A 68,962-nucleotide genomic window follows, 5' to 3' on the forward strand; every position below is an offset into this window, starting at 1 on the left:
ATCGATAAGAAGCTGAAAAAATATGAAATGTCTCGATCTACCAGATATGGGATATTAGCTTTCCCAGCTTGACTCTGAGCTCGGCAAGTTTGTAGTCAACAGAATCAGGACATCGGGAATGACAATCTTTCTTTCAAAGGACAAGCAGAAGTCATTTAAAGTTTAATCTTAGAGAAACACATGACCCCTTTCCCTTCACCTTAATAGACATATCTTGCAATCTTCATGACTTTTATGATTTTTAATTCTGTATGCTTAATTTTAAATGATTATGATTTATGTATACCAAACTTCATTTAATTTTTTATCAATCTATTGTATAATGCTTCAATGGCCACATAAGTCTATTAATATTAAGTTGCTGGATAATAATTTACCTAATCATATTTTTGTGCTTTGACGCTTTGGCCCATATCTAATCTAAATGTTGTGTACAAATGACTTGTTTCCCTTGAATTAATTATTTAGGATAACAGCATAGTGACAGATGTGGCAGATGTGTAGACGCTGGAGGAATAAAGATTTGAATTCAGAACTGGACTTTTCCACTTTTAGGCAACATGCCCGTGGGAATATTAATAATCCTCTCTGAAGCTCAAATGTCTCTCTCTCTCTCAAAATAAATAAAAAATCTTAAAAAAAAAAAAGAGAGAGCAAGAAAGAAGAGGAAGAGTTCAGTGTAAAACAGACGGAGCCTGGAGGGACAGTGTCAGAGCACTGATACAGGAGAGAGCCCAGAGTGTACAGGAAAATCAGAGAGTGGAGGAAGGCGCTTTTAAAAGGTGTTGCCCAGATTATGAATCATATCTCTCTAATGTTCTTCAGTGAATAAAAATAAAGAATGTAAACACTTTATAAAATTTGTGGCTGCTGATTCTGCCTCTGGAACGTGACTTTGCTCTGCAAACAATGTGGATCCCTAGATGCATAGGAATTAAGCCATCATCATCAACTTTATTAGTATTATCACATACTTATTCATAGACTTGAGATGACAGTATGAGGAGTGAAATCATTTTCATGACTAATAGCATTTTTCTATTCAGAAAGAATGTTCTGGTTTACACTGATCCGACTGCCTTTCAAAAGGGCGTACCAAGCTCTTCCCCTGGTCATCTGCTGTGCCAGGGTCTCCCGCTGGTTGAATTAGGTCAGTCACCAAGTAGCCTCTCTCTAGAAACCTGAGCATGTCTGTGCTTACTGGTGGTGGGACTCACTTAATCTTGGGGAGGAAGGGGTGCTTCTGGAGAATGCTGTTGTCTTCATGAGAAGCAAAGGCAAGGCAAGGACTTGACAGCTCTTCTCTCCCCAGGCCACTTCCCTGGGCCCCCATGGCGGGGGGTGGGGGGAGGCGGCAGTCATTAACTTTTATTGTCTCAGCAACTCCACAGTAAGTGTATATAACTGTATCACAAATCACAAAAAGTCTAATCTAGATTTACCAAGCTGATGAGAACAGCAGTTTCAGCCTTGAAGGGATCCAATTCTTAAAGACTTCTCAAGGACTTCTGCTTTCAGAGTTCAAGCCAGAGATCTGTTATCTTCTTGACCTGAATACCTAGTGAAAAGCTAAAAACAAACAATATCTGTATTAACTCAAGTTTACAATGAAATGGAAAGCAAAATTTAGAACAAGAGCAGAACCATGGATGTAGACCAGTTCACGAGAGTCATAAAACATTACCAGCTCTGTAAATAAATAATGCCCCTGGCCAGAGTAAATAATTAGCAAGTATCCATCTTTGCATCATGAATAGCAGTAGAACTGAGAATATTCACTTACAAAAGCAATGGCCACTCCAGTACCTCAGTCTAATTAAAGACGAAAAAAATATAAGACATCTAGAAAAAGGAACTGTTTAAGTCACCACCAATGTATACTGATAAAAGTCATGGAGTAATACAATAGCTTCTGCCCACAGTAATAATTCATGACACGGCCACGAGAGTCAAGGCATTGTGTTGATAAGTTTTGTGTGACATTGGGATCTCTAGTAAAATATGATAGATGTTTCTGGAAATGTGAAGTAGTCAAAGATGTCATTGAGTGAGTAGCTTTCAAAAAAGAAATTATTTCATATATTTATGCCATTTTAAAGGGAAGCTTGAAGTTCTATTGAATTGATTAAATTTAGCAGAAAGTTCTAATTCAGAAGCATTAGATGAAAAGAAGTTTGGAATTCTTGAGATGCAGGGCAATGGCTAGAGTAGTGAAGCCTGAAGCATAGTAAGCCTTACTCTCACCCTTACACACACACACACACAGCACATACTAAAAACGTACATGTAATTTTTAAAATTAGTCATAATGGCCATGAATGGAAAAGAGATGCCTTAGTACCTGGGAGGGCCATTGGGTGGGCAGAACTGGGAAGGGCTGGGATGAGTGGCTGGCTTCAGCAAGCTTGTCTACAAGTGCAACTTGGATCTTTTTAGTACTGGGGCGAAATCCCGCCCCCCCCCCCCCATGCAATCACCACCAGCAGCAGCCCCTCTGCTTCATCTGTTCCCACTGGCCTCCCCCTGACTCACTCCTCTTCCTGCCAAGTGCCAAAACTCTCTGAGCAGGAAGGGAAGTGGGTAGGAGGGGCAGGTAACAGAAGAGTGGAGCTTGCCTTATCAGCTTGAAAGAGGGCCACTAATGGAGCACCTGGCTGGCTCAGCTAATAAGGCATGTGACCCTGGGGCGCCTGGGTGGCTCAGTCGGTAAGCGTCTGGCTTCGGCTCAGGTCATGATCCCAGAGTCCTGGGATCAAGCCCCGCATCGGGCTCCCTGCTCAGCCGGAAGCCTGCTTCTCCCCCTCCCACTCCCCCTGCTTGTGTTCCCTCTCTCGCTGTCTCTCTCTCTCTCTGTGTCAAATAAATAAAATCTTTTAAAAAAATACAGGTCTCATCTTTAAAAAAGAAAAAAAAGGCATGTGACCCTTGATCTCAGAGTTATGAGTTTGAGCCCCACATTGAGGGTAGAGTTTACTTAAACAAAAAAGAGGGCTGCTAAATAAGCCTCTAGGATTGTTTTGTTTTGTTTAAATGCTGGATATCAGGCTCTAACAAGAGATCAGGTTTGATTCCTCCTATTGGCAGATAAAAAGAGAATAGGGTATGTAACTATACCTCTAGCGTAAGGTATCAGCCTTTTAAGAAATTAAGTCATATAAGTACCTTAAGAAATTATGGTTTTTATTTCATACAAATAAATACCCCTTCTTCCTCTTTATTGCTACACCATAGACTTCCAGCATCATTTATTCTCAAGACCCCTCTTTGGAGATAGGGACCTGAGAACACACTGATTATAAAGAAGCGTTAATTGAAAAGCATTTCCTGTGATTAGGGGTATAAAGCTGTTTCTCTGTTACTAAAGACTATCTACTAAATACCACAAAATAAAAATTTTAAACGGAAGAACCCTTCCTTCCACAATCTTAGGCTCACATCCTGCAAAGATGAGCACTTGGTACAACAGGCCCGCTACTGCCCCTCTATGCGCGTTAGCTGAACGCGCTGCGAACGTTCGGCCTCGCTACCCTCGCTTGACTGGCCTCGCATTCTTCCATTTATTTTGTGTTCTGGGCAGCACGGAACTTTTGGCAGAGTTTTGGACCACAGTGGCCGAGGGATTAAAAAGGGATATGCGCGAGAAATACTTCTTAATCTGCTGCCAAAATAAAAGCAAACAAAAGGAAAACGGTCATGCTAGGTATTAAAATGCAAGCTTTACCGGGGCTTGAAATCCTGCCAAGGGAACAGAGAAATCGGTGGACAATCGGTTAGGAATAGGTGGGAAGTGCTTTGACATGAAGAAAAACACCATTATCATCAGGACTCGCTGACAGTCGACAAACAGCAGAGGGGAGAAGCCATTGCCTGAGGCCCGTTCTGACTTGAAGGGATTTGAAGAGAATCGAAGCTGGGGATAGGTCTCCAAGGAATTCTGCTAAAAGCAGTGGTTTTTTCCTGGACCAACAGCATCAGTCTTACTTAGAACTTAAAACCATTAACTCTTGGCCTCGCTTTCCCTACCAAATTAGCAAGGCGATTCTAATGCCCGCTGGTTTGGGAACCACGGAGTTACGTTTCAGCTGGGCTCTCATTTCCATGCTGCGTCCCGGGGCATGTGCGCGCGTCTATGTTTAGAATTTTGGTTTGGAATAGAAACCTTTATATTTTTGCTTGTTTTAAGCCGGGGATGTTAGTGGAGGAATAATAAACACAAAGTGGAGTCGCTAAGTTACAATAAGTAATCTAAAATGATAGAAAAAGGCGAAAATAGGCAAATACTTTTTTGTTTTTATATTATTTTCCTTAACAGGCAAGTGCGAGTCACCTGAAATTCTCTTGACTTAAACATCATATTTGTTTTGATTTGGGAGGAACCTTAGGAACATCTGTTACCACCTCCTGGTTTTACAGATGAGGAAGCCGATGGGGTAAGGACATACCGACGAGCCCACGTTAATCGGAAATTCACCATCCTAATTCTAAGGCAGAGGGATTACAGGTAAAAGTTTAAATTCAGTGGCTATTCTTGATTGGGAGGGAAAAATAAAACGTTTATGCACGTTTTGTAAAATTAAATGGGTCGTTTCACTGTCCTCTCCATCTCCTGGCTGCTGCCCGCGGCTGGTGGCTAAGATTCGGATCATGAGAGGAACACATCTATCTCTCAGGAGGCCGAGGCTCAGCGGAGCAGACCGTGGCCCCAGCTGCAAGGCTGCCTTTGCCAGAGGAATGAAAGAGTCTTTTCACTCCCTGCTTCTTTGTGCCCCCATGCCAGGCCCAGCACCAGCAGTGGCCCCGCCTTCCTTCTGCGAATGCATGCTTCAATTCTAGAAGGAAATCGTAGGCGACTTGCCCAGGGAGGATTGCTCGTGAGTAAAGGAATAAGCTTTATGATAATTACTAATCACTATTATTTTACTTATGCACTATATCCCTCCTTTGAGAAGGCATTTAAGGGACCACTTTGTTGTTTAAGGGCTGGATGTCTGTCCCATCCTCTACCAGGCCTCAACATCCTCAGAAGGCAAGGGGATAGAGTCAGCCCTGGCTCCATGTCTCAGTGCTTCCTGCAGTGCTGGGTTGTTTGCCTTGCACACACTAAGGGCTCCGTGGGTATCTGGCGAATTACTGAGTGAGTGTGAGAGAGGAATGTGGGAAACCGGCAATGGAAAGCAGAGGGAAAATTTCCCGTTTGCCAGACGAGAGGGACAATTCCTGAGAACTGAATCCTTTTGTTTTTGCTTTACTTTTAGGAGTAAAGATAGTAAGAGGACACAAAGTTGTGTCAGGGTCACCCTGAAGTCAAGCATGGCAACCCGGATCCTTATGTATGTCCAAGTCTGGGAAAAGAGTATTTTCTAAGAGGGTAATGCCTGGGCTGGGAAACATTCCAAACCAGAGTCCAGGCAGTCTTCACAACTGGGATAAGTTATGTTTCCAAATGAAAATGAAAACCCAGAGTTAACCCAAAAAAGCAATGGTGAAATCATACCGAGATTTGGAGACAAATTGATATCTGTCATTTAACTCAGGTATCTGCTAATACTGTGATAGCAGTTATCCTGAGGAGTATCAAACTAGAATGTCAGATAAACTCTCCATCGCAATACTCCTAATAATTCTATTTTTTTTCCTACTACAGCTTCTGCACTAGATTTTAAGTGACTAAATGAATTAATATTTTTTTTTTATTCTGTCTGAGCCTTTTGCTATTTAAAGTCTTAATAAACAGTGACATGAACAAGATGTTGACACTTGGAAGAAAGAAAGATGGGACAATGACCTTGGTGGCAAATCAATAGCTGATTTAGTTTAGAGAAAAATGGAAGTATTTGAAGAAAAAACCCTGCAATTTGTTTTTTTGAAACATTATATTTATGCTCAAGAAACTTATGGTTTGATACATTAGGGTTTTAAATTTTCACTTTAGTAAAAATTGATTGGAAAATATAAAACAAACATCTAAATATGTAGATAGCTTGGCTTCTCTAAATATTGAATTTGACACACACAGTAACCAACTGATTAAGTTGACAAGATGTTTTAGGTTCTAACACCTTAGCTTGCAACTCTATTAGGAAAGGCATAGAAATGACGTATTAGAAATAACTTCTCTATTGGCAATTTTTTTAAAGTTAGGAAGAATAAAAACATCTTGGCTGGGAATCATGGAGATTGTGGGGAAGTCATATTCTAGTTCAGTGATTGATAAACATGACCTGAATGCCGAAATTCTCTCTGTTTTGTTTTGGATGACCCTTCTTCCTCAAAAGCTTTCTGGATTGGTTTTTGTTTATTTGGAAGCTCATGTGAGCCCCGTGAGGGGAGAGGACATGCCTGTGTGGTTAATTCCTGCATCCCCAGCAGCTAATGAAGTTCCTGACTCATGTGGGTAAAATGGAAGGGAGATAGGAAGCAACCAAAGAAACAGTATTTTTTTGTTGACATGTTTAAAATATCTTAAACTGATCATTTCCTTGAAAGAAAAACAATGAGCTTTAAAATTTTGTAGCCATGATCATTTTAGAGTTTATGAATAGTCATATACATGCCTTGAATCCTTTTCTTGTTTGTAATATTTAGACTTTAAGCATGTTGCAGCAAGAACAGGGAATGCACAAATAAATTACGGACTGTAAATTTGCTGAGGTAAATGCTTATTCATACTTATTCAGAGAATGTATTATTTTTTAAAGCTTAATAAAAGTAATTTTAATATATGTGTCTATTGTTATGTTTGAACCAAAAATTCTTTAGGTTGAGCCTAATACGATCACACTGGTAAGTGAGAAGGTGTCACCAGGGAAGCAGAAGTTCTGCTTCTCCTTTGCCTATGTAACTAGCAAGGCTGAAAAAACACGGACGTCTACCTCCCCATTTGTTCTCAGATGCCCTGCTCTAAGAGGAGCTCAAATTACACTATTTTAAAACCACAAAAAAAGTGCACGTAGGCTTCCAGCCTTTTATAATCAATATATTTTCAGAACTCAGCTGTGCTCAAAATTTCAGCTGGAAACTGAGTATCAGAAATGGTGTCAGTGCTTCGTACATAATAGATACTCAGATATTTGACTGTTTCTTTGAAATTGCTGAACCAGAACTCCTATCCAGGCAGGAAGATGGAAAGGTGAGAGAAATATAAGATTCGCTTCAAAATAATGAGGAAGTCCAGAGACTTCAAGGGAGGTATCCAAGGCAAGGGTGGTCATGGTGGCGCCGGTGGGGCTGATGGTGGGGAGAGGAGTGCGATCATTTTGGTGGAGGGAGAGGACGAGTTTCCTCTTGAGGGCAGTTGTGGCATTTGAGATAGATCTAGAAAGCAGAGTGTGTAGAAAGTATAGTTTGTTCTGGAACTTGACCTTGGTCAAGTTAAGTATGCAAACTTTCCGTGCCTCAGTTGTCTCATAGTAAGACAGAAGTAAGAATAGCACCTGCCTTGAGGGCGGATGTGTCCTGAAACTAATGAAGGTCAATTTTCAGGACCCATCACTTGTGCCTGTCCAGGTATTTATTTTTGTAAGTACTAATTTTGATATTTGTAATTTTATTTTATTTTATTTTACTTAATTTTCTTGTGATAAGAACACTTAACATGAGATCTATCCTCAAAAAAATGTAAGTGTGCAATACAGTGTTGTTAACTATGGCACTATGTTGCAAAGCATATCTCTAGAACTTACTCATCTTGTGTAATTCAAACTTTATATCCATTGATGAGCAACTCCCCATCTCCCTCTGCTGCCAGCCCCTGGTAACCACCACTCTAGCCTCTGAGTCTAGGAGTTTAACTATTTCAAGTTATCTCATATATGTGGAATCATGCAGTATTTGTCCTTTTGTGACCGGCTTCGTTCACTTAGCACAATGTCTTTCTTCAAGGTTCATCCATGTTGTAGCATACTGCAAGATTTCCTGACACTTGTATTTTTTCTGTTCTTTTTCTTCAAAAGGAACCCTAAAACTGTGTAAGTTTTAGGCTTCAGGGAACTTGGAGCCATTTCGGACAATGCTTAGGATTGCTCTCAGGATGAAATGAGCTAATTTACACTGAGTGTGTGGTGCACAGTACCTGCCAGAGGAGTGTCAGCTGTTTTTATTCTGTGGAGGTGAGATATGGCTGATGGATACATCTAGGATGATCCCTGGGCATTCTGGCTGGGGCTACGGGGTGCCACGCGCCCATAGACAGACTTGTTTAAAAATGAAGGAATACTGGTTCAATTCTGAATATGTTGAAGTGTGAAGTGCAGATAAAATATTCAGTGGGTATCCAGAAATGGCCGTGAAATAGTTAGGAACAGAGCTCAAGAGAGAGGTTAGAGTTATCAATTTGGGAATTATCCAAATGCAAAAGATAGTTAATGTCACAATTATGGTTGAGAAGGTTCGGGGCCAGTGTGAAGAATGAGAACTGAATAGGGCTCAGGGCTGAATCCTGGGGGACACCAGACTTTAACAATCAGATTGTGGTGGTGGTTACATGAATCTATATAATTTCATGGTCTTGTATACTCCCCTGCCCTCCAAAAAAGAGCATGTGTAAAAACTGGTGAAATCCGAGTAAGTCTTGTAGTTAACTGTACTGTGCTGGTGTAGATTTCCTGTTTTTTTTTTTTTTTTTTTTTTTAAAGATTTTATTTATTTATTTGACAGAGAAAGACACAGTGAGAGAGGGAACACAAGCAGCGGGAGTGGGAGAGGGAGAAGCAGGCTTCCTGCTGAGCAGGGAGCCCGATGCGGGGCTCGATCCCAGAACCCTGGGATCATGACCTGAGCCGAAGGCAGACGCTTAACGACTGAGCCACCCAGGCGCCCCGCAGATTTCCTGTTTTTAATACTGTATGATGGTTTTGTAAGATGTCATCCTTGGGGAAAGCTGGCTGACGGGTACATGAGACCACTATTCTTGCATCTTTTTCTGAGTTAAAGTTAAAAATAAGTTAAAAGTTAACAAGTTAAAAGTTAAAAATAAATTAAATAATTAAAGTTAAAAGTTAAAAAACAAGGCTGTAGCATTTGGATTGAGCTGAGCCAAAGCAGCCAAATAATTTAGAGTAAGATATTGTGTGCTGATATTATTTTTATGGCTCTCTTGAGCAGTGATCTAATTTCAGGCTAATTTCAGAAGAATGCAACCAACTGCACAAGCTAAAACAACTGTGACATTCCTGCTATAATTTGTCTCTGGTCCATAAGAACCCTAAATCTTTATAGGGGAAAAAATCAGGCAGAGGCAGAGAAGACTAGACAGAAAAATTCTGAGAAGGGGGTGAACCAACAGGGAGCAGCTCAGCATTTCTCTGTGGCACCAGGAATCAAAGAGAGGGAGAAATGCCTATTCAACCCAACACCTGACTTATTCCCAAGACACTAGGAAAACAAATTCTGTTTCATTCACATACTTCCACAGAAAAATTAATAAAGGAAAAATAAAATCAGCTAGATTTTTTTGGTTGTTGCTTTGAGAAAAAATAAAATCATTAATAATCTTTAGATTTTCCTCTTCTCATAGATCCTGGGGGATGGAAGGACTATTTGAAGTGATTTGGTTCCATGCTACTCAAAATTTGGTCTGTGGATGCCGGCAACATTGGCATCCTGTGGGGGCTTGCCAGAAATATAGACTCTCCGGCCCCACCCCAGACCTACTGAAGATGAATCTGTATTTTTCAAAGTATTCAGAGGATGTGTATGCACATCAAAGAACGCAAAGCCCTGGTCTTGCCAATCCTGCGTTTCCACCACATTCATTATCACCAACAGAAATTTAATAAAGAGGACAATTATTGCCAGAAGTTGGGAAGATAACCTCACATCATCGAAAAGATCCATGGAGTAAGATACTAATTTTTAAATTCGCTATGAACAAAATCTCATTTTTTTAAAAAAATTATTTATTTATTTGTCAGAGAGAGAGTGCCCAAGCAGGAGTGAGGGGCAGAGGGAGAAGCAGACTCCCCGCTGAGCAGGGAGCCCAACTTGGGACTCCATCCCAGGACTGTGGGATCACGACCTAAGCCGGAGGAAGCCATTTAGCCAACTGAGCCACCTAGAAGTCCCACAAAGATCTCATTTTTAAAAAAATCTTCCTATTCCATGTGCTGCTCTGCTTTCTTCTGCTGGTTTTGGGTTAGCAGCTGAGAGGCAGCAGGCTGAGGGGTCCTTTGCAGGTGCCAAGCAACCCCTGTGATGGCTGAGCTTGGTAGAGGGAAGGGCCCACACTTGTGGCCCCTACAGCTTCCACCTGGCCAAGGCCGGGAGCTTTCTCTTCCCCGTAGTGTGGAGGCTGCCTGCGAGGGGCTGGAGCTCAGAAAGAGCCAGGGAGGAGAGAGGCAATAGGGATTCTACATCCTGAGGTATGTCCCTATCCAACAGCAGTCCTTCCTTCTGAGTGTGATATTGGAATGCCTGTTTTGTTCAATGACGGGCTCACTACTGGACAGGTTGTTTAACAGAGATACAGTGAATACATTGCACTCGGTTATGACCCAGGAGATCTGGGGTTAGCCAAGCCCCTCCAGGACAGGTCACCTCACTGAACCTCTGTTTCTTCTTCCATAATACATGGGTCATATTTGCCCATGTTTGGTGTGAAGGTTGGAGTGATAATAAATGCCAGCCTAAAATGAAGGGTCATAGGGATTGCACAACATAGTATCTGCACAAGCCTGCTGACAGCTGTGTAGCCTCACACAAGCATAAAATATTTTTATCATTGATACTCACGATGACAAGAGTTGATCTTAAAACCAAAGAGCAAAAATATCAACTGTAAATATATCTGCTGTAATTAGTATAGCTTGATTATAGGAATGTTGTAATATGAAAAGTAAGTAGTAACCATAAATAGTGAAGTTTAGTGAGTTTTCAGTTTTGGCTTTCCATTAGAATAAAAAGAGGGCTTTTAAAGAATGCAGGAATTTTAAAAATAACTATGGTAGTTAATGTTCCTCGAGATTTATGAACTATGCTCTTGATAATCTATTAGGTGGAACCACGTGAAAGTGCTTGTATCCACATTTTAATATGGTTCCATCCAATATTTGCATTATGGTAAATTTGAAAAACATGGGAAATTTGCTTTGGTGGTGGTTTTGGTTGAAAACGTCATGGATTCTATGATCCAGAACTTTTTTGTTGTTGTTGTTAGAGAGTTCAGAAATACCACCCTTAAAAAGACAAATTCTTTTAACCATTTGAGGTTCTGCTTAATGCATTTTGTTCCCCAAAGTTTGAGGTAATACAGATGGCATGCATTATTCAGAAGATTGGAATAGAAACGTATATACTTTGATTTGCTTCCAGTTGGAACCAATTACCTTATATCAGTGGTGAAATCGATACAGACAACATTACTAGGTTAATGGGCAATATCGTTACACTGAATTTTAGCTCTATGATAGTATGTCTGTGCCTAATGTAAGTATTGGAGAAAGACAACAACTCCCATGACATTTCTGGGCAGAGTAATCTATCTATTACAGATTTCCAAGTTATAACTGAACTTTCAGAGCCTGCCTGGCATCTCAAAAGGTTCTTTGTCCATGGAGGTATTAAAGGACTACAGGGAATAGGAAAGTGTCACTTTGGGTTGAAGGTGGTGGCTATGTTAACACACCAATGTGAACATTCAGAACTTAAGGGAAGGGGATGGAGGGGCGGGCGCCTGGGTGGCTCAGTTGTTAAGCATCTGCCTTCGGCTCAGGTCATGGTCCCAGGGTCCTGGGGTCGAGCCCCGCATCGAGCCCTGCATCGGGCTCCCTGCTCGGCGGGAAACCTGCTTCTCCCTCTCCCACTCCCCCTGCTTGTGTTCCCTATCTTGCTGTGTCTCTATCTGTCAAATAAGTAAATAAAATCTTTTTTAAAAAAGAAAAAAGGGTAGGGGAGGGAGCGGGGGCTAAAAAAATTCTTACCACCTTATGCAAAAAACTTTTATTTGACAAGTTGAACTCGCTTGCCTCTCTGGAGCAACACACTTCTTCAGAGATCTTCACAGATCTGTGAAACAGAGAGAGTAATACCCATAGGGTGTTTCAGAGAGTAAAATGAGGTAAAATGAACACAAAGTGCCCCAGCATAATGCTCGGTACCTGGGAGATACTAAACAATTGTTAGTTCTCTTTCTCTCTGCTTTTCCCATATGTACAATCACCTCCAGTGTCTCCCATCTCAGTAAATAGCATCTAGAGGCATGTCCAGTTGCTTAACCCCAAATCTGAAAGACACCCTGACATCCTCCTCTCTCTCCACCTCCCCTCCCCGCTCCCAAACTTCTGGGAACCTATTAGGATAGCTCTAGGACTAACCATTCTGGGCTGCAGATTCGGTTTTACATGTTATTTTATTGGCAATGGAGGAATTTTCTCCAAAGATAAAAAATTTAAATACCAGTAGAAATATATACGCATATATCATTTTAAAATTACCCAAGCGATTGCAAAGTAAAATAGCTACCATTTATTCAGCATCTGCTATGTTCAAAGTGTATTTTTGAAATTTAACAACCTCTTAAATAGTACTTACAATGTGCCAGGCACATTTGATTTAATGGAAACAATTTTTATCCTAAGCATTTTAACACGGACTGATTCATGAAATAGTTATTATCATGACCTTGTTTTACCGTGAGGAAACGGTGGCACAGATAGGTAAAGTAGATTTGCCCAAGATCACAGAGGCAATCAGTGGCAGATTGAGAATTTGAACTCAGGCAGCTTGTTTTAAGGTCTGTGCTCTTGACCACTCCGATCGGCTGCCTTTTGTGAGGTACAGAGCACTGCGTACGTTATCTTATTTAATCCCCAGTGTCATCTTATGAAGTAGCTCTTGTTACCTGAATTATACAAAAGAGAGAACTGAAGCACTGAGAGGAAATTGCCCAAATTTATGTAGGCAGTAGGTAAGACTGCTAGGATTCAAACACGAATTCATTTGATAGTCCATGATTCTAGTATACATTTATTTTTAGAGCCAAATCAAAGAAACCAGCAAATTTGTAGTCTTGGCAAAATTTTCTCTGTCCTAGGATGTTTCAGATTCTTCCAAAGTATGTTACCTTTTGGGAACTGGATAACCAACCTTAAGATACTGTGTTACAGTAGAAAAACGCAAAAGTTTTAAAGCCAAAAACTCCAGTTTAAATTATAGTTCTACCACTTACCATTTGTGAGATTTTGATCATGTTACTTAGTGTTAACAAACTTCATTCTGTATGGTTTGGAGAGAGGGGGAATTCAAAGATAATATATGGAAACTATTCATACTGAGCATACAGTAATAGTTATTCAACAAAACATTAATTTTGACAAAATAGCGATTCTGAAAACAATCTTTGGGAATCTTGGGCTTTGTTAGGTGTTTGCTGTGTTGTTTGGAATATATTAAACTTCCTGAGCTTCCATTTCTTCATCTGACGATAGCCTCTTTATTGGTTTATTGGGGGGTGAAATAAAATGAGGGAGGTAAAATGACTAGTCAAGGACCTTCCACACAGTTGGGCTTCAAAAAATTGATACTGCTATGACCCCAAATTTGACTTTTCAGAAAATTTAATGGAAACTGTTTTCATCTGAAAGAGTTAAATTCCAAAGTCCTTAGTTAATATATCCTGATGGAGTAATTTATAGACTCTGAGAGTAGGCTTAATACATATGTAGTTTCTGTGGGCTGTTGAAAACTGGGTATTGTTAGCATTTTGATTTCTATCACTTCGGTAGTGCATAGGAAGCACCCCACTGTTACAAGCAAGGCTTGCGACTAAATACAGTTCAGTGATGCTTAGCTATGCTGTGATCTGACACCATAGGAACTTGTCTATATGTAAATTAAAGAATTGTTTTGGATGACAGAACTGATTCTTTTAAAAAGAAACAAGTATTTTCAAGTTCCACCTCTGTCCTGAATGTGATTTTTTAATAGCCAGTAACCTCTTTGTTGGTAATAACAATACCAATTGTTCCAAACAGACTGAGCCTATAGAAAAAAATAAATTCAAATTTATTTGATTTCTCATCTTCATATGGCACCAAGTCTTTGCAGCTATATTAGGTGGACGAGTGTTTTTTAAAGTTTGTGTTGCTGTAAGAAAAGAGACTTTATTTTTAAAGAAACAGCTTCAATTAGAAATCCAAACTGACCAAAAAAAAAAAAAAAAAGAAGAAGACTAAGAAACATAAACTGTTCAGAAAATAAATATGATTGAATGATGAAGAATTTCTGGAAAGAATTGCTTGAAAAGTTTTAACTATGAAAATATAACCATTGGTATATTTTTATAAAGTGTTACAAAATTAGCAGGCTTTTGTTTTTCTTTCTTTTTTAATTTCATGAACATCTTTGCTTATGAACTCTATATGAACTTATGCATTCAAATCTGTGTTTTGTTGAGTATTGTGTTCCTGGTTATCTGCTATAACATCAGTTTATTTGGGCAGTCAGGCTGGGATGGGCCAGCTCCAAGAACTGAGAGTGCTGAAGAAGGGATTTCTAGACCTAGATCTTTCCACTAAAATTGCCTGGATATTGCCAGAAAAGTACTAGCTGTTCTGCAATGGGAATCCCTCCAACACAATCAGGATATCCAATAATGAATTCCTAGTGTTCGGTAGATTTTACCAGCAAGTCATCACACATTTTTCTTCTTAGCTTCCCTAATAAGTGACATACTCAAGAGGGGAAGGGGCTAGTGTCTAACTAGTTATCACAGCCAACCAGCCCTAAAGATACCTTCTTAAGAGTCTTTATTCTTATAACCCCTAATTACATGGAACTTGAAAAACCTTTATAAGTCTACATGGGATACTTAAATATAACCACCATTTTAATAATGTTGAAGATGTAACCACTTTGGTGTTTTATCAAGGGGTTCTTTCACATTCCACTTACAGGTTTCTTCTATAAAAAGACAAGCAGAGTTTAAACAGAAGTTCAAACTTCAGGTATATTCTTGGTGATCTCTGACTGAAGGGCATTTATATTTTCTTTGCACTCCATTTTTACCTCTTGTAGAAAATCTGATGCTGTCTTCGAGATGTCCAAAAATTCCCAAGGGTTTTACAGTCTCAAGGACACCTCTGAGTCTAGGCTTTTACTTTCCCTAATTCAGTTCATGGATTCTCTCAGCATTATTCATATATTTGTCTTGTTCTGGACCATGTGAACAAGATGGGTATTGAGCCTCTTTTCTAAATTTCTCACCAAAACAAAACAAAAACAGAACACAAAGAATTTTTTGAAAACTACACTGAAGGATTCAGGAAACTTAGGCTTCTTACATCACAATAGCAAAAACAACTTCAAATGCAGAATCATACAACTTTTTTCTTCTGAGTCCTTTGTCAATCTACCATGTTGCTTTTCTTACCTTCTCAGTTTTCACTGCCCCGCATTCCCCACTCCACCTGCTGCCAGTCTGCTCACTTCTAATGTACTATTACAAAATGCTGTAAGTGTTCATTTATTTTCTCTTATTTGCCCGTGTCCTTGGGGACTCACCCTGACTCTAAGTGGTTTACCAAGATTTCCTTAAAACAATGCGGTTGCTGTAAGAAGAATTTTGGTGTTTGGTTTTAAACTCTACCCCACCCCCTTATTATGCATTTTAAGTGTATAGAAGATGAGGTATTTTACTAAACCAGCCATTAGCCTCTGTATAACATAATATAAAAAATATCAACTTGGCTAGAACAAAGCCAAATCAGACTAGTAAGAAATATTAAAGGAATTGTTTTCCATACTTTAATAGATTGGGTTTTTTTAAGGAGATTATATATATATATATAATTTGCTAAGGAAGAGACTCAATATTTCATATGGAAATATAAACTTACAAAGCCTACGTAAGTATCTCCAACTCTATGAGTAAGACATTACTTTTATCTATTTATTACTCAGTTTCTAAAATGCTGCATTTGTCCAGCATCCACTATTTGCTCTGCAAGGGGAAAATTATACTGTACTAAGAACATCACAGTTATTGATCTTTGGTCAAATTCATGCTTTCCATATGCAAAAAGTTTAAGGAAGAAAAGTGTAATGACATCATACATTGAAGACCTAGCCTCATGTGGAACTCTTAGAATATTATCATCACATTAGTCTTCAATATATTGTACTTAGCAGGAGTTTTATTTTACACCGAGTCATTCTATTGAGTTTAACATGAGCTGGGAGCAAAGGTAATATCACCAGTGATAACCTAAATCAGTTCATTTTATGTGGACAGAATTTCTCTGCCTCTACATTTATAAATATTAAAATTAGAATAGAATTGAAGCTGAATTCTGTCCCATTCTAGAAATAAATGATAATCATCTAGAAATATATGAATTGGAAAAAAGTCCCTGTCACCTCTTCAAGATATATTTCCAATAAATATATACTTCTTGTTCAATAAATATTTATCCAAAGATAAAATACATATAAATACAAATAATTATAATAATCCCTCTACCCAGGAGGTATTTTTCAAACTGCTTTAAATATAATACATAGAGTTCACTCATTTTAAATGTACAATTCAATGAATTTTATTATATTTACAGAATTAAAAAACCATCATCACAATCTAATGTTAGAACATTTCTATCACCCTAAAAAAAGAAAACCCATGCCCATTTACAGTCAATTCCAATTACCAACCACAGCCATAGGCAACTACTACTCTATTTGCCATTAAAAAAATTTACAAAAATAGAATCATATATGTTCATGTCTGGATTCTTTCACTGAGGTTTATCCATGTTGCAGTATTTTTGGAACCAAATAACACCCACTATATGGATTTATCACAATTTCAAAAATCTATTCATCAGTGGATTGATACTTGTTTGGGTTATTTTTACTTTTTGGCCATTTTTAAAATGCTATGAACATTTCTGTCAAGTATACCTGGACACTTTGTATATGTGTACCAGTATTTGTATTGTTTGTATTATATGTATTATAGGTGTTCTATTTCCAGAATAAGGCAGGATTCAGCACCAATTCTATCTCAATTTTAACATTTATCGATGAGAAAGCTGAGAAACTCTATGCACCTAAACTAAATAAAGAGAAGTGGAAGGAATTTTATAACAGCAGCATCACTTGATTTTTTTGAACCAAGAGATATGAAAACATGTACACAACTTCACCTCTGATGGAAATTGCAGGTCATAAAGTAAGTCTACATATAACTTTTTAAGAAACAGTCAAATTGATTACCAAAATATGGCTGCATCATTTTACATTGTACCAGTAATACATGAGGGTTTGAATTTCTCCAAATCCTTGTCAACACTTGTTAGTATCTATCTTTTTTTATTACAGATATTCTAGTGGGTAAATAATGACATATTGTGGTTTTTATTTCCATTTTTCTAAAGACTAATTACATTGAACATATTTTCATATGCTTTCTGGCCATTTGTATATCTTTGGAGAAATGTCTATTCAAATCCTTTGCCCATTTTAAAATTATATTACATACCTTTTTAGTTATTAAGTTATAATAGTTCTTTATATATTCTAAATACAAGTCAGATATAATAATTTGCAAATAATTTCTCATAGTCTGTGGGTTGTATTTTCAATTTCTTGATGGTGTCTTTTGAAGAGCAAAAGGTTTTAATTTTGATGATGTACAATTTACCAAATTTTCTTTTATTGCTTATATTTTGGGGGTGATAACTAAGAAATCATTGCTTCACCCAAGTTTATGAAGATTTACTCATGTTTTCTTCTAAGGGTTTTATAGTTTTAGTTCTTACAGTTAAGTCTTTGATCCATTTTGTGTTAATTTTTTAGTATGGTATGAGATAAGGGTCCAAATTCACCTTTTTTGAATGAATTTCCAATTGTTCCATTTGTTGAAAAGAATATTTCTTTCCCATCAGATTTTCTTGGCACTTTTGTTGAAAACCAGTTAACTGTAAATGGGCTTATTTATGGGTTCTTAATTCTGTTCCATTGTTCAATTCTATCCTACGTATGTTTGTCCTTATGCTAGTACCAAACTGAATTGATTACTGAAGCTCTGTAGTAAATTTTTATATCATAAAGTGTGGGGGGAGCTAAGATGGTGGCATAGTGGGAAGACCCTAGGCTTACCTCGTCCCTCAAACATAGCTAGATAACTATCAAATCATTCTGAATACCCAAGAAATTGACCTGCGGACTGACAAACTGCACAACTAGAGGGAAAGAAGAGGCCACATTGAGGAAGGTAGGAAGTGTGGAGATGGGCTTTAGGGAAGAAATGGATCATGGGTGCTGCAGAGGGGAGGGAGCCCTGGTTGCAGAAATAGGCAAGACAGAGTGGAGCACACAGGGATATGCACAAGGGGAACACTTCCCCAAAGCCATTGGCTGGGTAAACAAGAGGGGCTGATTTTCATGAGTTTTTGCAACCAGTGGGGCTCAAAAACTGGAGTTTTAGAAGTCCACAGGCTTGGCTGGGATAGAGTCCTGACGGCACTCCCCTACTCCAGGAGAGAAGGCATGCAAGCAATCCTGGGGTGGATGGCACAATCTGAGCATCACCAAAGGCTCATGGGGAGAGACTATTCACTCTTCTTAGAGTGCATCTGTGAGAGGTGACATTTGCAGTGTTGCCTCTCAGGTGACAAAAGATCCAGTGGACACCATTTCCCTCCCCCACCCCTCAGCATAGGCACAGAGATACCTGCTGAGGGTGGCTAACCCAAATACTGGAGCTTTAGCCTGCTTTCCTCCAAATTCCACACCCCTGTGTTCTAGTGTGATTGCCCTTCTCAGTCAAACTTGCATCAGTCCCAGCATGGCAAGATCTTCCCCTGGAAGACCAGTGCAGGTTCCCACCTCACCAAGTCCTTAAAGTTTGGAGTTTTTAAAAGTCAGCAGATTTGGCTGGGGTAGAGCCCAAAGTGCAATGCATTGCTCCAGGCAGGCAAGCACCCTGGAGACAGACAGCATGAAAACAGCAATCTGAAAAATGCCTGGGATGCACTAGGAGAAATTATTCGCTCTTCTGGGAGTGCTTCTCTAAGAGCAGCAAGCATTGAGTCCCTTCTCTGGCGACAAAGAAACTGGTTGGTATCATTTCCCTTCCCCACCCCTCAGCATAAACCAACTTCACTAAACAGCACAGTGCCAATGCTGGCTGCCTAACCTGCTTACACCAAGTCCCACCTCCTTGCACTCTGCTGGTACTGCTTTTCTTGGGCAGGTGTGCCTAAGGACCAGCACAGCAGGCCCTTTCCCCAGAAGACCAGCACAAAATCCTGAACGCACCATGTCTACCAACCACAAAGTTCTACAGGCTTCAGTTCTAGAAGTAGCATCAAGTTTCATTTAACAAGCAGACCACAGCACACCTAGTTAAAACTCACCTCATTCTGGCCAAGGTCCAAACACTGCCCACTGTGGGCAAGGAGAACCTTTGCAGATGACTGACCTGAGGGAAAGAGCAGCCAAAACATAGCAGCAGAGTATAAACAGCACAGACCAGAGACACTCCTTGGAGCACCAGGCCCTGGACACTATATGGCCTCCCCTTTTTAAGGCCATTACTCTCAGGAACAGTATATATAACAGGCTTTTCTAATGCATAGAAGAAGACAGAGACCTAGACAAAATGCCAAGACAGAGGAATTCATTCCAAAAGAAAGAACAAGGTCACAGCCAGAGATCTAACGGAAACAGATATAAGTAATATGCCTGATGGAGAATTTAAAGCAACAATCATAAGGATATTCACTGGACTTGAGAAAAGCTGGAAAGACCCTTACCACAGAGATAAAGGAGCTAAAAAACAATTAGGAATTAAAAATGCAATAACTGAAATTTGAAACCAACTGGATATAATGACCTAAAGGATGGAAGAAGCAGAGGAACAAATAAGTGATATAGAAGACAGAATTATGGAAAATAATGAAGTTGAACAAAAGAGAGAAAGAAAAACTACGGATCACAAGAGCAGACTTAGAGAACTCAGTGACCATATCAAAAGTAGTAACATTTGTATCATAGGAGTCCCAGAAGAATAAGAGAGACAAAAGGGAGCTGAAGGTTTATTTGAGGAAGTAATAGCTGAAAACTTACCTAATCAGGGGAAGGAAACAGAGATCCAAATCCACAAGGCACAGAGAACTCCCATCAAAATCAACAAAAGCAGGCCAACATTAAGACCCTGTAGTTAAATTTGCAAAATATAGTGATAAAGAAAAAAAATCCTAGAAGCAGCAAGACATTTCCCTAACTTGCAAGGGAAAGCCCATAATCTACTGGCAGATCTCTCAACAGAAACCTGGCAAGCCAGAAGGGAGTGACATGATATATTCAACCTGCTGAATGGGAAAAATCTGCAGCCAAGAATACTCTATCCAGCAAGGCTAACATTCAGAACAGAAGAAGAAATAAAGAGTTTCCCAGACAAACAAAAACTAAAGCAATTTGTGACCACTAAACCAGCCCTGCAAAAATATATTAAAAGGGACACTTTGAGTGGGAAGGAAAGACCAAAAGTGACAAAGACTAGAAAGGAACAGAGAAAATCTCCAGAAACAATGACAAAACAAGTAATAAAATGGCACTAAATATATATCAATCAATAATTACTCTAAATGTAAATGGGCTAAATGCTCCAATCAAAAGACATAGGGTGGGGCGCCTGGGTGGCTCAGATGGTTAAGCGTCTGCTTTCGGCTCAGGTCATGATCCCAGGGTCCTGGGACCAAGTCCCACATTGGGCTACCTGCTCAGCAGGGAGCCTGCTTCTCCCTCTGCCTCTGCCTCTCTCTCTCTCTCTCTCCCTGTCTCTCATGAATAAATAAATAAAATCTTCAAAAGACATAGGGTGTCAGAATGGATAAAAAACAAGACCCACCTATATGCTGCCTATAAGACTCATTTTAGACCTAAAGACATATGCAGATTGAATGTGAGGGGATGGAGAAACATTTATCATACAAATGGACATCAAAAGAGAGCCAGAGTAGCACTACTTATATCAGACAAACTAGATTTTAAACCAAAGACTGTAAAAAGAGATGAAGAAGGGCACTATGTCATAATAAAGGGGACTATCCAACAAGAAAATCTAAGAATTATAAATATCTATGCCCCTTGGGAGCACCCAAATATATATATGAAACAATTAATAACAAACATAAAGGAATTCATTGATAAAAACACAATAATAGTAGGGGACTTTAACACCCCATTTCCAACAAGGGACAGATCATCTAAGCAGAAAATCAACAAGGAAATAATGGCTTTGAATGACAAACTGGATCATATGGACCTAACATATATATTCAGAACATTCCATCCTAAAGTAGCAGAATACATATTCTTTTCAAGTGCACATGGGACATTCTCCAGAATAGATCACATACTAGGTCACAAATCAGTGCTCAACAAGTACAAAAAGATTGAAATCATACCATACATATTTTCTGACCAAAATGCTATGAAACTTGAAGTCAACCACAAGAAAAAATTTGGAAAGATGACAAATACATGGAGGTTAAACAACATGCTACTAAAGAATGAATGGGTCAATCAGGAAACTAAAGAAGAAATAAAAAAAATACATGGAAACAAATGAAAATGAAAACACAATGGTTCAAAACCTTTGGGATGTATCAAAAGCGGTCATAAGAGGAAGTATATTCTAATATAGGCCTACCTCAAGAAGCAAGAAAAATCTCAAATAAACAACCTAACCTTAAACCTAAAGGAGCTAGAAAAAGAATAACAAACAAAGCCTAAAGCCAGCAGAAGAAGGGAAATAATACAGATTAGAGCAGAAATAAATTATATACAAGCTTAAAAAAAAAACAGATTAATGAAACTAGGAGCTGGTTCTTTGGAAAAATTAATAAAATTGATAAACCCCTAGCCAGACTTATCAAAAAGAAAAGAGAAAGGACCCAAATAAATAAAATCACAAGTGAGAGGGGAGAAATAACACCACCACAGAAGTACAAAGAGAATATTATGAAAAATTATATGCCAACAAATTGGACAATCTGAAAGAAATGGATAAATTCCTAAAAATACATAAATTACCAAAACTGAAACAAGAAGAAATAGAAAAATTGAACAGACCAATAGCCAGCAAAGAAATTGAATCAGTAATCAAAAATCTCCCAACAAATAAAAGTCCAGTCCAGATGATTTCACAGGGGAATTCTACCAAACAGTTAAAGAAGAGTTAATGCCTATTCCTCTCAAACTGTTCCAAAAAACAGAAATGTAAAGAAAACTTCCAAACTCGTTCTGTGAGGCCAGCATTACCCTGATTCCAAAACCAGACAAAAACTCCACTGAAAAAAGAGAACTACAAGTCAATATCCCTGATGAACATAGATGCAAACATAGATGCAAAAATTCTCAACAAAATACCGGCACATCAAATCCAACAGTACATTAAAAGAATCATTTACCACCATCAAGTGGCATTTATTCCTGGGCTGCAAGGGTGGTTTAATATTTGCATATCAATCAACATGATATACCACATTAATAAAAGAACAGATAAGAGCCATATGATCCTCTCAATAGATGCAGAAAAAGCATTTGACAAAGTACAACATTCATTCATGATAAAAACCCTCAACAAAGTAGGGATAGAGGGAACATACCTCAACATCCTAAAGGCCATATATGAAAAACCCACAGCTAATATCATCTTCAATGGGGAAACACTGAGAGCTTTTCCTCTACAGTCAGGAACAAGACACGGATGTCCACTCTCACCACTGTTATTTAACATAGTACTGGAAGTCCTAGCCTCAGCAATCAGACAATAAAAAAATAAAAGGCATCCAAACTGGCAAGGAAAAAGTCAAACTTTCACTATTTGCAGATGACATGATACTTTATATAGAAAATCCAAAGACTCCACCAAACAATTGCTAGAACTGATACACGAATTCACTAAGGTCACAGGATACAAAATCAATGTACAGAAATCCATGGCATTTCTATACAACAATAATGAAGTAGCAGAAAGAGAAATTAAGGGATCAATCCCATTTACAATTGCACCAAAAACCATAAGATACTTAGGAATAAACCTAACCAAAAAGGTAAAAGATCTGAACTCTGAAAACTACAGGATGCTGATGAAAGAAATTGAAGATGACACAAAGAAATGGAAAAACATTCCATGCTCATGGATTGGAAAAACAATATTGTAAAAATGTCTATACTGCCCAAGACAATCTACACATTTAATGTAATCCCTATCAAAATGCTACCAGCATTTTTCACAGAGCTAGAACAAACAATCCTAAAATTTGTACGGAACCACAAAAGACCCAGAACAGCCAAAAACGATCTTGAAAAAGAAAAGCAAAGCTGGAAGCATCACAATTCTGGAGTTCAAGTTATATAACAAAGCTGTAGTGATTAAAACAGTATGGTACTGGCACAAAAACAGACACATAGATCAATGAAACAGAATACAAAACCCAGAAATGGACCCACAATTATATGGTCAAGTAATCTTCAACAAAGCAGGAAAGAATATCCAATGGGAAAGAGTGTCTTCCAAACCATAAGAGACTCTTAATCTCAGGAAACTGAGGGTTGCTGGAGTGGAAGGGGGTGGGAGGGATGGGGTGGCTGGGTGATGGACATTGGGGAGGGTATGTGCTATGGTGAGTGCTGTGAATTGTGTAAAACTGATGAATCACAGACCTGTACCCCTGAAACAAATAATACATTACATGTTAATTTAAAAAAAGAGTGTTTTCAACAAATGGTGTTGGGAAAAATGGACAGCAACATGCAAAAGAATGAAACTGGACCACTTTCTTACACACCATACACAAAAATAAATTCAAAATGGATGAAAGACCTAAATGTGAGATAGGAAACCATCAAAATCCTAGAGGAGAACACAGGCAATAACCTAACCTGGTCATAGCAAATTCTTACTAGATATGTCTCCCGAGGCAAAGGAAACAAAAGCAAAAATAAACTATTGGGATTTCATCAAAATAAAAAGCTTCTGCACAGCAAAGGAAGCAATCAACAAAACTAAAAGGTAATCTATGAAATGGGAGAAGATATTTGCAAGTGACATATCTGATAAAGGGTTAGTATCCAAAATATATAAAGAACTTATAAAACTGAGCACCCAAAAAACAAATAATCCAGTTAAAAAAATGGGCAGATGACATAGACATTTTTCCAAAGAAGACATATAGATAGCTAACAGACACATGAAAAGATGCTCAACATCACTCATCATCAGGGAAATACAAATCAAAACCACAATGAGATACTACCTCACACCAGTCAGAATGGCTAAAATTAACAACTCAGGAAACAACCGACATTAGCCAGGATGCAGAAAAAGGGGAACCCTCTTGGACTGTTGGTGGGAATGCAAATGGGTGCAGCCGCTCTGGAAAACAGTATGGAGGTTTTCCAAAAAGTTAAAAATAGAACTACCCTACAATCCAGCAATTGCACTAGGTATTTACCCAAAAGATTTAAAAAAAATACTGATTCAAAGGGATAGATGCACCCTGATGTTTATAGCAGCATTATCAACAATAGCCAAATTATGGAAAGAGCCCAAATGTACATCAACAGATGGATGGATAAAGAAGATATATATATATATATAATGGAATATTACACAGCCACCAGAAAGAATGAAATCTTGCCATTTGCAAGGACGTGGATAGAGCCAGAGAGCATTATGCTAAGCAAAATAGGTCAGGCAGAGAAAGACAAATACTATATGATTTCATATGTGGAATTTAAGAAACAAAACAGATGAACCTATGGGGAAAAAAAAGAGAGAGAGAGGCAAACCAGGGAACAGACTCAACTATAAGGAACAAACCGAGGGTTCCTGGAGCAGAAGTGGGCAGGGGGATGGGTAAAATGGGTGATGGTTATGGAGGGCACTTGTAGTGATGAGCCCTGGGTGTTATATGAAAGTGATAATCACTGTATGTTAACTAATGGAAATTTAAATAAAAACTCAAAAAGCAAAAGAAACAAAACAAAACAAACAAACAAAAATGTCCTTCACCTTTGTTCTTTTTCAAGATTGTTTTGGCTATTCTGGCTCCCTTGCATTTCCATGTGAGTTTAGGATTAGTTTGACAATTTCTGCAAAATAGTCATCTGGGATTTTCTTAGGGATTATGTTCCATCTGTAGATCAATTTGGGGAATATTGCGATTATAACAATATTAAATCGGTCTGCGAATATGGAATGTCTTTCCATTCATTTAGGTCTTCTATGAACACTCTCAGCAATGTTTTGTAGTTTTTGGTGTACAAGTCTTGCACTTATTTTCTTAAATTTATTCCCAAGTATTTTGTTCTTGATAGTATTCTCAATGACATTCTTAATTTCATTTTTGGAGCGTTCATTGCTAGTGTTTAGAAATACTATTGATTTTTGTATGTTGATCTTTTATCCTGCAACTTTGATGTACTTAGTAGCTTTGTAGTAAATTTTACGGTTTTTTTTTTTTTTTAAAGATTTATTTATTTGAGAGAGAGAATGAGATAGAGAGAGAGAGCATGAGAGGGGGGAGGGTCAGAGGGAGAAGCAGGCTCCCCGCTGAGCAGGGAGCCTGATGCGGGACTCGATCCCGGGACTCCAGGATCATGACCTGAGCCGAAGGCAGTTGCTTAACCAACTGAGCCACACAGGTGCCCCTATGGTTTTCTATATATAATAACCTTGTATTTCGAAATTTCAAGTTTTTAAACACTTTAACTTTTATGGCTATTGCAAAATTTTAAAATTAGATTTAAATTTATGTACCTATGATGCAAAGAAGTTTGATAGGTGATCAAGAAAAGACTTTCCAGAATAAAGAAATATTATATTGGGATAAATTTTCATGAAGAACTATGGAAATACAGGTTCAGGAAGAAAAGGAATCATGTAAAATTTCTCATTAAAGAAAAGCTTGTTCATGCAGTTATAAAAATTGATGGAGGATATCAAATTGCCTGGTATTTAGGTTCCACTGGCTACATTTAGAAGGGTTATGTAGCAGTTTTATTTTAAAAATGTCAATTTACTATAGAACACTTTGCATCTTTTGCAACTATTTAAATCAGATCAAAATTTTTATGTATGGTCTATCTAAAAATGAAGGAAAAGGTACAGTCACATTTTTCCAGAATTCTTTTAGGGAGAACAAGAGCAAAATCATTTAAACCCTTGTATTAACGCATACCTTCCTAACAGGTTTTTCTCTTTGGGATGACTGTTACCTTTCTTCGATTTGGGGAAATTCCCAAATGGCCCCTAAGTTAAAAGCCTCACCCAGTGATCACACAACAGTCCTCATCATTAATTAATTTTGATTGAGTAAATAATTCATCTAGAATTAAGTCACTGCCATCCCTCAACAAGTCACTTAGCTAGGCGTAAATGCTCAGGGCACTATATGTATAATTTTTTAAAGGCAAGTCTATTGAAGAATATAAAATGTCATCTATAGCATTTTAGTAATTTTAAAGAAGTTTTGGAGAAAGGTAAGGTATGTTCACTTTGATTTTCCCTTTTTAGCCTCTCACAATCATAAATGGTATTAGCACAGTTGCTCTTTATCCTGAGGAGTCAGGAATTTAACATTGACCATACTGCTGCACACACACACACACACACACACACACACACACACCTCGAGACCTTGACACACACAGATTGACCATATTGCTACACACACACACACACACACACCTCGAGACTTTGACCATACTGCTACACACACACACACACACACACCTCGAGACTTTGACACACACACTTTGACCATACTGCTACACACACACACTTTGACCATACTGCTACACACACACACACACACACCCAGTCGTTTACCATTGGAGGTAACTGTCCTAGAATACATTAGTAACAAAGATTAACACACACACACACACACACACACCCTAGACTTTTACCATTGGAGGTAACTTAGAATACATTAGTAACAAAGATTAGGTTCCAGAAGAGTTGGGAGAATCAGCCTTTGTTCTCTCTCCCACGTGCACTGTGTCCAGGGCTCCCTCTAGCCGTGACCGCTCTCACTGGCCACCACTCTTTCCTAGCCCCTCCAGCGGCCTTGGTTCCGCTCGGGAGAAAGATATTGCGCAAGCGCGGGGGCTGACGACGTGGCCGCGAAGACCAGGGTTGGGGGTCTGCGTTGAGCGGCTGGTTCACGTGATTCTCTGGGAGCCTTCCGCCCTCGTCCTTTTCTCCTCACAGAGTTTCACCTTGACTCCAGGATACGAAGCTGGCTGACGTCTCCTCACACACCATTTAGAAGGTCAGCGTGGGAAGGACTTAGGTTGGGCCGGCGGAGGGTAAGCCACTCGAGTGGGCGTCAGGCGAAATCCGACCTGCTGGTTCCTGCCGCGGGAGCGAGGACTGGCGGGCCGGGCGGCGCGGCCGCGAGACGTGGCGCGCTCTGGAGCGCGCGACTTGGAATGCTTTGTGAGTCCCAGCGTCGGGTCGCGCGCGCGTGCGAGGCGCTGAGAACCTCGGGAACGGTCTCGGCCTAGCGCTTCGGAGTGGCGCGGCGTCTGAGGGAGCAGGTCGCTGGGCTGCGGCAGCCGGCAGCCGGCAGCCGGGCGGGGAACTCTTGAAGTGGCGCTGAAGCGCCCGAGGTCTGGAAGGCACAGGTGGGGCGGCGGCCGGCGGGGAAGGATTTGTCCTTGGCGCGGGCTCCCACCCCCCCGACCCGGAGGCGGGCGGGTCGCGTGAGCGCCTGGCGGGGCCGGGGGAGGGGCAGGGCAGAGAAGGCCCGGAGCCCTCATCCAAGTATCAGACATGAAACTTTCGTTGAAGGAAGCAATTTAGAGAGAATAGTTTGAGAAGTTGTTCTCTTAGCCCCCATTTTATATTTATGGAACCTAACCTTCGAGCTCCGCGCTCCCTACGCCCTTCACTCCCATTTACTGGCTGACGCTGCCTCCCACTCCCACCCCTTTGATCGTGCACTTGGAACATCCCTGTTGACCATTCTTGCTGCCTCATACGCGATGTTTACTTGGCTTCGAAAATGGCTGTGGTTTTGCGCCCTTACAGCTTCGTGAAAGTTCCATAGTCTTTACAAAATGTCAGCAACCAATAGCAATTGTATTGGGAATGGATAGCGCACGGATTTTGCTTTTTCGAATAGATTTGTTCATGTTCATTAGGGATCGAGCATCGCAGAGGCTCTCTCCGACCTAATTTCTATGTCTGGAAAAAGTTGCTCTTGGAATGTGCAGTTTCGTGACACGGCATTATTGCGTTACGGTAGGGTTGGCCCATTTTCCCACTAACTAATGAATTGTTTTACTCTTTCACTTAAGGATCCTCGAAATTTACTTAATTGCATTTTAATTTAATGGATTTGCGTTCAAGATTGTTGCTGCTTCTGAAATACTGGTTTAAATATTTAAGAATTCAACAAGTTTTCTTTGAAATTTCCAAAGGCAAAACCAAGAAAACGGGAATGTAAGAATGTCCCCAGTTACGAACGGAGCTACTTTTTTATTGCTCTCCTTTGCAATAACAGACCCCATTTGGTGACTTTATAGGAAACCTGTTTGAAACAGGAAGGTTTTATGTTGGTTCTTTCTCACCTGTGGGCTTTCTGAAACGCCGTATGTGTAGTTCCCCTGACAAGAATGGGTGGGATGCTATTGCAGGGAGTTGCATACAAGTATTTGAAAAAGTTCCGTCTTTTTTTGTAAAGGGCCAGGTGGGCAGGCATTAGAGCACTTTTTGTGTTAGAGACTACTTGTGATGTTGACCTTAGCTTGATTGTTACTGCTTTTAGGGTTTATGGGATTGAACTAAGTTGTCAGGTGTTTGATTCAGAATTTTACCTTTTCTCCTGAGATTTTTTTTAAAGCTTACACATATGCACACGCACTCATAGTTATGTCTGAAACAAACACGTTTTACTTCTTTTATTAGAACGTGTCAAAAAATAAATGCGCTATTTGTGTCTGGAACCAGGGTTTGGGTAGGGATTTAAGACGATTATACTGGTGTGGGTACTGTTTTATTTAATACTATAGATTGACATTCCAAAACTTCCTGTTCTCAACTTTAAAAATGAAAGTATGTGAGGGGCGCCTGGGTGGCACAGTTGGTTAAGCTGCCAACTCTTGGTTTCGGCTCGGGTGGTGAGATAGAGCCTGGCCTCCAGCTCCGTGCCCAGCTGGAGTCTCCTTTAGACTCTCTCTCCCTCTCCCTGTGCCCCTCCCCACCTTAAATAAATAAAATCAATCTTTATTTTTTTTCTTTTTTAAAGATTTTATTTATTTGAGAGAAAGAGAGAGGGCAGAAGTTGGGAGAGAGAGGAGAGGGAGAAGCAAGCTCCCTGCTGAGCAGAGAGCCTGATGCTGCTCGGTCCCAGGACCCCAGGATCATGACCTGAGCTGAAGGCAGACGCTTAACTGACTGAACGACTCAGGTGCCTCTTGATCTTTAAAAGAAATTTTAAGAATAAAAATTAAAGTATGTGGAATCATGTAATAATGGTTTTTGTCTTTTCAAGCCACTTGATAAGGTCTTAACTGTGATTAGGGGTATGATAGGTATTATTTATATTTTTTTATTTTTTGTTTTTTAAAGTACTATTTTGCAGTTCTTACCCCTGTGAAATGCATTTTCTCAGAGACTGCTGAGAATATATCAAATCCTGGAATAAATCCCAAATTAAAAATACAGTATTTTAGTACAGACTTTTACTTTCTGTGCAGAAATTCCCAACTACATTTCACCTGATTTCCAGGTTTTTTCCCCTGCTAAACTTTTTTTCTCTCCCAAGGTGGAGATGCCATTAAGAAATACTATTCAGCAACTGACCCATGGAATTATACCACCATCACCACTCCCCCAGCACCCCTACACACACTTTCCTTTTCAGTAGGCAGCCCATTTCCTCCAGTGACACATTATTTCAGGAAATCTTTCAGCACACTATGTAACATAAGCTTTGAAATGTAGGTATATACAAGATCAGGTGTTGAACACCTTTTCATGTGCCATTTAAAGATCCTCTTTTGTGAAGTACCTGTTCATGTTTTTTTCTCATTAACAAGAATAAGAGGTTATGCCTTTTTAATCTTGCTAGAGTTATTCTAATGGAGTTTTGGGAGGGAACAGAGCTAACTCTATGTGAGTAACCTGCCCCCCTTTAAGTGGAGTTGGGTAACTTTAAAGCTTCATCCAGATAATTTTTTCTCATTTCTGTCCTCTCCAGTGATTCAACCTCATTTTTTTTTTAAGATTTGTTTATTTATTTGAGAGAGAGTGTGGGCATGAGCAGGAGGGGCAGAGAGAGAGGAAGAGAGAATCCAAAGCAGACTCCTTGCTCAGCGCAGAGCCTGATTCAGGGCTTAATCTCACGACCCTGAGATCATGACCTGAGCTGAAATCAAGAGTCGGATGGTTAACTGAGAGAGCCACCCAGGCACCCTTCAACCTCATTTTTAATTAGCTGGATATAATCTGGATTTATATTATAATGAATTTTAGAATGAGGCTCTTTGGTTCCAACATTAGATACATGGTAGGAAACATTTATTTATTATAAGAAACTGTAACAAGAAAATTATTCAATAGATATATTCTGACTTGTTCTCTTCTGTTTTTAATTAAAATGATATTTAGGAACAAGAGCATTATTTATCTATTCAGCAAATACATATTGAGTGTATTCTCTATGTCAGATCTAATAATAGGGTTAGAAAATACAATAGTGAACAAGACAGACCAGCAAGGCTCCTGTCTTGTTGAAATATATTTAGGTAGGGGAAATTGATAATAATTCAGTAAACAAATAGTTAAATTAGGTAATTAAAGATAATATTTTCTGTTTGGCAGAAATGGAGCAAGAGCCACAAAATGGAGAGCCTGCTGAAATTAAGATCATCAAGGAAGCATACAAGAAGGCCTTTTTATTTGTTAATAAGGGACTGAATACAGATGAATTAGGTCAGAAGGAAGAAGCAAAGAACTACTATAAGCAAGGAATAGGACACCTGCTCAGAGGAATCAGCATATCATCGACAGAGCCTGAACACACAGGTGCTGGGTGGGAATCTGCTAGGCAGATGCAACAGAAAATGAAAGAAACACTACAGAATGTACGTGCCAGGTTGGAAATTCTGGAGAAGGGTCTTGCCACTTCTCTACGGAATGATCTTCAGGAGGTGCCCAAGTTATATCCAGAATTTCCACCTAAAGACATGCCTGAAAAGTCACCAGAGCCTCAGTCCTTTAGTTCACCTCCTCAGCACACTGAAGTAAATGGAAACACTTCAACGACAAGTACAGGGTTGGTTCCTGCACCTAGTTCTTTATCCTTACCATCTCAGAGTCATCCAGCAGAAGCACCTCCTGCTTATACTCCTCAGGCTGCTGAGGGTCATTACACTGTATCCTATGGAACAGAATCTGGGGAATTTTCATCAGTTGGAGAAGACTTTTATAGGAATCATTCTCAGCCACCCCCTCTTGAGACCTTAGGGCTAGATGCAGATGAGTTGATTTTGATACCAAACGGAGTACAGATTTTTTTTGTAAATCCTGCAGGGGAGGTTAGTGCACCTTCATATCCAGGGTACCTTCGAATTGTGAGGTTCTTGGATAATTCTCTTGATACTGTTCTAAACCGTCCTCCTGGGTTTCTTCAGGTAAGCCAAAGAAAAATGTAAACATAATTTGAAATATGTATAGAATACATCATTTTTGTTTGTCAGTATGTCCAGGACAGTAAGTGCAAAAAGATCATTCTAGTTCCTTATTAATATATTCTGTGAAATTTATAAGCCTTAAATATCTATGTGTTTAATAGATTCTTTTTTTAAAGATACAAAATACTGTTTTGTTTTATTTTTTTCAAAACTCTGTGTTAGTATTAAAATTGTGATGACAAGATCTGAGGGGCATCGGAGCGTTCATCCTTAAAATTTTAATTCTTTATTGAAGAAGAAACCTAGTAACTTCAATTTCAAAAGGGATTTATGTAACTCATGTGGATGTGTTACTGTAAATTTCCACAAATGTTGTCAAGCCCCATCTGAGGGGTTGATCTGGGCTAGACCCAGCCCAGTATGTAGAACAGTGGTTCTCAACCAGGGATGATCCCCCCCACTCTCCAACCCAAGGACATTTTGACAATGTCTGGAGACATTTTGGTTGTCACAGCTGGGGGGTGGGTTGTGCTACTGCTACTGGCATATAGTAGGTAGAGGCCGGGGCAGGGGGGGGGGGGGACTGCTAAACTTCTAAACAGGATCACTTCATCAATCAATATTATCTAACCCAAAATGCTAGTCATGCAGAGGTTAAGAAACTTTGGTATAGAAGTAGAGATTGTGATGATAATTTAAGATGCATTTCTAACATTCCAAGCAGATAAATTTATCGGAAATGCCCTTGGTCCAAGAGTAAAGACTGGTGCTAAATAACAACTGGTGTTGTTAGGGCACTGCTGTGGAATTAATGAAATATTCTAAAGGCAATATTTGAAGGTGATGTTGTAATAAAAATCTGTTTTTAAAAGATTGGACGTCAGTATAGGGAGTTGGGTTCTAGAAATGAGGACTCCATTTACACTGGGTATAACAGAGAAGTTTGCATGCATGTAAGGAAGATGACTATTTGAACAAAGCAGGTCTTTTTGTCCAGAGTCCAGATGATGCAGTTGGTTTAGTTACAGCACTAGTTACCTAGATTGATTTTGTCTTTTGGTATACTCCACTTTTAATTCTTATGCAGCTTTTACATGGAATCAACTTGAAAGTTGTTTAAAGGTAGTTGGAGACCTACTAAGTGTGTATGAAGGAGTTATTTGGGGGCATTGCTGAAAAAAAATACTTCATTATTGGATAGGGAGAATATTTTGTATCCCGTAGGTTATTTTAAGAAAGAATCCTTGAGATAGAAAGAGTAGGCATATTGATTGGGATTGTGAAGAGGCTGATTAAAGCTGTAATACTTTCTGGTGACCTGGTAATAGAGCTATGTTGTAACAGTGGAATTTAAAACCTTTGGGGAGAGGGGGGTGCCTGGATGGCTCAGTTAGTTGTCAGACTCTTGATTTCAGCGCAGGTCACGATCTCAGGGTTGTGATATCAAGCAAGGCTCCATGTTGGGCATGGAGCCTGCTTAAGATTCTCTCTCTCCTTCTCCCTCTGTCCCCCGCCCAAAAAAAACCCTATAAATAAATACATACATACATACATACAATAAAAAAACAATAAAAAATAAACCTTTGGGGCTCAGGCTACTGGAGATATGGGAAATGAATATCAGAAACACTCTATTTGGTTACGTGAGCTCAACCAATAAAATGATTTGTTCTGTAGTAAAAGTTTATCCTGTTTGAGTGCTTTAAATAAAGTGTTTTTAATCTTTCTAGTATCTCCTATTTTTGGTTGTAAATAATAAGTAAAATTTCACCCAAAGTTTAATTTGAGTCTCTTGAAGGGGCTCTCATTTGCATGTATTCAGATATTTGTAACAGTGACCTAAAAGGCAGTTAACATGTGTTTACTGAATGTCTCTGTTCTGAAAAACAAACACTAAATCAACTGAGTGTTAGAAGTTAAATATAATTTTTTTTAAATATAACTTCTTATATTGCAAAACTCACTGTAGGTCTGTTCATGAAATTAGAAATTCATTTGGTCATAAGTAGGCAGGCATAGAATTCTAGGGTTTCTAAAAACTATTTTTCTCTAGGTTTTAGTTTAATAACCTTTTTAAACCTATTAAATTTGTAGTCAGTTCATTAGAACTTAGACATAAGGTTTCTTTCTGAAAGTGAATCTGGGAGAAATAAGCCTGTGGTGGATAAGCCTTCCAGTCTGTAGTGATCTACCCTGAGAAAGGTCTATAAAGTTTCATTTCAGAAGATTTGGAGATACTCCAGTTCAATCAAGGTGTCCAGAATGTAGTCTTAGAGAAATCATGACAATAAAAGAAAACTTTCCAAATTTTATTTAAGTACAACCTTTGCAACTTTTTTTTGTCAGTTTCATACTTCTGCTATTATTACTTTCTTAATATTTCAATTTAAATGTCTCATTGTTGGGTGCCTGGGTGGCTCAGTCGTTAAGCGTCTGCCTTCAGCTCAGGTCATGATCCCAGGGTCCTGGGATCGAGTCCCACATCGGGCTCCCTCCTCGGCAGGAAGCCTGCTCTCCCTCTCCCACTCCCGCTGCTTGTGTTCCTGCGCTCGCTATCTCTGTCTCTGTCAAATAAATAAATAAAATCTTTAAAAAAAAAAAAAATAAATAAATGTCTCATTGTTGGGTTCCTGGATGGCTTAGTCGGTTAAGTGTCCAATTCTTGATTTCAGCTCAGGTCATGATCTCAGGGTCAAGATTTTCCCTCTCCCTCTGCCCTACCTCCCCTCTCTTAAATAAATAAATAGGTAGGTAGATAGATAGATGTCTCATTTGTTAATTTTATCATCCCAACCAGTAACAACTGTGAAATTGAGGGACAGATGTATTTTTTCCTAATACATTGAAATACATTACTATTCAAATTTAAATAATCTGGTATATTACTTAAGGTCATTTCATATACCACTCATGGTAATATATCGTAATTTGGAAGACACAGTAATCAGTTTTATTATGACTTCTCTAAAGTTTGACTTATAAAAGGTGGAGAGTGGCATTTGAGATGACTAAAAAAGAGAATCTATAAAAGAAGAATTTGAAAAGGTTTGTTAAGGATTTTCCAAGAAAGAATCAGACTTGGATACTCTGATCCTTTTAGGTTTATATTCTGTTGGTCAGAGATGATGGCAGTGTACCAGAATATTCCATTTTTTATATGAAATCTTTCATGCTCTTTGACTCATTTGCACAATATTTTGATAATAGATTGTTTTCCCAAGTTTCTTAATAATTAGGAAAACAGTGTGTCCTGGATGAGCAGCACAATTAGAATATTCTTCTTGGGCGCCTGGGTGGCTCAGTTGTTATGCGTCTGCCTTCAGCTCAGGTCATGATCCCAGGGTTCTGGGATTGAGCCCCACATCGGGCTCCCTGCTCAGTGGGAAGCCTGCTTCTCCCTCTCTCACTCCCCCTGCTTGTGTTCCCTCTCTTGCTGTGTCTTTCTCTGTCAAATAAATAAATAAAATCTTGAAAAAAAAATACTCTTCTTGCTCAAAGAATGTAATCTCAATGGAAATGAATACATTTGGATATTATGATTTAAACTTAGTCTCTTATGAATTTATATCTCCAGAAAGTGAGCTTAAGTCTTAGTGTGTGGACAATCTGATGATATTGCAGGGCAGCTTTGTGTTGTTTTGATTGAAGTTAATAGTAGATGGTAAATCCATAAACATAATGTTCTATTCTAGCTATGTCATGTCAGGTTTTCAGACTTAGTAAAAAAAAAAAATTAAGCAGCATTGTGAATGCTGGGTTTTTTTTTTTTTAATAAGATTTTATTATTAAGAGAGCGTACTCTGGGGGGAGGGGCAGAGGGAGAGGAGAGAGAGAATCTCAAAGCAGACTCCGTTTTATCTCATGACCCCGAGATCATGACCTGAGCCAAAATCAAGTCAGGTGTTTAGCCAACTCAGCCACCCAAATGCCCCTGTGAATGCTGTGTTTCTTTTTTTTTTTTTTTTAAGATTTTATTTATTTGACAGAGAGAGACACAGTGAGAGAGGAAACACAAACAGGGGGAGTGGGAGAGGGAGAAGCAGGCTTCCCTGCGGAGCAGGGAGCCCGCCCGATGTGGGGCTCGATCCCAGGACCCTGGGATCATGACCTGAGCCGAAGGCAGACACTTAATGACTGAGCCACCCAGGCGCCCCGAATGCTGTGTTTCTAATTAAAGGAATTGTTTGGCTTCTCTGGTGCCAGATTACTTGTGTCTAAATCCTAGCTGCACTTTTTTCACAGACTCTGAGCAACTTAATTAACCTCTCTGTGCCTCTTTCTTATATGTAAAATGACAATATCTAACTTCACGGAATTGTGAAGATTAAATCAGTAAATACATGTACTTGAAAACGGTTTGATTTTATTTCCACTAAAGCATATCTAATTTGAATTATAAAGAAAGTCTTAATTTACTTTGTTATTTATTTAAAACTAACTCATTGGTTATTTGTGGGCTATCTAAGGCCACTAATTTGAAGACTATATAGTTAGTGGAGCAATAACATTTTCAGGACAGTTCTTGTGGGTGATATATATACAAAGATTAGACTAGCAAATGCCTAATTTTTAGTGGGGATTTGTTGATGCTAATGATTCTGTAAAGCCATGTAAAATGCATTTAGAATTTTGAAATGTTTATTTTGTGGTATAACAATTCTAAAACCAGTGAGAACCTAGTTCTATTCATTGATTTTTTTTTTTTTTTCCTAACTAATCCTTTCAGGTTTGTGACTGGTTGTATCCTCTAGTTCCTGATAGATCTCCAGTTCTTAAATGTACTGTGGGAGCCTACATGTTTCCTGATACCATGTTACAAGCGTCAGGATGCTTTGTGGGGGTTGTCTTGTCTTCTGAATTACCAGAAGATGATAGAGAACTCTTTGAGGATTTATTAAGACAGATGTCTGACCTTCGGCTTCAGGTAACTTGTGTGATCATCTTTAGGATGAAATCTACTTTAACGTAAGCATTTACACTTTTAAAGAAATTGTAATAGGGTCTAATATGATCAGAGTTAGAAAACTGAGAATGTATAATTTGCTGTGTGTTCACAAATACTAGCTGGAAATTGGGCGTAAATAGTGATTAAGATCGTGGGCTCTGGGGTCAAATTACCTGGATTTGAATTTGAACTCTTGCACTTAATAGCTGTTTTACTCAAGTTATTGATCTTCTTTTTAGTTTCTTTATCATAAAATGGGAATAATATCTACTTCATTGGGCTGTGGTGAAGATTAAAGGTTAATACATTAACTATCTTATATCAGTGCTGGCAAATAGTAATGTTCTGTGAATTGTTATCACCACAGCCTTCCTGCTCAGTTGGAAAAATAGCCCAATGGGACTAAATGGTGAAGTAAAGGCAATTTTGGCATTAGTGGATGGGTTATGTTGGACATTTTAGGGACATGATTGGCATTTTGAGGAAGAAACATGTCTTAGTTGAGGGAATTGTCTTTTTTTCTCATGATAAATAAAGCTAAATAAAGAGAAAATAAAGTACAATTTAAAATATGGTCTGTCATCCTATGAAATTGCCTTACTAAGCCTGTTTTTTTTTTGCCCACGTGTTGATCTGTCATAGGAGTTAAAATATAGAGTATTAAGGAGAGGTGTTCTTCAGGTGTTCTTGCCCATCCTGATGTAGGACAAGGTGGGGGGGAATATTTTTGATTGTGAATATTGACAGTTTTCTGAAGTTGAAGGAGATTGACAGCATGATAGTTTACTCTTTTATTCTCTACTTCAGTCAGTGTATATTTAAAATCCATTATTTAACTAGGTGTGTTAAATGATGTGTGGGAAGACAGAACAAGAGACTGACTATAAAGATACTATTTAACAGCTCCTATTCTCAGGCACAGGATGATGATAAGTGATGAAATAAAAGTATACACACAGTTCAGAAAGGATATCAGGGAATGTTTTACAAAATAGTTTCCTTTGAGTTCAGTCTTAAAAGCTCTGTTCCTGTTTTCTCAGGAAGTAGAATACACTTTCATTCCTTACCTATATCGAAAAGATCACAGGTGACAGGAGCAGACTAGCTAAGCAAGAGGTCAGAGTCCTCTATAGCTTTAGGTTGTATGAACCATGTATGACAGTGATCTGGTGATCAACATATACTTTAGCATGACCAATGCTAAACATTTAAGCTATGGTAACAAAACATGTACCCTTACAGAAGTGTGTGTAGCCCCAGTGTGCTCATGGAGAGTAGTTGACAAAGGCAGAAACATGGTCAAATGGATAAGAGTTCAAGTCTTAGCTTTGCTGTTTACTAGCTGAATGAAGTGACATTCTTAATTATTTCAGACCTATCATGGAGCAGTTTCTCCCTTCACCCCTACATTCATTGGACCTATATTACTGGGCTTTAGGAAAAATTAAACCAACTTTTATATGTTCACTTTTTGGTTGTGCATCGTTTTTAGTTTGCTCTGTTGTCCCAGAACTCCCAACTGTAAACAAAAGTTAGTTACTAGCTATAATTTTGACTTGTCTTTACTCTTAAGTATTCATTCAGCAAAGTATATGCGAGCAGAATACCTTCAGTATTAAGTGCAAAAACAAACAGAAAACAAAATCAGTCTTCCAATAATGCAGAGTGGTTAAGCTGGACGTGAGTTTTGTTCATTGCCTTTAAACTCATTTAGTTTTACACATTTCCCAAAACTTACCATTTGTTATTTAATTAAATTGAAATGTAGCTACATCTGACTTAATGATAACTTACACTAACAGCTTCTGTAAGTTTATCTTTTATGCTTTATCTTTAGAAATTTGGTTTAGTATGCTGTGAACTAAAGAACTCAAGAGGTTGAGGTTTGGTGATGAGATAAAACAAAAGTATAGAGGAAAGACAAGCAAAAGTGGTTGTATTTATAGACTCTCAAAAACATCAGTGTTTGAACAAGCACATTATTAGAGCATAGCTTAGAGAAAGTTCAAGTTTGATCTAAGGTTTAGTCTACCCCCTAGGCCAACTGGAACCGGGCAGAAGGAAAAAATGAATTCCAAATCCCTGGAAGAGCTAGATGCTCCTCTGACCAACTGAAGGAAGCCAGTGGCACTGATGTGAGACAGTTGGGTCCTTCATTGGACCAAGACAATAAGGACGTGCGTCATAAAGGAAAAAGGGGGAAAAAAGTAAGTAAAGTAAGTAAAAAAGCAATAAGGTATGTGTATGTGTCCTATTCTAATGGTACCTTTCACCAGTTTCAATTATTTGTAAGATCTTATCCCTGTTTACTAAAGCAGAGCAACTTTCAGAGTCACAAAGTGATCACTGGCAAAAATAATTAGAATCAGCTTTAATATTTTTCTTTACAGTGTTTGTTACTTAAACTGTTTTAGAACAAATTCTGTGTTTTGGGGGATAGCTTTTTTTGAAGTACTGGAAAGATTTTTGTACTTGCATTAATGCATATCTTTTTGTTTTGTGTTGTGTTTTTCTCTACCTTCCTTTATACACCAGGATCTTGGGGCTAGATATGCTTTTCCTTACGCTACCATTTTTATTCAGTCCCTTGTTTCTTTATGGATGGTCATCAGGAAAGAGAAAGAGTTTTTTAAAAATATGTTTAGTAGTAGGGTGCCTTGGTGGCACAGTCAGTTGAACATCTGACTTTTGGTTTCAGCTCAGGTCTAGATCTTGGGGTCCTGGGATTGAGCTCCACATCCGGCTTCGCACTCAGCACAGAGTCTGCTTGGGACTCTCTCCCTCTGCGTCAACCCTTCCTCCCCACACTTGAGCACTCACTCTCTAATAAATAAATCTTTAAAAACATATATGTTTAGTAGTTTTTTATTTCTTAGATCCTGAGTATGTGATATGCTCCGAGTGGTAGTAAGTTCAGTAAGTATTTAGTGCAAGAATGGGGAGCATAGTGGAAAAGTTAAATTTCTTATCTCAAGAAATTTATTGTCTAGTGGGGAGGACAGATTAGCAAAGAGCATTTCTAGCCAGTGTGATCATTAGATGAAGGTACATAGGTTATATAGTAAGCTAGATTGCACCATCTAATGTACAACCTAGCCTCATCAATAAGTATGAGCCTATGGTGGTGTGGGAAGCAGTAAGGAAGGCTTCTGAGAGGGCATTATGGCTAAAATGAGTCCTGAAGGTGAAACAAAAGTTGGCCATACATATAGCAGATTGAAGGGGATTCTAGGCAGAAGTAGTAATATAAGCAAATATATGAAGAAAGAAAATAGCACCGTGTGAGTATTGAATTACAGTTTTGTATTGTTTGTTGTTGTATTCCATATTGTAAGTGCTCAATAATTATCTTAGAAGAATTAATTGATACCACTTGAATATTCTACATTTAAAATTTTTTTTTAAAGATTGTATTTATTAGAGAGAGAGAGCACAAGCAGGGTGGGGGCAGAGGGAGAAGGAGAAGCAGACTCCTGCCAAGCAGGGAGCCCGACATGGGGCTAGACCCCAGGACCCTAGGATCATGACCTGAGCTGAAGGCAGACACTTAACCAACTAAGCCACCCAAGTACCCCTTGAATATTCTACATTTATTTGTGGATTGTGTAGAACGTCTTAGACCAGCTTTATGGAGGACATTGGGAGTCCAGGATGGTTCCAAGAAATATATTTATTAAAAAATTTTTAAGTTAATATACAAAAAGCAAATCTAAAAGATACAAAAGATACTTAGTGAAAAGTAAGTCTGCCTCCCATTCCTATCCCTCAGCCACCTAGCTCCCTGCTCCAGATACATTATTGCTAGATTCTTATCCTTGCAGATATATTCAAACATATATACATACACATTTATTTTGTGTGTGAATATACACGTATATGCACACATTCACATAATACAAATGGAAGCATGGGAGACATACTGTTTTGCTCCTTTCTTTTTTACGTAATATGTTTGGAAATTTTTCACATCATTTAAAACTTCCTTTTTTAAAAAATTTAATTTGTTAACTAAAAAAATCAAATTATATAAACAGGTATATACATTGAAAAACTTTATTCCCACCTGTGTCCATACCATTTTCCCTGCCACAGTAGGTAATCACTTTTTATCAAGATCTTGTGTTTCTTCCCTAGGTTTCTTGAGGCAGGTAAAAGCAAATAAGAACAGATTTCTCTCCCATTCTTATACAAAAATTAACATCATAGAGTGTCCTGTATTTTTTTTTATTTGATAATAAATTCCAGGGATCTTTCAATGTTAATAAATGGAGAACCCTCTCAATTCTTTTTATAGCTACTTTGTATTTCATTGTATGGATTTATGATAGTTTCCTTTAACCAATCTATTATTGAGTATTTGGATGATTCTAGGCTTTTGCTGTTAGAAACCAGTGCTTCAGTGAGTAGCTTTGTAGCTGCTCCATTTGGATGGATATACATTTGCAGGTAATTCATCAGATAAATTCTTAGAAGTGGGGTTACTGAATCAGTAAATAAATGCTTTTTTGTAATTTTGATAGATTTTGTTAAGTTGCCCTCCCTAAGGACTATACTCTTTAACACTCCCACCAGCATTGTAGACCTATTTCTTCATAGCTTAGTCCACAAAGTGGGTGAACAGCCTTTCTGCATTTTGGCAGTCTGATAGATGAGAAATGATGTATTGGAATATCTTAATTTGCATTGATTTTATTATGAGTGCTGTTGTGTATCTGCTTAAGGGTTCCTTGAATTTTGTTTCCTGTGTGATGTCTTTTCTTGTCCTTTGTCCATTTTTTATTACTGGGTCGCTAGTCTTTTTCTTCTCAATTTCCAGGGGCTCTTTATATATTAGGACATTGGCTCATTATTAAAGATAGAAGTTGCTAATATTATGTTCAGTTTGTCTTTGGGTTTTAATTATGAATGGCTTCCCCTCCCCCCATAGAAGTTTTTGTGTTGTTTTTTATTTTAAGTGAAGTTCTCTTCGTGTTTCTATTGGGAAGTTTGATTTTCAAGTAACTTTATAGTATTATGAGGTCTGAGTTAGCCTGCTGTTAAGTTCTTAGAATGAATAAATTTAGCTTTGACATTTTAAGTGTTGGCCCTAGTTCTCATAACAGCTGTTTAATTAGCAAAATACAGGTATATCTGTGTCCCCATTTCCATTTAGGTGGAATAGCAGATTCTTCTGTGCTTATATATTTTTACTTGCTTTTACTTGATTTCTGTCAAAACCAGTTTATTTGGATACATTCTTCCTTAATGATTGAGTCATTTAACAAATCTTTTAAATCTTAGTATCATGCACATACTATCATCAAGGGGTTGATAGGTTTATGAAAGAACTCATAGTCACATCAGTTTAAATATGATTTGATAAATGCTGTATTGGAGGTATGTTGGTATTTAAGCCTTACTTACCAGGGGGACCTTATTTAAGATCAGTACAGTTTTAAGCTTTATGGCAGTTGTGGTATTTTGCTTTATATTATAAAATGTACTGGTAACTATGTTGGCTGGAGATTTTTATTAATTATATCTAGTATTTGTTGACTTAATATTTTATTACATAATGCTTATAATTTTTCCCCATCTAAGTTTTTTTATTGTTTTACATTTTGAAACATTTTTACTAGGTTAAAGACACTTCAAGTGAAGAAGTTAATCTGAGTCACATTGTACCCTATGAGCCAGTTTCAGAAGAAAAAGCAAAGGAATTACCTGAATGGAGTGAGAAAGTGGCTCAAAATATTTTGTCAGGTATTACAGTAATGTTAATCTTTTCCCTATAATGTGAAACCTTTGGAATCCATAAGAGAATACTTAGTATTTTGTATTTTGGTTTTAAATGATCATTTTATAAATACTTAAACACAGAAGGAACTAGTCTTTTAGAACATTACATATTATCATATAGGTATAAGTTCTTCATGCCTATTTTCTGTTTCACTTTTGGGAAAATTGATAGTGAAAAGCTTCAGGAATCCCCAAACTTTCAGGATAGCTCTCTGAACATAAAATTATTTTCCTTTCCCCTTTGTAATTCCCCTTTAATCCTTTTCTTTTCTCCCCTTCTCCCCCTTCCTCTTCCTCTAAAAAAATGATAAGATACTCTTCCCATCTTTGGAAGCAAAGTTGCACTCCTAACCACACTGCAATGGAGGTATGAAGAGACCTGAGGATTATAGCTTAGCTATTGGGATGGGATGTAGGCCCTACTATTTAATTCTGGTTAGAAAGGGCATCAGATCAGTTATTTTAAAACCAGAATGATCATTACTGACATATGTGTTTCCACTTTCATTGGTTAACATTTTAGCTTTTCAACTGTTATAGCTCTCAGATTTAGACCTTCTGTTTTGTTTTTAGAAAACATTGCCAGTCACTCTTTAGTAAGCCAAATTCATGACCCTATAAAGGGATCTTGACCAGTCATTTAAAAGACTGTCAGTACAGATTTCCATCACTGTACTAAAAACCCATTAAAATAATAAAGATGTCTAAAGCAGAGGAAACCTTCAACATGAAAAACCAACAAACTAAAATAAGTGAAAATTAATTAACTAGGAACTAACATCATATTTTGCCCATGTCAGAGAGCTGCTAGAGATAAGAAAAGACAAAGCCAAATTTTTCAGTTATAATTTTAACAGTTAAAATTGAGCCTTGAAAAGGATTTTCAAAGACGTTCTAAAGAAAAATCACTCTTACTACCCTGCCCCATAACTTTACAGATTGCTAGACCATTAGGTCAGCATTCAAAAAACTTGCCTATATTCACACATATGTAGATAACTAATTTCAAAGGTTATTTTCTTAAGTTTTTTGAATTCATACTGCTCAAGATTGTTCTATTTACTATTGCTGTGTAACAAACCATCCCAAACTTACTGGTATAAAACAACAAACATTTATTTATACTTAGGAGTACTGTGGGCCAGGTATTCCAGAAGGTCACAACAGGGATGGCTTGTATCTGCTTCATGATGGCAGGACCTCAGCTAGGAAGACTCAGAGGCTGACTAGTGACTCAGTAGCTGGGGGCTGGAATCATCTGAAGTCTCCTTCATTCACAAATCTGGTGTCTGGGTTGGAAGAGCTCAAAATCTAGGACTGCCAAATAGAGTGCCTAGACATGGTCTCCTTGTGTTTGACAGCTTAGCAACCTTAAGCTAGTCGGGCTTCTACATGGTGACTCAAGGTTCCACGCATGGATAATATAGCAAACAGGCAGAAGCTACATACCCTTTTTAACATATTCTTGGAAATTTCCAGTATCACTCATTACAAGAAAATAACAAACCTCAGATTTAAGGGGATGTGACAGACCTACCCACATCTTAGTGGGAGGAATGTCAAGGTCATATTGAAAGAACATGTGGAACAGGTGATACTGTTTGGCTACCTTTGGAAACTATTGTATGCCACTAAATCTTAGGCCTTCTAGGTACCACACAGATTCCACGTACTGGTTCTATTCAGAGAGGGAGAGCATCCTTAGAATCAGCTAATCCTGGGGACAGATCTCTTTAGAGGTTTCAGAAAAACTCTCAGCAGTGCATCATTTGAAAATGAGCAAAAACTACACTTAGGATAACACTTAGGGGCCTGCTTTACTACTTGACTTTAGTAACTCTTTTCTTTTCATCTTATCTCCTCAGTTCTAGCAATAGCCCTAATAGTTGGTTACATTAAAATTATTTAACTGCCAATCAGAGTACATATCTCTTTACGTGCTTTTTATTATTTTTTATTTTTTAAAAGATTTTATTTATTTATTTGACAGAGAAGGACACAGCGAGAGAAGGAACGCAGGCAGGGAGAGTGGGAGAGGGAGAAGCAGGCCTCCCGCTGAGCAGGGAGTCGATGTGGGGCTCGATCCCAGGACCCTGGGATCATGACCTGAGCCGAAGGCAGATGCTCAACGACTGAGCCACCCAGGCGCCCCCTTTACGTGCTTTTTAATAGGTAGAATGAAAACCAGCTAGCTCACCAAATACTTAAGGTACAAGTAACAAAGAAAGTGGTGGAAAATATCCAAGATTTACTCCAGGGAAAATGATCTGATCTGTCAAGAGACTGTTTCTACCAACTCATGCAGGCTCTATACAAAGATAAGTAATCAGGGATCTAAATTGAGCTTATTCACTTTAACCTGTGATTGGTTCCTGTCCAGTGTCTGAAGATCAGTAAAGATCAGTAAAAGCTACAGTATTGTGCTTCATGGATATAAAAGGTGAAAAACATGAAGTAACTGCTTAAAATTTGCCAGGGATGAATATTGGCTTGGAATATTGGCTTGGAAGGCTAGAATTACACTTTTAAGAAGGCAGCTGCCAAACATTTTAGATGGAGAGTTTAGTAAGCTAATTTGGGAAGAGATAGAGGATCTGTGACAATAGACTGATTAGAGTGCCCCCCATTGGGTTAGATTTGAGTGAGATCATTTTAAGTCATCTGGCAACTTCTCATTTATTCCGGAAACATTCATTGCCTGCTCTGTCTCAGCATTAAATGGATGCATATAATACAAATATGGATAGAATAAATCTCTATCTGGCACTAAACATGCCATTTAAAAGATCTTAATAGCTACCAATAAAATATTACATTTCCTGATCTTCTATTGTAATATCTTAGGTTTTAATGTATTGTCTCTATTATACACTCTGTCATGGTGATAGCTTCTTTATAATTTGCATCTAGTATGTCTCTTTATCAGTCCTATGACTTTTCATTTATCTAATTTCCATTTATTCTAAGTCATCAATGGACTCTCTCCCTCTTGTTTGTTTCATTGCAGGAGTATAGTCTATTTAAGCTTTCCTTTGTTTCATTGTCATTTATGATTTCTCAGTCTTTCTTCAAGTTCAGCCTCTTTACTTCTTAAATCTTTTCAACCTGTAAGTTAACTCTAAACCCCAAATGTATATTTTTAATAGAGGTCTTCAATCCCTTTATTGTTATGGGAACTTCTGGCTGGAAGGTATTTGTCTGGGTTTGAGACCTGGTCCTCCCCCACGGGTCAGACAGTGGGGGTAGTGTTTGAGCTAGAGGTGGACATGTTGACTAGAACAGGAGGAGAAACACAACAGTTTTTCTTTTTTTTTCCCCCCACAAAATTTTTCTAATCAGTTACCACTTGGCACTTTATTTTTCATTGTTAGCATTTTTACTTATTTATTTATTTTTGAAGACTTTATTTATTTATTTGACAGAGAGAGAGAGACAGCGAGAGAGGGAACACAAGCAGGGGGAATAGGAGAGGGAGAAGCAGGCTTCTTGCTGAGCAGGGAGCCCGATGCGGGGCTCAATCCCAGGACCCTGGATCATGACCAGACGCCTAACAACTGAGCCACCCAGGCACCCCAGTTGTTAGCATTTTTAAATAAACAGGATTTTCACATGATCACTGGATGCCTAGTCATTCATAGACCAAGATAATTACGTAAAAACCGTGCCACAGACCTTTGGAGAATATACTAAGGTATTTTATTTGTCTAGCTTTAAAAGCTTGTTTTTTCAGGGTATAGCCAAAAAGGAAATATTTAAAATTATAAGCTCTCCAGAGCAGGGTAACACTTAATTCTTCCTCTTAGGGGAAACTATTCTACTTGGTACTTTTTCTTGTTTTTCCCATCTCCTTCCCATTTCTCCTTTCCTTATGTGTGCACAGGGCCTTTTCACTAGAGAAGTCTATGCTATCATGCTTCCTCTCTTGACAGTTTCATTTTTCATGCATGCTGTAAGAAGCATTGAGCAAAGCAAAGGGCTGGGAACTACTGTCATGAGAAATGGCTAAACCATCTAGGCTTTCTAGTTTTCTTCTTAGATCTTCTCGTGTATTTTTTGAGTATTCTTCTGTCTTTGTCATTCAGGTTTATGTTATAAACTAAAAGGTGCTGAGATCATGGGATTTGGGTTTGGGATTGAGGGAGGAACAGGACCCCCTGCCTTAGCCTTTTGTTTAAAGCAAGCAAGCAAGAGTTCTGCCTTGGTGTTTGAGATCTAGATTTATTGGTTTCCAATTTGCATTATTTGTGTCTAAACCCCTCAGTACTTCATAGAGTAAAAGTGGTACCTGGACTAAGGCGAGAACAAGGATACCTGAGTCCTTAAGCCAAATACTGTATTATTGGCACCAAAACCCAAAATTAGTCCATAATGATAGTAATATGTGGTAAGTAACATGTAGAAGATACCTACAAGTTGTAGTAGCAGCATAGGGTAATACAGAACTATGTTATTGAGTGATCTGTGACCTAAGTACTGAAAGATGAACTTATTTAGAAAAAGTGTATTCTAGGCAGAAAATTGTAATTGTAAAGTTGGCTTCAAAGTTTATGGTATGTTTGGGATCTGAACATTAAATTCCTTGGTTGTTTTCCTTTTGATTTATTAAAGGGTTTGTAGGTATGATCAGCTCTAATATTGTGCACTTTTAAATTTTCCTGTAAAAAGGTGCTTCCTGGGTGAGCTGGGGTTTGGTCAAAGGTGCTGAATTTACCGGCAAAGCAATCCAGAAAGGTGCTTCTAAACTCCGTGAACGGATCCAACCAGAAGAAAAACCAGTGGAAGTTAGTCCAGCTGTGACCAGGGGACTTTATATAGCGAAGCAGGCTACAGGAGGAGCAGCGAAAGTCAGTCAATTCCTGGGTAAAGTAACTTTGGAGGACTTTACTTCTTTCAGTTAAATTAAAAAACGATCTCTCAATTCAGGTTAATCTAAATGTTCATTTAGATGGTTTAACCTTAAGAGTAAAGGATTAAGACAAAGCAGGATCACCTTGCTACTCATAGTGGGATCTATAGCAACATCAGCCTATCTGAGAGCCTTAGAAATATTTCAGGTACTTGGTACACATTACTGATTCAGAAACAAGATCCCTAGGTGATTGTTATTTGCATATTACTTTGAGAAACATTGGTTAAAGGGTTATTTTGATGTGTCAGGGGAGTGTCTGTGCATTTGAAAAGGAATGGCTCTGAATGTATTTGCTATCCTTGAATATGACACATTCTTTTAGAGACAGCTCACTGCTTAGTAGTTGGGATCAAGTGGGAGGTATGTATTGTTTGAATTAAGCTGATCCAGTGATTCTGGTGTCAGCCTTCCCAAGTAATATGCTTCTAATTCCTTCTCCTCTGAGAATCATAGATCTGAAGTTTGGTATTTTAAGATGGCCAGATCACTCCTTAATGAATTATCATTAGATTTAGTAAGATTATCTTTTGGTATTCATTATTCTTTGAATCAGATTTTGGTTTGTTTACTTTTATATAGACTTAAATACTTTATTACTATTTCAGTGAAATATTTGTCAGTATGGAGAAAACATAGAAGTACACATAGCTGGACAACATGAAAGATGGACCTACAAGTCTTGCATTGTAGCAGTCTTGGTTTTCTTTTAAGCAAATTGCCAAAAAGAACATTATATTTAAGAGGCAGGGTTTTAATCATTACGTTCTGCAAACATATCTTTAAACCAAATAATAGCCTTTGTTTAAAAACTAGCCAGCTATGGTTCTCATCCTTATATAGAAATGCTAAGTTATGCAATAAAACAACTTTAGATGCTCATGTAAGAATTTTGCTAAGTAAGAGTGGTAAAATCAAGGGAAGAATAAATTTTTTCTAAGTGTTTCCTTTTTTTATGGTTATATTAGTTGACGGAGTTTGCACTGTAGCAAATTGTGTTGGAAAGGAACTAGCTCCACACGTTAAGAAGCATGGAAGCAAACTTGTTCCAGAATCTCTTAGAAAAGACAGAAATGGGAAGTCTCCCTTGGATGGTGCTATGGTCGTAGCAGCAAGTAGTGTTCAAGGTAACAGACCCGTAAATTTGACTAGGAAAGTCCATTTGTTTAGCTGTAGTTTTACTTACTTTTAAATATATTTGCAGGATTTTCAACTGTCTGGCAGGGATTGGAATGTGCAGCCAGATGTATTGTTAACAATGTTTCAGCAGAAACTGTACAAACTGTCAAATACAAGTAAGTTGAGTTTTATCATTTTAATGACTAAATCTCTTATAGCATTTGCAAAAATTCAGGACAGTTAAAATGATTGTGTCATTATTGAATATCTGATGAAACAAAATTTTTTTACTCTGTTTTTCTTAATAATATTTTAGGCAAATTAATAGAATTACTGTGACTTTGCCTTATATTACTAATGGTTATATTTGTTCATCATTAATGCAAAGAATAAGTTAAATGAAAAAAAAGCCTGTAGTTTCTGAATACCTTATTAACTGCATGTTCGTGATGGGTGATTTTGCTGGTAGTTTTGATGGGAAAAACTTGAATTATAATTAATCTATTTTACCTTGTTAATATTAGCCCCTTCTGTATACAAAGAATGTTAAATATTGTCACATCTTATTTGACTCTACCATTGTTCATTCTTATTGGAATGGACAGATGGTATGTCATCTATTTCATATATTAAGAAGTGGGCAAACATAGAAATGAGTGATCTGCCCAAGCTAATCTGATAACTATTGAAGGTGAGACTTAAAACAGGATCATCTGATTTTAGCTCTTTATTCTTTATAAGTCCTAGAGGAATCTAGGTCTAAAAATTAAATCTAGTAGAAGGACCCGAGTTTGAATTAGTTTAAAGCCTAATATTAAATTTTTATTTAGAAACCAAAAAGTAGGGCACCTGGGTGGCTCAGATGGTTAAGCGTCTGCCTTTGGCTCAGGTCATGATCCCAGGGTCCTGGGATCGAGCCCCGCATCGGGCTCCCTGCTCAGTGGGGAGCCTGCTTCTCCCTCTGCCTCTGCCTCTCTCTCTCTCTCTCTGACTTTCATGAATAAATAAATAAAACATTAAAAAAAAAATAGAAACCAAAAAGTAATACTAATGGTATTCTCAACTCTCAGTTATTTGTTTAATTATCTACTCACAACATTTGAGTTCATACTTATGTATCAGACATTGTGTTCAGTGCTTTTCAATATATACATTTAATCTTTAACAGTATTTCTTTTTTTGAGGGGGGGAGAGAGAGAGAATCTTCAGCAGGCTTCATGCCCAGCACAGAGCCCAATGTGGGGCTCCATCTCACAACCCTGAGATCATGACCCCAGCCAAAATCAAGAGTCAGATGCTTAACCGACTGAGCCACCCACTTTGGGGGATCACTCGTAATTAGAAAAATAGTTTTTTCTTTTGTTGCAGGAGCCCAAGAAAGTCAGAAGTGCCTTTTAGGCCAAAAGTGAATTATTTTTAGATATCAGTATCATTTGTTAGCAGAAATCTTTAACACTATTATCTCCATTTTACAAATGAGGAAGCCAAAGCATAGAGCTGTTAAATACCTTGTTAAAGATTATAGCCCTAGTAAGTGGTAGAGCTGGGATGTAAGCCAGGTCTTTTTGTGTCATGCAGTGTGAAAGAACAGTACTGGACCAACCCTGTCCTTGATGAGACATCTGTGCAAGTTTAGTATCTAGAGTTAGAAACCATTATCTATCATGCATTTACATTCCCTGCCACTATAGTAAATTACCTGTGGCTTAGGAAAAACTAACTTAATTTCCAGTCTGAGTTGATTTGATCTCCATCTGGGGCATGCATATCTTTTGAGTCAAAGCAACATAACATCTTGGAGTGTCAATTTTGACCAAAAGATTTGGCAAAGAAAATACAGAATAGATCTGAAATTCTTTTGGTGGAAATATAAAGTCTTCCAGCTTACTACCTCTTGGTACTTAAAGCCTTGATCTCTTAATACTCTTTGTTTTATGGGTGTGAGGTTACTTTGGTGGATCAGTCGTAATTAGAAAAATAGTTTTTTCTTTTGTTGCAGGAGCCCAAAAAAGTCAGAAGTGCCTTTTAGGCCAAAAGTGAATTATTTTTATATTACCAGTATCATTTGTTAGCAGAAATAAGTAGGCAGTCATGTTAGAAAGTAGTAAATGCTTCCAGTGGCTTTGCCCATTTCCTACTTCAGTGAAAAAAAAAAATGCTTATCTAAGTACAATTAAGTAGAGCTTTATTAAAGGTTTGGGATTAACATAACTAGCAAGGTTTTGGTGTAGATTTTATATTTTTGGTCTTTAGTGAGGAGATCTTAATATGATGAAAAGGACATTCTAATAGCGGTTCTGAGCTAATTTATTTTAATTATGGTATGTATTGCTGTGCTCTTTATCCTTTACTCCAAAGATTCATGGAGTGAAAAAACAGGTGAGAATTTAGTTAAGTAGGTTTGTATTTCTAACTATAAAATAGCTGCTTTGGTCTTAGCAGTAATTTAATTAGAACCTTGGAAAGTTGTGAGTGGCAGTGGGGATGTTAAAGGGTTTTGTAATACTGTTTCCTCACTTATGAATAGTCTGGCCCAGAAGTAGAAATTGTCTTTTAAAAGAAGAAACTAAGTATTAAACCAGTAATAACTTAATGATATTGTCACTGAAGAAATGGAAGAGCTAGTTATTTCATTTTAGTTCTCATTTATTTACATAAATTTACATTTATGAATGTAAATGTAGTAAATTGATATTTTTATATTTATGAAATTACATTTGTTTACACTTCGAAAAAGTATTTGATAGGGTAAGCATTTGCGTTTTTCTCTTCAAATCCAACTGATGATAGTATAATAAAATTTGTATTCTTATTGCCTATGATAAGTTATTTTCCCAAGTTGTTTTGAATCTGCCTAATTACATGCATTATGCCTAGGAGAAAAACAAATGTATTATATATACTTCCTTATCTGATTTCTGGTGTTACAAGCCAATACAGAAGATTATCTTTTCATTTAGGCATATTTAAACGCAGATTGTGTTAGAGAAATATATTGTTTATACCTTTCATGGTTTTGATTATGATTCCAGATTATGTTCCTTGATTATTAATGGTTTATCTAAGGATCTGTATAATTCTTAAAATATTTAGGTAAATGTGTAGGAACTATTCATTAAGACTGTTTTTGTCAGTTACGTTAATGCTTTTGTCTTATTTTAAGTTTAGCAACATGAGACCTACAGGAACAATAAAAATCAATAACTTCAAATCTATATTTAATTGCAGTATTGCAATAATTCATCACTTATCTACATAGTTTCAGTTTCACCTTTAAGCTCCTTTTTTTTTCCCATTTGAAATTGTTTAGAGGATGGGGTGCCTGGCTGACTCAGTCAGAAGAGGGTGTGACTCTTGATCTTGTGGTCCTATATTTGAGCCCCACACTGGGTATAGAGATTACTAAAAAAAAAATAAACTAAAAAAAATAATAATAAATTGCTAAGAGGAAAATCCTATAAATTTAGTAAGTTAGATCCATTTTTGTTTTCCCCTCATTAAAATTTTATCTTGTTCTAAGATACAGTGTGTTCTACATTTTTCTGAAGAATAAACTTAGTAAAATTGTTTTTCTATAAGGAATTTACCTTTTTAAGGTACAGTATTTTATTGGTTTGTTTAGTGAATTTTAATTAAAATTCCCCCTTAAATTTGCACCAGGTGAAGGGGCAAATTCAAATTCATTGAAGGTAATTCTTTTGGCAGATGTCATATTACCCAAAACCAGTTCTATATAGCATCTATTCAGGAGCTATATAAGATCAGTCTTCTCTTTTCCATATGGTAACTATACAAGTATTTAAACATTATCATCATGTCCTTCACGTACTTTTTCTTATCTTCTAAATACTCCCAGTTCCTTTAACAATTTCATACATAATATGGTTTCCAGATCCTTCACACAGACCTGGAAAAGAAAAGCCCTAAGAGAAACCTGCTCAACCAAGACTTAGGCTCACTCTTCCAGCGCTGAAACTGCTACCGCCTCTTTCTTCTCATTTAACCTTAGCCATTGCCACCTGATGATAGTATTTGTGGGGGCTTGATTGACAGAAGCTTCCATGTCTTCTGCAAAATCAGCAAATGCTATGGAATGCCGAGGGGTTGCAAAGCAACAGGGACTGGCAGACGGCAGTTAAGAAGTTTTGATGTCTGGTAACTGGTGAGAAAGCCCCAATCAAGAGTGGTATAGGGGTGCCTGGGTGGCTCAATTGGTTAAGCGTCTGACCCTTGATTTTGGCTCAGGTCATGATCTTGGGGTCCTGGAATTGAGCCCTGTGTCTGGCTCTGCACTCAGTGAGGAGTCTGCTTCAGGATTCTCTCTCTCCCTTTCTGTCTGCCCCTTCCCCGAATCACACGTGCTTTCTCTTTCTCAAATAAATAATTAATCTTTTTTAAAAAGAGTGGTATAGATGTACGGTTTGACAAATTGTAGGTTCTGTCATCTTCTGGTTCTAATTATTAACATTAGGCACAGGACAGAATGGAATCCTCATTCGGGAACATAATAAGATTCACACTTCTAGCACTGAGATTGGAAAAAAAAAAACAAGCATGAACAAGCTAGTAGGATCACAGTCCACTGTTCCAGGCCAGACTAATGGTGATAGAGGACTTGTGAATTCAAAGAACAGATCCAGTATTAGTATAAAATGTCCAGATACAGGTCACAAAGCACCTAGGAAACTTCAGTGTGTCCTGGAGAAAATTGTAAAATGTTGCCTTTTTTTTGTTTGTTGTTTAAGTTTATGCTTGCTAAGCAAGAAAAAACCTGGTGCTTTTAAAAGGGTAAAGAGAAAAAGCAGTGAGATAATTTTTAGTATCTTTGTGTAAGCTTTTTACTTGTATTTTCTTATAGAAATGGTATTAAACACATATTGGTAATTGTCAATAATAACTACTTTTGTATAGTGCTTTTATAATTTCCCAAACATTTTGCTATACATTTGATGCTATAGAAACTGTGTGGTGGATAGGGCAGTAATTAATCATTTTATTCATTCAACAAATATTAAATGTTAGGCAGTGTTCTCAGTGCATAGGATACATTAATGAACATGGCAGAGTCCTTTTTCTGATAGGGTTTATATTCTAGCAAGACAATAAGCAAAGCAAAAACAATGGGAGTTAATAAGTTCTATAGCATGTAGCACGTGGTAAGTTATAGAATAAGAAAGAGCAGCTTATGGATGGATTGATGGGCAGTGGGGTGGAGCATGTGGAGTAAGGCAGTTGAAATAGGTGAGATAGAAGATAATAATTAGCTGATAGGAAGAAGGTGAGGCAGTGAGACATGTGAATACCTGGGGTGAGAATAGTTTAGGTGGATACCAGCCAGTACAAAGGTCTTAAGGTGGCACATGTGTGTTTGATGGGTTCAAAGAACATAAGAAGGCCAGTGAGTCTGCAGCAGAGTGGAGTGAGGGAGAAAGTGTTGTAGAATCTTTCTTAAAGACAGTCTCCAATTCTGATACTTCAAAAGGCCTAGCCTGGGTGGCTTAGTCGGTTAAGCATCTGACTCTTGATTTCGGCTCAGGTCATGATCTCAGAGTCGTGAGATCAAGCCCCCTCTTGGGCTCTGCCCTGGGCATGGAGCCTGCTTAAGATTCTCTCTCTCCCTCTCCTTCTGCTCCTCACCTCTCTCATCCCACCCCCGTTCCCTCTTTAAAAAAAAGTAAATAAAACAAATAAAAGACCTAACCAAAGTCTAGTTAAGGTAGAACTCGAAACTATAGTGACTATAGATTCTTTGTGTCCTATAGTTGCTTCATTGAAAATTTTCTATTTCCAGAAGGGGTGGGTTAAAAAAAGGGAAATAATGACTGATGAACAATCTTTATTATAATTTACATTTTATTCTTCAACATAAACAGTCTTTATTACATTAATCTTAGCTAGCCTGAGTTTATTTTCACAGTCTTTGCTAAAGGAGAAATACAGCCTTGGCAGAGCTTGATTTTATTCTTTACTGTGTTTTAAGTTATTAATTAAATTGAAACATAACCTTTTATTTTGCTTTCAGGAATAACATACTAAACATGGGACTTATTTAATACTAAATCAGAAGATCTTAATTTGTATTTATAATTTCATTACACTTTTTTCTAATCTTTTAAAGATATGGGCATACTGCAGGAGAAGCTACACATGATGCAGTAGATTCTGCCATCAATGTTGGTGTTACTGCCTATAATATTGACAACATTGGTATCAAAGCAATGGTGAAGAAAACTGCAAAAGAAACAGGACAAACACTCCTTGAAGACTATAAAATAATTGATAAGGGGAGAAATCAAGAAGGAAGAGCAAATGTAAACATGAAAAGGGAGAAGGGTGAGCAGACAAAGGAACTGGAGAAGAGTGAGGCAAAGAAGAAAGAGAAATGATGGAAGTGCTGTGAATCACCTATACCAAAGCCTTACAAGGTGGATGTATTTTTGTTAAATAGGCAAATGTGGAATTCCCCACAGATTAACCAGTGTTTTAAAAATGCATTCATTCCTATGAAGTGACTGTTTCATAAGCTTTATGGCATGTATTCTGCTTACAAGGAAAAGAATCAGTATTCTTGCATCTGGCCTTTCGAAATATAGGGTTATATTCTCATTAAGTTTATTTTTTCTAAATGTGGCTAAAATATTTTTGCAGTTAAAATAAGACTAATAATACATGCGCTATAAACTTCATTAAACCTAATGTTAAACTATTTTTGTATTTGCTGTCTTTCAAAAAGCAAGGTAGGAACTTATATATTTACATAAAATTTGGCATTTAGTAACCTTAGCTCTAGTTGTATTTGGAAGAATGACTTAAAATATTGTCTGCTGGCTTTGCACTAATTGTGGATTTTTTTTTTCTAGGTGCTTGTCAGAATTTCAGTGTGTAAGCTAAAAACAACTGTAATCCTAAACTAAGAGAATTCTCAGATAACATTTAAAAGACTTTTTCAATACAGGGAATAAGCTAATCATGAACAGTAAGATGAGGTTCTATAAAATTATTTGGTAGCTTATCTCTTTGTTAGGAAGGGGGATGGTCTTTCTGATTTAGAATGAATACAAAGAGATTTTTAAGTCTTCTGGATTTAGACTGGTATTGATCTACTAGGAGCCTAGGAAATTTTGGTGTATGATTGATATTGTGTTAAAATTTGAAGTGATTATCATCATCTTAATTGGACAAAAAAGTACTTTAAAAATCATTTTACCATATCTACTTCTTTAAGTTATTCCAGGAGGCTAAATTTTTGTAAAAAAAAAAAAAAAAACAATTTTTTGGATGGTAAATATATTTTTATTTTGGGATTTAGTCATTGGAATTGTATATGTTAAAGCCAATAAATTATTAGAAAGAAAAGCTTCTATTTATAATCATGGTAAAGAATGTGAAGGCTTTAGGCTTAATCCATGGTGGGTGAGGTATAACAGTTTCCACTCTTGCAGAAGATAGGACATTACAGACCTATAAGGTACAAATACATAAGTAAATATTTAATGGCATTTTATTTTTGTTTACTGATTATAAATGATATTCTGAACCTTTAATGGCTACTTCGATTAATTAGACTTTATTTGAAACTGTCTTAAAAATACCCTTTATGAATAAACTATTTCTTAATTACTTGGCCTCAAATGTATACACAGGATTGTATTTTGGGAACACCTAGAATTAATGGATCCTTTTCCTAAGGCTAAGGATAATGTGGAGATAAAATTGAATTGGTAAATAGCTTCCAGGTAATCTCTGTCTTAAGTTTGAGAAGTGGAATGACAGGTAGTGGACCCTAAAGTTTACAAAGTTAACTTAGAGCAGAGGTCCACAAAATTGGATTTGTCAAAATTGGATTTGTATTTATTTGTCCATTTCACTTCATTCTGCTCTGCTCACTTGGTTATGGGTTGCTTTTTTATTTTTTTATTTAAAGATTTTATTTATTTATTTATTTGACAGAGAGAGACACAGCGAGAGAGGGAACACAAGCAGGGGGAGAGGGAGAAGCAGGCTTCCCGCGGAGCAGGGAGCCCGATGCGGGGCTCGATCCCAGGACCCTGCGACCATGACCTGAGCCGAAGGCAGACGCTTAACGGCTGAGCCACCCAGGCTCCCCTGGGTTGCTTTTTTAGATTAATAGTTAGACACAATCTTTATAAGTATAGCTTCTGTATTAGAGTGTTCCAGGGAAACAGAACCATTAGGGGAGATAAATATACATGTGCGCACATGTGTGTGTATAAAGAGATTTATTACAAGGAATTGACTCACGAAATTATGGAGGCTGAGAATTCCCAAGATAGCCATTCAGTGAGCTGGAGACCCAGGAGAGCTGATGTGTTACTGTTTTAGTCCAGTCTGAGGGTCCGAGAACCAGGTGAGCAGATGGTGTAAGTTCCAGTCTGAAAACCTGCAAGCTCCAGACCCAAGAAGAGCCCATTTCAGTCTGAGTATAAAGGCCGGAAAAGACCAATATACCAACTAAAATAGGTAGGAGGAGTTCCATCTTACACTTTTTATGTACTCAGATCTTCAGTCGATTGGATGAGGTCCACTGCCTTTGGGAGGGCAATCAGCTTTACTAGGTATACTGATTAAAATGTTAATATCATCCAGAAACACCTCACAGACACATCCAAAATAATACTTGGCCAAGGGTGTGTACACCTTGTAGCCCAAACTAAAAAAATTAACCATCACAGCTGCTTGGTCCAGTTTTCACTGTATAGAAGCCTTTTACCAAGCTCTTCTTGGCTCTTTGATACTCAATAGATACAGTGTATAAAACAGTTCTCAATATTTACTGCTACCAGGGTTTTGCCTCATTTTGCCTCTACAGACTGTCCCTCGGTCATGCTGTATGGGATAGTTTCCTGGGAGCACCTCCAGGCACCAGCTGTCTAGAAATAATGATAGCTAATGTTTATGTAGTGCTTACTGTGAAGCATTAGTGTTCTGAGTGCTCTTACGTAGATTAATTCATTTTAACCTCATAACATTCTATGAGTTACATACTATTATAAGCTTCATTTTACAGAATAGGAAACAGATACAGAGAGGTTAAAGAGAGGTTATTGTTCCCTTGGATCTTTCCTAACATCGAAGAGAACAGTATGAAAGAAGTCATATACTAGCCTCAAAAAAGGAGGGACCCACACAGTAGAGTGATTGTTAGGCCAGACATTTTTCTTAAACAGAGATAAAGAAGGACATATGGCGTTTATAGATATCCTGTACTTCCAGCTGCTTAATGCTAGTTTTGTTTTATTACCATTCCACTGGCTTGATAGTTGGTAGAAAATTGCCAAAGATCTTAGCAAATAGGTCATCAGTCCTAGATTTTGGTGGATAGTGTGAGCTTTTGTCTTTTTCTCCGTATTCACAGGTATTTGAGGGCAAGCAAAGAAAAGCGAAGCTTAGGGCTTGTTAGCCAGAAATCATTTTATATTTCACTTTTCAGGTAAGCCTGAATAAAGCTCTGCTCAAACAGAAACTAGTTCTCTGAACTATTCTGGCCAAACTCAAGTTTAAGCAAACTTCCTAAAGGATTTTGCCATTTTGTATTTAGTTTAGCAACAGAAGTACTTAAAACATTGTGTTGTTTCTGAATAGCTTTTCTTCAGATTTTTTTTCTATTCATCTTTAAAGATAAAGAAGATGAATTTAAAAAAAAAAATCTTTAAGAACATAGATTAGGTGGGGGGAAAAAAGGCCCCAAATAATATCTTCAGATGTATTCTATGCAAAAAGTTGTCACATGTGAAGAAATAGTTTGATCACCCTGGAAGCTATTCATTGGAGGAAACCGTGACTAATGGCAAGTGTCCTCTACACAGGTACACACACACACACAATCCATTTTGTCCAAATTTGGAAGCCAGCTGAGGAGCAAATTGCTAGAGTGTTCTGTCAAGGAAGCAAGATCTCTGTGATACGGGATAGGGTCCAAGGGGAGGAGTAGTAGGAGACCTAAATTTCATCTGGTCCCAGGAATTCAGCTAGATAGTTACCAACCATTCTGAACACCTACAAACTTAACAGGAGGTTGAAGAAAAGAATAGCAATTCTATGAACAGAAAAGCGACCATTTTCTGGAAGGATGTGCAGAGGAATCCCAGGCGATACTTGGAACGACAGAGGACGGAGGGAGGGAGCCTCCGTCAGCTGGCTACTAGAAAGTGAGAGAGCAGCAGAGCACAAAATCAGAACCTTTAGAAATCTGCTCCGCTGAGGCACATCGCTCCAGTGGCTAAGCAGGAGGTGGAACACTTGCTGGGACAGTGTGGTCTCAGGACCCTCAGGGTCACAGACCAGGGGTGCGTGAGTGTGGCAGAGCTCTCAGGTATTGGAGTGGGGAAGCCGGCTGGAAAGACAGAGCCGAGGAGTGGGCTCTCAGCTCGGGGTTGCCATAAATGGTGATCTGCAGCACAGTCGGGCCACTACTCTTCGAGCAGGGAACCAACAAGCGGCAAATCCGGGGAGACTGCTTTTCCTCCCCTGGGAAGAGCGGCGCGGGAGCGCACCACAGGAATCTGCTGGGTTTGGAGACCAAATGGGGTCGTGTGCCAGAGATAGAAACGCTTGGTCAGAGGCTGGGTGAGCACGGAGTATGGCTGGAGACCGGGGAGATAGGAGTAATTGCTTTTCTCTGAGGGCTCACCGAGGAGTGGGGCCCTGAGCTCTTGGCTCCTCTGGGGCGGAGATTGGGAGTCTGCCATTTTCACTCTCGTCCTCCCAAGCTGTACGGAAAGCTTTCAGGGAACAAAAGCTACCCAGAGCAAACCTGAGCCTATTATCTAGCCTGGCCCCTGGCAAGGGCAGGGCAATTCTGCCTCAGGCAAAGACATTTGAGAACCACTGAAACAGGCCGCTCCCCCAGAAGACCAGCAAGAACAGCCAGCCAAGACCAAGTTTACCCCTCAATGAGACTCACAGAACTCCAGCGCTAGGGGAATACAGCACATAGAATTCATGGCTTTTTCCCCATGATTTGTTAGTCTTTCAAAGTTAATTTTATAAATTTTATTTTTTACTTTTTCTATTTTTTTAGTTGAATTTTTCTTCTTTCCTTTTTCAACCAACTTATCAATTCCTTTTTTAAAATCTTTTTTAATTTTTCATTTTTGTAATCATATTCTATCTCTTCATTGTATTTAACCTTATTTTGTGTATATATATATATGTAAGTTTATCTTTCTTTAAAATTTTGGGATACAGTTTCTTCTAACAGACCAAAATATACCCTAAATCTAGTGTATGACGTTGTCCTAGTCTCCCACCTGATCACATTCTTTTTTTAAATATTTTTTTCATTTTTTTCAACCAACTTCTTATCAATTCCTTTTTTAAAATCTTTTTTTAATTTTCATCTTTACAGTCATATTCCATCCCTTCATTGTATTTGCCCTTATTTTTATATATACATGTTTTTCTTTCTTTAAAATTTTGGGAGGGAATTTCTTCTAACAGACCAAAATACACCCAAAATCTACTGTGTGGCTCTGTTAGTTCCACCAGCCTCATTGTGTTCTTTTTTTTTTTTTTAACCCCTTTCTTTTCCCCCTGGTTTCAGCTCTCTTCTGATTTGTTTACTATATATTTTTCTGGGGTCATTGTTACCATCTTAGCATTTTTTTTAAGCATTTTGTTCTCTCATTCATCTGTTCTCCTCTGGACAAAATGACAAGACAGAAAAACTCACCTCCACAAAAAGAGCAAGAGGCAGTACAGGGACCTAATCAATACAGACATTAGTGAGGTGTCAGAACTAGAGTTCAGAGTGACAATTATAAAGATACTAGCTGGGCTTGAAAAAAGCATAGAAGATACTAGAGAATCCCTTTCTGGAGAAATAAAAGAAAAATCTAACCAAGTCAAAATAAAAAAGGCTATTAATGAGGTGCAATAAAATATGGAGGCTCTAACTGCTAGGATAAATGAGGCAGATGAGAGAATTGGTGATATGGAAGACCAAATGAAGGAGAATAAAGAAGCTGAGAAAAAGATAAACTGGATCACGAGGGGAGAATTCAAGAGATAAGTGATACCATAAAGCAAAACATTAGAATAATTGGGATCCCAGAAGAAGAAGAAAGAGAGAGGGGCAGAAGGTATATCGGAGCAAATTATAGCAGAGAACTTCTCTAATTTGGAAATTAAGGAAACAGGCATCAAAATCCAGGAGGCACAGAGAACCCCCCCAAAATAAAAAATAGGTCAACACCCCAACATCTAATAGTAAAACTCAACAAGTCTCAGAGACAATGAGAAAATCCAGAAAGCAGCTCGGGACAAGAGGTCTGTAACCTACAATGGGAGAAACATTAGATTGGCAGCAGACCTATCCAGAGAGACCTGGCAGGCCAGAAAGGACTGGCATGACATATTCAGAGCACTAAACGAGAAAACTATGCAGCCAAGAATACTATATCCAGCTAGACAGTCATTCAAAGTAGAAGGAGAGAGAAAAATCTTCCAGGACAAACAAAAACTAAAAGAATTTGCAAACACCAAACTAGCCCTACAAGAAATATTGAAAGGGGTCCTCTAAGCAAAGAAAGAGCTTAATAGTAACAGACCAGAAAGGAACAGAAACAATATACAGTAACCTTATAGGCAATACAATGGCACTAAATTCATATCTTTCAATAGTTACCCTGAATGTAAATGGGCTAATGCCCCAATCAAAAGACACAGGGTATCAGATTGGATAAAAAAACAAGACCCATCGATACGCTGTCTGCAAGAGACTCATTTTAGACCCAAAGACACCCCCAGGCTTAAAGTGAGGGGGTACAAAGCCATTTACCATACTAATGGACATCAAAAGAAAGCTGGGGTGGCAATCCTTATATCAGACAAATTAGATTTTAAACCAAAGACTATAATAAAGAGATGAGGAAGGACACTATGTCATACTTAAAGGGTCTATTCAACAAGAAGATGTAACAATTTTAAATATCTATGCCCCTAACTGGGAGCAGCCACTTATATAAGCCAATTAATAACAAAATCAAAGAAACACATCGACAATAATAGGGGATTTTAACAGCCACCTCATTGAAATGAACAGATCATCTAAGCAAAAGATCAACAAGGAAATAAAGGCTTTAAATGACACAATGGACCAAATGGACTTCACAGATATATTCAGAACATTCCATCCCAAAGCAACAGAATACACATTCTTCTCTAGTGCCCATGGAATATTTTCCAGAATAGATCACATCCTGGGTCACAAATCAGGTCTCAACTGGTACCAAAAGATTGGGATTATTCCTTGCATATTTTTCGACCACAATGTTTTGAAACTAGAATGCAATCACAAGGGGAAAGTCGGAAAGAACTAAAATACATGGAGGGTAAAAAGCATCCTACTAAAGAATGAATGGGTCAACCAGGAAATTAAAGAATTTAAAAAATTCATGGAAACAAAGGGAAATGAAAACACAACTGTTCAAAATCTTTGGGATGCAGCAAAGGCAGCCCTAAGAGGAAAGTATATAGCAATACAAGCCTTTTTGAAGAAACAAGAAAGGCCTCAAATACACAACCTAACCCTACACCTAAAGGAGCTGGAGAAAGAACAGCAAATAAAGCTTAAACCCAGCAGGAGAAGAGAAATAATAAAGATCAGAGCAGAAATCAATGAAATAGAAACCAACAGAACAGTAGAACAGATAATGAAAATAGGAGCCAGTTCCTTGAAAGAATAAATAAGATTGATAAACCACTGCCCAGACTTATCAAATAGAAAAGAGAAAGGACCCAAATAAATAAAATCATGAATGAAAGAGGAGAGATCACAGCCAACACCAAAGAAATACAAACAATTATAAGAACATATAATGAGCAACTAAATGCCAGCAAATTAGATAATCTGGAAGAAATGGATGCTTTCCTAGAGACATATAAACTACCAAAACTGAACCAGGAAGAAATAGAAAACCTGAACAGACCCATAACCAGTAAGGAAATTGAAGCAGTAACCAAAAATCTCCCAACAAACAAGAGCCCAGGGCCAGATGGCTTCCCAGCAGAATTCTACCAAACATTTAAAGAAGAATTAATACCTATTCTACTGAAGCTGTTTCAAAGAATAGAAATGGAAGGAGAATTTCCAAACTCATTTTACGAGGCCAGCATTACCTTGATCCCAAAACCAAAGACCCCATCAAAAAGAACTACAGACCAATATCCCTGATGAACATGGATGCAAAAATTCTCGCCAAAATACTAGCCAATAGGATCCAACAGTACATTAAAAGGATTATTCACCACGAACAAGTGGGATTTATTCCTAAGCTGCAAGGTTGGTTCAACATCTGCAAATCATGTGGGATTTATTCCTAGGCTGCAAGGTTGGTTCAAGATCTGCAAATCAATGTGATACAATACATTAAAAAAGAAAGAACAAGAACCATATGATCCTCTCAATAGATGCAGAAAAAGTATTTGACAAAATACAGCATCCTTTCTTCATTAAACTCTTCAGAGTGTAGGGATAGAGGGCACATACCTCTATCATAAAAGCCATCTATGAAAAACCCACAGCGAATATCATTCTCAAGGGGAAAAACTGAGAGTTTTTCCCCTAAGGTCAGGAACATGGCAGGGATGTCCACTATCACCACTGCTGTTCAACATAGTACTAGAAGTCCTAGCCTCAGCAATCAGACAACAAAAAAGAAATAAAAGGCATCCGAATTGGCAAAGAAGAAGTCAAACTCTCACTGTTTGCAGGTGATACGATACTTTATGTGAAAAACCCAAAAGACTCCACCCCAAAACTGCTAGAACTCATACAGGAATTCAGTAAAGTGGAAGGATATAAAATCAATGCACAGAAATCAGTGGCATTCCTATACACCAACAAGACAGAAGAAAGAGAAATTAAGGAGTTGATCCCATTTACAATTGCACCCAAAACCATACAATACCTAGGAATAAATCTAACCAAAGAGGCAAAGGATCTGTACTCAGAAAACTATAGAATACTTATGAATGAAATTGAGGAAGACACAAAGAAATGGAAAAACATTCCATGCTCATGGATCGGAAGAAAAAATATTGTGAAAATGTCTATGCTACCTAGAGCAATCTACACATTTAATGCAATCCCTATCAAAATACCATCCACTTTTTTCAAAGAAATGGAACAAATAATCCTAAAATTTGTATGGAACCAGAAAAGATCCCGAATAGCCAGAGGAATGTTGAAAAAGAAAAGCAAAGCTGGTGGCATCACAATTCCGGACTTCAAGCTCTATTACAAAGCTGTCACCATCAAGACAGTATGGTACTGGCACAAAAACAGACACATAGATCAATGGAACAGAATAGAGAGCCCAGAAATGGACCCTCAACTCTATGGTCAACTAATCTTTGACAAAGCAAGAAAGAATGTCCAATGGAAAAAAGACAGTCTCTTCAACAAATGGTGTTGGGAAAATTGGGCTGCCACATGCTGAAGAATGAAACTGGACCATTTCTTTACACCACACACAAAAATAGACTCCAAAGGGTTGAAAGACCTAAATGTGAGACAGGAATCCATCAAAATCCTAAAGGAGAACACAGGCAGCAACCTCTTCGACCTCAGCCGCAGCAACTTCTTCCTAGAAACATTGCTGAAGGCAAGGGAAGCAAGGGCAAAAATGAACTATTGGGACTTCATCAATGATAAATTTTTTGCACAGCAAAGGAAACAGTCAACAGAACCAAAAGACAGCCGATAGAATGGGAGAAGATATTTGCAAATGACATATCAGATAAAGGGCTAGTATCCAAAATCTATAAAGAACTTATCAAACTCAACACCCAAAGAACAAATAATCCAATCAAGAAATGGTCAGAAGACATGAACAGACATTTCTGCAAAGAAGACATCCAAATGGCCAATAGAGCCACATGAAAAAGTGCTCAACAACCCTCGGCATCAGGGAAATCCATCAAAACCTCAATGAGATACCACCTCACAGCAGTCAGAATGGCTAAAATTAACAAGTCAGGAAATGACAGATGTTGGCGAGGATGCAGAGAAAGGGGAACCCTCCTACACTGTTGGTGGGAATGCAAGCTGGCGCAGCCACTCTGAAAAATAGTATGGAGTTTCCTCAGAAAGTTGAAAATAGAGCTACCCTACGATCCAGCAGTTGCACTACTGGGTATTTACCCCAAAGATACAAATGTAGTGATCTGAAGGGGCACATGCACCCCAATGTTTATAGCAGCAATGTCCACAATAGCCAAACTATGGAAAGAGCCAAGATGTCCATCAACAGAATGGATAAAGAAGATGTGGTGTGTATATATATATATATATATATATATATATATATATATATATATGTATACACACACAATGGAATATTATGCAGCCATAAAAAAATGAAATCTTGCCATTTGCAATGATGTGGATAGAACTGGAGGGTATTATGCTAAGTGAAATAAGTCAATCAGAGAAAGACAAGTATCATATGATCTCACTGATATGAGGAATTTGAGAAACAAGACATAGAATCATAGGGGAAGGGAGGGAAAAATGAAACAAGATAAAACCAGGGAGGGAGACAAACCATAAGAGACTCTTAATCTCAGGAAACAAACTGAGGGTTGCTGGAGTGGAGGGTGGGGGAGGGATGGGGTGGTTGGGTGATGGACACTGGGGAGGGTATGTGCTCTGGTGAGCGCCGTGAATTGTGTAAGACCGATGAGTCACAGACCTGTACACCTGAAACAAATAATACATTATATGTTAATTTAAAAATATAAAGACCTATTTCCAAATTTAAAAAAAGGGGGGGATAGGTTCCCAGCCTTTGCAGGTTTAAGAAGCTCCACATAAAACATTGCTTAATAGTTAATAAAACATTGCTGTTTAGGGAGTAACTGAATTGGGAGCTGAAAGAATGATGTTTTGGTAGAGGGCAGTTTTTGAACTGAAGTTTTCTGAGCTAAAGCCACTCTGTCTGGTGACAGGACTCAGTATTTATAGCTGTGGAAGTGGAATGGAGATTAAAGCGATGAGAGTTGCAAGTTGAAGGGCACGGTTATGGGCACGACTTTCAGTGGAAAGAGCACTTTTAATGTCCAAGTCCATAGACAAGGAATGACTGTGAGCTCTCTAGGTAGAAACAAGGAGAGTTGTTACATCAGGAATGCATGCCATTTATAATTGCACCAAAAATAAAATACCTAGGAATATACTTAACCAAGGAGGTGAAAGATCTGTACTCTGAAAACTGTAACATTGAAAGAAATTGAAGATGACACAAACAAATGGAAAGATATTCCATGCTCACGGATTGGAAGAACAAATACTGTTAAAATGTCCACACTACCCAAAGAAATCTACAGATCTGATGCAATCCCTATCAAAATACCAACAGCATTTTTCACAGAACTAGAACAAATAATCGTAAAGTTTGTATGGAACCACAAAAAACCCTAAATAGCCAAGCAATCTTGAAAAAGAAAACTGGTATCACAGTCTCAGATTTCAAGATATACTACAAAGCTGTAATAATCAAAATAGTATGGTACTGGCACAAAAACAGACACATAACTCAGTGGCATAGAATTGAGAGCCCAGAAATAAACTCATGATTACACGGGCAATATTTGACAAACGAACCAAGAATATGCAATGGGGAAAAGAACAGTCTCTTCAACAAATGGTGCTGGGAAAATTGGACAGCTACAATACAAAAGAATGAAACTGAACCACTTATACACAAAAAATAAACTCAAAATTGTTCAATCTAAAATGGATCTAACCGAAATGTGAGACCTGAAACCGTAAAAACTCTATTATGTCAAAATAAAAAGCTTCTGCACTGCAAAGGAAACAACAAAACTAAAAGACAACTGACTGAATGGGAGAAGATATTTGTAAATCATATCCAATAAAGGATTAGTATCCAAAATATATAAAGAACTTCTATAACAACAGCAAAAAGCCAAATGATCCAATTAAAAATGGGCAGAAGACATGAACAGACATTTTTTCAAAGAAGACAGATGGCCAAGATGAGATACCACCTCACACCTGTCAGATTGGCTAAACTCAAAAACACACGAAACAAGTGTTGGCAAGGATGTGGAGAAAAGGGAACACTTGTGCCCTGCTGGTGGGAATACAAATGGTATGGTCACTGTGGAAAAAAGCATGGAGGTTCCTAAAAATAAATAGAACTGCCATATGATCCAGTAATTCTACTACTGGGTATTTACCCAAAGAATACAAAAACTAATTCAAAAAGATATATGTACCCCTATGTTTACTGCAGCATTATTTACAATAACCAAATTATGGAAGCAGCCCAAGTGTCTATCAATAGATGAGCGGATAAAGAAAACATTATATAATATACATATATAATATATATAATGGAAAGTTACTCAGAAAAAAGAATGAAACCTTGCCATTTGCAACTGCATGGATGGATGTAGAGAATATGATGCTAAGTGACGTAAGAGAAAGAACAAATACCATATGATTTCACTCATATGTGGAATTTAAGAAAACAAATGAACAAAAAAGACCAACCAAAACAAAACAAACCCACCAGCTTCTTAAATATAAAGAACAAACTGATGGTTGCCAGAGGGAAGGTGGGTGGGAGGATGGGTGAAATAGGTGAAGGGGATTAAGAGTACATTTATCCTGATGAGCACTGAGTAATGCATAGAATTGTTGAATCACTATATCCCTGAAACTAATATAACACTATGTTAACTATTCTGGAATTAAAAAATTTTTTTTAATTAAAAAGGCATGCATATCAGAGGAGTGGGTTTTTACATGAGGATGGAAGAGTAGTGATCTGGAAGTAGCATTAGAGGTGGAGAGAATTCTTGACCCTCCTGACCCAAAGAAGCAGGGGGTTCTACAAAGAAATCAGAGAACAAAAACATCAATTCTTGGCTTTTGATATTTCAAAAGCTATTGTTTAGGTGTAAATCATAAAGATTTGAAAGAATACATAACCATCCTTCCACCATCCCCAGCTCACTCCTACCCCCACCCCATCAGTCTATGTGAGACAAAAACTAAGAATTCTGTCTGGGGAAGAACGAAGGAAGCGAGCAAGGCAGGGAATAGACACTGGTGAGTAGTTGAGAGGAGACCTGCAACTTGCTCCCCACAACCTGTCTCAGGCTGAGCACAAAAGTGGGAGTAAAGGATTTGCCATACCGCATGACTTAATTGATGGAATTCTTTCATATTAAACTTTTTAAATTAACCATAGGTTTTTTTTTTAAAGCAGTGAACATATTTAGCATCTCTTACAAATCACTTTGTACATACTAAACCCTAAATTGCTATTAATTGAACTAATTTCTCAAAATGCTTCAAATTCTCTTTTTGCCTACAAATCTGGGTTGTTCTTTTGGACACTAAACAGTATCAATCAAATGTGCTACTTACTACACTTATGTTCAATTCAAACAATTAAATTCCAAACTGTCCCCATGCTTAAAACATCTCCCAATACAGAGAGTCTCTAAATTTCCGGAATCTCCCTTCTCTCTCTCTCTCTTTTTAAATTTATTTGACAGAGAGAGACAGTGAGAGAGGGAACACAAGCAGGGGGGAGTGGGAGAGGGAGAAGCAGGCTTCCCACCGATCAGAGAGCCCAAAGCAAGGCTTGATCCCAGGACCCTGGGATCATGACCTGAGCCTAAGGCAGACGCTTAATGACTGAGCCACCCAGCACCCTCCCTTCTCTCCTTTAAAACCCACTTTCTAACTGAAGACTTGCCTTAGTTCCATCATGTATCCAGTGAACTATTCTACCATTTGGTACAAACTTAAGTGTAGCAACCATAGGTCCAAAAGTTTTTTCTATTTTTCCCATAAATTATCGTTTCCAAAAATATGTTGGTAAGCAGCAACCAAATGAAACAAGCATTTACCAAGTATGCTTTTTATGCTTAAAAAAAAAAAAATCTTTGAAAGAGTATCCTATGGGCATAATATGTATTTACTGACCACTACCAAGGGTCACTCTTCTCAACACTAAAGATGAAGCAATAAGCAGAATAAAATTCTTTACCGGAATACTTGTGCTGATTTGTGTCAGAAAACATGGTCCCATGCTCACACTTCTCAAACTGATTCAGGATATGGAAAATGTACCAGAGAAGTCAGAGGTAAATGCAGCCCATCTTTCTACTCAAAGATGGATGGGAGCCAGGGATAATACTAAAGCACAAACCTATCAGGAGCAGAATGCAAAATTTGTGATTACAAATGTAAGCGTGAAACTTCAAGCTGTTGAAAGCAGCTTTGAACTATGTCCATGGACAGTCCCCAGATTTGGCAAAACAAAGAATAATGTGTACTGGAAACTCAGAGTCAGAGTTCAGGCCCTGCCTTCTCAGGGTCTGCTCCTCAGACACTCCTAACCAGAGCCTGTAGTATCCAGTAAACTGAAGCAAAGAGAGGCACAGCCATTCTTGGGTTCAGCATTTTCCTAACAAGGGCTAGGAGTAAAGTGAACATCAGGCCTGGGTCAGTGTTTAAAAAAAGCACCAGGGCCAACAGTTCTCTACTCCCTTACAGTCAG

The 68,962-nt window shown here is 38.0% G+C and overlaps 1 protein-coding gene and 1 long non-coding RNA gene across 9 annotated transcripts; one reads left to right on the forward strand and one right to left on the reverse strand.

Moving 5' to 3' along the window:
- Positions 1-966: 966 nt before the first annotated feature.
- LOC118534913 (uncharacterized) lies at positions 967-27,063 on the reverse strand. Of its 2 annotated transcripts, none has more exons than XR_013447014.1 (3): positions 26,930-27,063; positions 26,837-26,853; positions 967-1,569 (listed from the first exon to the last, which is right to left on the reverse strand). It is a non-coding gene; the product is annotated as an uncharacterized LOC118534913 (long non-coding RNA). The 2 variants fall into 2 exon arrangements; XR_013447015.1 differs by adding an exon at positions 11,919-12,000 and having other exon boundaries at positions 26,837-27,063.
- An 81-nt stretch (positions 27,064-27,144) lies between these two features.
- On the forward strand, positions 27,145-56,018 carry SPART (spartin). Of its 7 annotated transcripts, none has more exons than XM_036090989.2 (9): positions 27,145-27,281; positions 30,839-31,650; positions 36,377-36,574; positions 38,635-38,811; positions 42,214-42,337; positions 47,039-47,233; positions 48,248-48,406; positions 48,484-48,574; positions 54,517-56,018. In XM_036090989.2, exons 2-9 carry the CDS (start codon positions 30,841-30,843, stop codon positions 54,782-54,784), a joined length of 2,022 nt encoding a protein of 673 aa, XP_035946882.1. In that variant the 5' UTR covers positions 27,145-27,281; positions 30,839-30,840; the 3' UTR covers positions 54,785-56,018. The 7 variants fall into 7 exon arrangements, with proteins under 7 accessions (XP_035946882.1, XP_035946885.1, XP_077926574.1 ...); XM_036090992.2 differs by having other exon boundaries at positions 27,168-27,318; XM_078070448.1 differs by lacking the exon at positions 27,145-27,281 and adding an exon at positions 27,427-27,448.
- Positions 56,019-68,962: the final 12,944 nt, after the last annotated feature.

Source organism: Halichoerus grypus, chromosome 4, assembly GCF_964656455.1.
Source record: "Halichoerus grypus chromosome 4, mHalGry1.hap1.1, whole genome shotgun sequence".
In the NCBI taxonomy this organism is placed as follows: Eukaryota; Metazoa; Chordata; class Mammalia; order Carnivora; family Phocidae; genus Halichoerus; species Halichoerus grypus.

Coding starts and splice junctions, on each gene's coding strand:
- SPART (XM_078070447.1), top strand. CDS start 28,195: ATGTCTGGAAAAAGTTGCTCTTGGAATGTGCAGTTTCGTGACACGGCA. Junction 31,651..36,376: donor GTCCTCCTGGGTTTCTTCAG/GTAAGCCAAAGA, acceptor TAATCCTTTCAG/GTTTGTGACTGGTTGTATCC. Junction 48,575..54,516: donor GTACAAACTGTCAAATACAA/GTAAGTTGAGTT, acceptor AATCTTTTAAAG/ATATGGGCATACTGCAGGAG.